Source organism: Lepus europaeus, chromosome 3, assembly GCF_033115175.1.
Source record: "Lepus europaeus isolate LE1 chromosome 3, mLepTim1.pri, whole genome shotgun sequence".
NCBI classification, from domain to species: Eukaryota; Metazoa; Chordata; class Mammalia; order Lagomorpha; family Leporidae; genus Lepus; species Lepus europaeus.
Window position 1 is genome coordinate 30,231,812 of NC_084829.1, and position 70,745 is coordinate 30,302,556.

Below are 70,745 nucleotides of genomic sequence, written 5' to 3' on the forward strand. Positions count from 1 at the left end.
CAGTCTATTTCAGGATGAACAGGAGAAGCAGAGAGAAATTTCTACTTGATGTGACCTCATAAGTACCCAGAGTTTTGTACAATCGCTTGCCATACCATGGTGGAAGAGGCCTTGGTCAACCAGAGCTCTGCAGTGGATTTCCTCCTTATGGGTTTCTCTAAACACCCAGGTATAGAAAAATTTACTTTCATTGTTGTGTTGATTTCCTATCTCCTGACCCTAGCAGGCAACACACTCATCATGCTGCTGCCTCCTAGGCACCAGGCTCCGCCTTCCCATGCACTTTCTCCTCTCCAACCTCTGCTTCTTGAACCTTTACTTCAGGTCCTTTATCCTCCAGATGCTGTTCAGCCTCCAGACACCGGCCCCTAAGAAACCAACAGCTTCCTGAGCTGCTCAGTGCAGCTCTTCATCGTCCCGGCCCTGGGGACCACTGAGTGCATCCCACTGGCAATGATGGTCCTTTGACAGCTTTGTGGCTATCTGCCAGCCCCTCCACCATGTCACCATCATCCACCCCCACCTCTGCCAGCAGCTGATATCTGGGTCTGGATTGTGTGTCAAGTCAAAACCATAGTTCAAACATCACCCACGCTCTGCCTGCCTTTTTTTTTTTTTTTTGGAAGATTTAGTTATTTATTTGAAAGGCAGAAATACAGAAAGAAAAAGAGAGAGAGAGAAGGACAGGCAGAGATTGAGTCAGGTCAGAGGACACAAGCATCTAGTTTATACCTGAAAACTAAAAACATCATCAAGCCTGGAAATCGTTAAAATTTAATTTCTGTTTATTTTCTTTTCCATTCATATTTTGACTGTCTTCATCTCCACTATGACTTTGCTAAATTCACCACGCACATGTCTGGCCAGCTTTCATGGTATTATAATTGTTAGTCAAGAATAATAAGTGAATCCTCCTGTTACTAAACACAGAGCCTAAACTTCTAGATCAGGCTCTTGTTTTCCTTATTTTCTCATCCCCATATCCATGACTCACCCACCTAGAATCCTGCAAATTCACAGAGCTACTGGAAGTCCCTGAAACACACCTCGATCTATTACCCCAGCCTTTAGACATGCCATTCTTCTGCTTGGAACACTCTCCCTTCCTATTTCCCTCTACCATAAAAAGTACTTCTCCCCGGTTGCCCCTCTTCCAGGCCAGCTCTCTGCTGTGGCCAGGGAGTGCAGTGGAGGATGGCCCAAGTGTTTGGGCTCTGCACCCCATGGGAGACCAGGATAAGCACCTGGCTCCTGCCATCGGAACAGCGCGGTGCGGCGGCCATTGGAGGATGAACCAACGGCAAAAAGGAAGACCTTTCTCTCTCTCTCTCTCACTGTCCACTCTGCCTGTCAAAAATAAAAAAAAAAAAAGTACTTCTCCAGAAGGAATGGGGTCATCTTTTAATTGTAGAAATTTTGAAGGTCAAGGGTTTGCATCTTCATCGATTGGCTGGTGGTCTGGTTCCCTCTGAGTACAATTTGCACAATAAGCTTCCCTAGAACATCCTCTGAAAAACAACTTTTGATGAGCAAAAGGTTTCAGATTCTCTGCCCCAGTCCTCCTTCTCAGTTTGGCCTAATTCCTCATATTCTTGAATACAGTCTCACAGGCTTCCTCGGGGAATCCCAACAGTTGGAACAAAATGAAGAATAAACCCTAGAAGTGTCCATTCACAGACTGTTTTAGTTTTAGTCAGTCATCCCTTCTGGTTGGTTAAAGTAAGCATGTCTCCCACGTAAAAGCTCCACAAACCAAGAATAGAAATCTTCAACTCCCAAACTCACCTAATACCATAGTGTCCCTGACTGGACAGACACTGGCTGGCAACAGAGAAATCACCCACTGAATCTGGGGATTCCCTCCATAAGGTTGCTACAAGAGTCCCGGATTCTCTCAAGAAAAACTAATTCAGAGAAAACTTGGATTTAGAAAAATGGTGTCCTTTCAAGGAATGTGAGCAATAAATCTAAAACCCTCTCTTCCTTCCTCTCTATGTGAAATTCCTTCCTTGTCCAAACCAGGGACACAACTATTCCAGACTCCCTGACTGTCCCATTCCTGGCCTTAAGAAGGATATCTTCTTGGTGTCTGATGCACTTGGCCTTAAGGCAGCATCAGGTAAAATAATTTTATTCTGTGTGCATTGAATTCTCCCAGAGACAATGAATATTATTACTTTATTTGTCATCTAACAAAAATAAGAAAGCCAAAATATGGGAGTAGGCTATGGGAATTGTGATAGGTTAAGAAGCTGGAGCAAGTAGCATGGAAATTCATGAACCTCCCATCTTGCCTCTTGGTGATAGGGTGACTCTGATCAAGTCAGTCCACCTATGGAAAAAAAGGCCTCCTTCCCTTTTATCTGTAAAAGTTCACAAGAAATTTTGCCAAAGTGCTTTGAGAATGAATAATCCTCAAACTCAATCCAAAACCTACTTTGAATTCTTATGTACCTATGGTTAGAATTAAAATTCAGTGAACAGTAGGCTAATCCTCTGCCTGTGGTGCCGGCACCCCCGGGGTTCTAGTCCCAGTTGGGGCGCCAGATTCTGTCCCGGTTGCTCCTCTTCCAGTCCAGCTCTCTGCTGTGGCCCAGGAAGGCAGTGGAGGATGGCCCAAGTCCTTGGGCCCTGCACCCGCATGGGAGACCAGGAGAAGCATCTGGCTCCTGGCTTCGGATCAGCACAATGCTCCGGCCGTAGCGGCCATTGGAGGGTGAACCAGTGGCAAAAAGGAAGACCTTTCTCTCTGTCTCTCTCTCTCACTATCTACTCTGCCTGTCAAAAAAAGTGCTTGGGCCCTGCACCTGCATGGGAGACCAGGAGGAAGCACCTGGCTCCTGGCTTCGGATCGGTGCAACGCACCCACTGTAGTGGCCATCTGAGGGGTAAACCAATGGAAGGAAGACCTTTCTCTCTGTCTCTCTCGCTCTCTCACTGTCTAACTGTACCTGTCAAGAAAAAAAAAAAAAAAAAAAAAACCTCAGTGAACAGAGGAATGCCTGAATGAGAATTTAGCTGTTTCTATTCTCAAAAGTCATCAATACGCCTGGACAAAATAGAAAGCACCATTTCAGAGCTCTGGAAATTAATTAAAGGTATAGAAAAAATTGAGAGAATTTTATTGAGTAAAATATAATAGAAGCAGACATTTGACCTAGGAGTTAAGACAACCAGGTGTAATAACAGGTGTCTGAGTTCAATACCAACCTCCACCTCCTAACTCCAGCTTCCTGCTATTGTGACTCCCAGAAGACAGTGATGATAGCTCAAGTAGTTAGGTTCCTGCCACCCACATGGGAGACCTGGATTGCATTCCCAGCTCCCAGCTTCAGCCCCCAGAGCCATTGTGGGCATTTGGGCAATGAACCAGCAAATGGAAGCACCCTCTCTCCTCTCTCTTTCTCTCTCTCTTTCCCTCCCTCTCTCTCTCTCCCTCTCTCTCTCTCTTCCCTGCCATCCCACCTTCCCTCCCCCCCCCTCAAATAAAAAACAAAAAAGTCCACTGTAAGTAAAATCAGTGGGCTGGATGTTCCCAACCAGCTTCCAACCCCACTGCATGAAAATACTAGTAAGCAGGGCAGACCACAGGGGTTAGGAGCTCTGTTAGGGGCACAACTGTTTATTTGGAACAGAGAGCAAAAAGTTTCATATCTGGAACATTGTCAAAAGCATTAACAGAGAGACACAGCCAAGATGACAGCTGAGTAAGAAACTCTGGAAACCATCTCCCTTCAGGGATACCAATGTAAATAGCTACATACACCAAGTCACCTTCACAAGACCTACAGAAGTTAAGCCAATGCATGCAGACAGAGCCCCTGAACCTGCCTCAGTGCTCACTGGAGTTCTGCCATACTGATTGAATAGTCTTTTTTTCTTAAGATTTATTTATTTATTTGAAAAGCAGAGTTACAGATAGAGAAAGACGGAGAGACAGAGAGAGAGAGGTCTTCCATCCACTGGTTCACTCCCCAAATGACCATGGGGCCAGAACTGAGTCAATCCAAAGGCAGGAGCCAGAGCTTTTTCCAGGTCTTACACATGTGTGCAGGGACCCAATTACTTGGACTATCCTCTGCTGCTTTCTCAAGTGCATTAGCAGGGAACTGGATAGGAAGTGGAGCAGCCAGGACTTCAACCAGCACCAGTGTGGGATGCTGACATCACAGGCCATGGCTTTACCCACAATGTCACAACAGGGACCCCAGAATTCTCTCTTTTTTTAAGACTGATTGAATGATTGATTGATTGATTTGAAAGGCAGAGTTAGAGAGGCAAAGGCATAGAGAGAGAGAGAGAGGTCTTCCATCTGTTGGTTCACCATGGCCGCAACGGCTAGAGTTGAGTCAATCTGAAGCCAGGAGCTTCCTCCAAGTCTCCCACGCAGATGTAGGGGCCCAAGAACTTAGACTTGGGCCATCCTCTACTGCTTTCCCAGGCCATAGCAGAGAACTGGATCAGAAGTGGAGCAGCTGGGACTTGAATCAGTACCCATAAGGGATGCTGGCACCGCAGGTAGTAGCCTTACCCAACACACCACAGCACTGCTCTCCCCCCAGAAATCTCTCTTAACAAATGAACAGAATGAGGTGATATGCAGGTATAATAAAAAAGATGCTACAAAGTTATAGTTATTTATATTTTTGTGTGTGTGCCAGCTATCAATATAGTGGCTCTCAGCCCCAAATTTCACTTCAATAGCTGTTCTGTATTAATAGACATAATTACCTTAAAGAGCTTTCCTTTGCAGTGTATAGGATATTAGCTTTCTTAGTGAAGAGCTCCAGAGGAACACAAAAAGGAAAAGGGGCTTCCCTTGCTGGGCCCACTGTTGATTTCAAGTGCAGGTGTGAGGATAAACCCAACCATTGCCTAGAACATGTGGTCTCCCCGTGATTTCAAAGCTGCAACCCAGCCTGCTAATCACCTTGCCACAGCTCTCATAATGTGGGCACCCTGCCCTCTGGATCTCCCACCCACATGAAAATAGCCCAATTCCCTCTAGTTGACTGCACCCTGAAAGGTTTTCTTCTACAGTTCTCCCAAAGTAGACACCAGCCATGAGTCTTCCCACCCACAGCAGCACCAACACCTTCTTCATACTCGTGCATCTTCTCAACAGCTGCAGCCTGTGCCCAAGAGCTGCTTCCTGCTTGCCCAGTAACTGTGGACCAGCTCTGGACAAGCCACTGAACTCTGATATCCAGTAGGCTGCAACCCAGACTTGAGGAAGGGGCCCCGTTTCACTCTTACTGTGCACTCTCCCTCAGCAAGAGTACCCTACAGCCATCTCTATGCCAGTTTCTCTTTTATCATAGCTTAACAATGCTTTATACTAAGCTTCCCCTGTGTCAATCACCATATGATTTCTGCCTCCTGGCTGGACCTACCCCACTTTAATATACATAAAATATTCCTAGAATTATACATCTGCCATACCTAGGAAGAGGAAACAGGTAACTTGAAGAACAGACATGGGAAGGAAGTAGACTTTTATATAAATAATGTACATATATATGAGACTGTCTTTTTTAAAGATTTTATATTTTATTTTTTTGAAAGGCAGAGTGATGAGGGAGGTGGGAATTCTCTATCTGCAGGTTGACACCCCAAATGACCACAATAGCCAAGGCTGGACCAGGTCAAACAAAGTCAGGAGCCCAGAACTCCATTCGAGTCTGCCAAATGGGCAGGAACCAAGAAGTTGGGCCATCTTCTGCTGCTTTCCAAGGTACATTAGCAGGGAGCTGGATCAGAAGTGGAGCATTGAAGCTGGTGCTGTAGCATAATGGGTAAAGCTTCCACCTGCAGTGCTAGCAGCCTATATGGAAACCAACTGGAGTCCTGGCTACTCCACTTCTGATCCAGCTCCCTGCTGTGGCTTGGGAAGGCAATGGAATAAGTCTTGGGACCCTGCACCCATGTGGGAGACCCAAAAGAAGCTTCTGGCTCCTGGCTTTGAATCAGCACAGTTCTGGCTGTTGCAGCCATCTGGGGAATGAACCAGTGGATGAGAGACTCTTTCTCTCTCTACCTCTGCCTCTCTGTAATTCTGCCTTTCAAATAAATAAACAAATGAATCTTTAAAAAAAAAAAGTGGAGCATTGAGGACCCCAACAAGTGCTCCAATATTGAATACCAGTTGGCATTGCAAGCAGCTGTTTAGCTTATTTTGCCACAACACTAGTCTCCTGTCTTTTTAATGTTACAGTTGTGCACACATTATCTATTCAAATAAATAAATGTGTGTGTGCATGCACATCTGTGTGAATCTTAGGCTGCTATAGGCTCAGGAAAACTTTATGCCCCATCAGGGATCAGTTCGAGTGGTCATCACAACCTACCAGGAAAAATTGGTCCTAACAATGTGGTAACCAGGATAAAAATTAAACTAGATTAACTATAAACACTATGTATCATCTCCACTCCAAAAACTGCTACACCCAAGAATATCTTTACTTCACAGAGCTATCAGAGATTGCTAATATAACTCTGAATAATATATGAAACAAAATGAACTTTCAGAAAGCTAAATTTGGAAGAGAATCTTAGCAAAATCATATAATTCATTGCTCATCACTGAACTTTGTACTTCAGTCTATTGTCATTTGTGAAAATCATCCAAGTATAATCAAGAAAACCCAGTGCAGTCATGGGCTGCAGAATAATGTGGCAGCCAAGGGGTGATATGGTGACATAATAAAAAATATGTGTTTTGTCTCTGCCCTTAATTCCAGGTACAACTTCTAAAACCCTTGTGATTTCCTGAGAAATAGGGGCTCTAAGAGAATTTTTTGTTCTGATATTTGGCCTTAACTCGGGTTCTTGACACAGAGCTCCTAATTTGTCAGAATTCTCTGGATAATAGGAGTATCTTGTTCTACTGAGATGACTCTTGGTGGGTGTCTGAATGGAAGGTGGTCACCAGCAGGACCAAATCAGGACTAGAAGATTGGAAAATTAGTGCCTATTCTCCAGGAAAAAGAGAAGTTGGAGATTGAGTTCATCAATCATGCTTACATGATGAAGCTTCCATGAAAATCCTTGATCTACAGAGTTTGAAGAGCATCCAGGTTGCTGAACACAAAGAAATACAGAAAGGATGGCATACCCTGGAGAGGACTTGGAGCTCTCTGCCCCTTCCCACATGCCTTTTCCTGTGAGTCTCTTCCATCTGGCTATTCATCTGTATCCTTTATAATAAACTGGTTACCATAAGTAAGAAAAAAAAAACTTTCTTGAATTCTGTGAACCACTTTAGCAAATGTTCAAACTTGCAAAGGGGATTATAGGAACCCTCAATTTTAGCTACTAGGTCAAAAATCCCTGGGCCTGTGATTGATACCTGAAGTGGAGGCAACCTTGTAAGGATCCTGTAACCTATGGGATCTGATTCAAACTACAAGCAGATAGTGTCAGAACTGAATCAAATTGAACATCCGTTGGAGTCCACTGAAAAATGTCTTGATAAGTATGAGAGAGAAACCAACACATTTTGGTGTCCAGAAGTACTGAGTGTTCACAGTAAAGTAGAATAGTGTCAGTTTGTGTTTTTCCCATATTATTCAGGGCCCTTTATCCAATTTGTAGCAGTCAGATGGTCTTGGATTTCAATACTGAATCAGAAAACTCATACTCAGAATATGGTGCCATGTTGATGCACAATGTTTGCATATTTCTGAAAGATTTAACATTCAGCAGCTGCAGTAGTTAGAACACTTGCGGAAGCCCATGTGGTTACACCCATGTGTACTTCCATCCTTCCACCAAAGCTCCCACTTCCACAAGCCCATTGTGCCAGCCCTGGATGGCCCATGGCTGGCTTACATGAACTACCCAATAGTGATTCTCTTTACTTGGTTGTTTATGCCACTTCTGTTGTAGATGTTCTCTGGTAGGCATTAGCATGTAATACAAGATAGTCACACTTCTTTCTCATTCTCATAGACCCTATTACCCAAGACTTCATTGCCCTTGATCCTCCAAACCTTCTCCTTCCAAACCCATGACCAATCTGCCCATCTATTTACCATTGGCCATGTATATTCTTCCGTTAGGCCACTTTTCTTTCCATACAAATTGATTGACCAGGTGCAACACCCAAAGCTCTGCCCATTGGGATAACATGTCTACTGTATTCCACAGCTACCCTTGAATGCAGCTACAATGCAGTAGCAATCCATTTTCAGCTCACACCAATGTATTATGTTGATCCATCCATGTACCAAGATCAGCCTCATTTTCCTTCATCAGTTTGTCACAAGACGCAACTCACCCAAGGCAAATTAAAGACAATTACAAAGTCTTTGACAACCTCCCAATCAAGAGTGTTGGTTTAAGCCGCCAAGTCTTGGAAGGCTTTTTAATGAAGCAATAAATTGCTGAAACACCCCCCATGAGCCACTGATGAGAGTGAAGAGAGAGGTACTGAGTTAACATAGAGGGTGACATGGGGAATCTGGGCCATCTACTATGGACTTTGCTTCTGCCCTCCAGTTTTGTTCACGCTTGATCCAGGACACACTACTTCTACTTACAACTAATGATGCTTTAACACCTTGGCCTTATCACTCATCCAGTTAGGCAGAATGCAGCTCATGATGGACAATTCTAGCTGTGGTCACTTGATGTCCCATAGTCAGCAGCTCTGTCTCTACTAAAGCTAAAGCTTAGTCTCAGGATAGGAACTGTTTCTTAATAGGGTATGCTTTTCTACAGCTAGTAGTTTAACCTTGATCAAGAACCCCAAAAATATTTGTTGATTCTCCTTCAAAAGCTTGCCAAAATGTCCTACCACTGATACCTGTAACACCTTAGAGTCTGCTAGGACAGATGACCAAAGCAGCCAGGCTGCTAATACAATGACCTAGAACAGCTGCAGAGCCATTTTCTGGTCCATTTTCAAGTCACGAGTAAATGGTTCTATGCAGCATTTCCATGAGTCTGAAGTATGGAGGGTATGATAGATATCACCATCCTTGCATCTGTTAAAGATAGAATCAAACAATCATTTCCTTGGATCATGATATTATTCTTGATTTGCTGCCATTGTGGTGGGAGGTGCAGGCATATATGCAGGGCTTCCACTCTGTCTTTCCTACAACTATAGATCTTCCTCCAGAAACAAACAAAAACAAGATTCTGCCAACTACCAGGTACTCACATATGCACTGCATATGTGCAGAAATAACTACTCCAGTTGGTCCATGGACTTCATTCATGCACTGACCAGGATGCCATTTATTTTCAGACTCTAATGCAGGAGTGGCATAATAATGATTCAGCTACATTGTATGAGGATTAGACTAAATGTCCTAAGTATTCTGCCAACCCTACAGCTTTATGATTCACTGTTACTACAGTGTGATCCATCTCAGAAACAGCATTAAATGGAAAGGAAGAAACTGAGAACTTTGAAATGTAGAGTCCTGGGATAGGAATTGTGGAACACCAGGTTAAGCTACTGTCTGAAGAGCAAAGTTTGAGTTCCACCTCCACTTCCCATCCAGCTTCCTGCAAATACTCACCCTGGAAGGCAGCAGGTGATGGTTTAAGTAGTTGAGTCCCTGCCACTCACATGGGAGATCCAGATGGAGCTTCTGCCTCTTGTAGGCATTTAGGGAGTGGATGGAAGATTCATTCTCTCTCTCTCTCTCTCTCTCTCTCTCTCTCTCTCTCTCTCTCCCTTCTCTTCTCTCTCCTGCCCTCCCACCCTCCTTTAAATAAATAAGTGAGCAAATTTTAAAAAGTGAGGTCCTAGGGCCAGTGCAGTGGCACAATGGGTTAAGCCATGGTTTGTAGTGCTGGTTAGAGCCCCAGCTGCTCCACTTCCCATCCAGCTCCCTGCTAATGTACCTGAGAAAGCAGAAGATGGCCCAAGTGCTTGGATCTCCATACCCATGTGGGAGACCTGGAAGAAGCTCCCAGATCCTTGCCTGGCCCAGCCCCAGCCACTGCAGCCATTTGAAATTTGAGGAGTGAGCCAGCAGATAGAAGATTGCTCTCTCTCTCTCTCTCTCTCTCTCTCTCTCTCTCTCTCTCTCTTCTCTCTTTCTGTAACTCTGCCTTTTAAACAAATAAACAAATTTTAAAAAAATATAAAGTGAGATCCTGAATGGGCAGACCAGAGGCTTGGGCAAATTATTTGATGTGTGGGGATCACTGGAGGTGGGGAGGAAGAGGGACATTGTTTTTTTTTCTTCCATACTGACAGAGAGAAGCAGTGAATTGCCTTTGTACCTACCACAGTGATGACTATTGCTGGCATATTTCTTCAAGATATTCCCCTGACCCCTACCATAATTAGTTGCTAATTGTCTGTGGGCTGTGGAACCCTAGGGTCTTGGAATTAATGAGCTCTTTCTCTCCATAGGAGTCCTGGGATCCCTCCCTCTACCACCATACCAGGTCAGCTTTTCAACCCCTCAGAGCTCCTAAATCAGAAGCTAACAGCCTCCCAGAAAGGGGGAGCAGGTTGATGACAAAGGCCTCCCTAGCAAAAGCTGTCTCTGACCTCTGTTGGTCTTGTTTTCCGTGCAATTATGATGGGCACAGGGATATGCATGGTGCATAGCCTTTGCATCCAGCTCATTCAAGTTCAAACATCAGCTGAGATGTTTACTAACTTGGCAAATTATTTAAACTTTCTTTTCTCTACTTCTCCCTATTAAAAGAAATATAATAATACATGGAGTAGCTAGGGACAGTCAGAATTGTTCTAGTTAATGTTTAGTAAACTTGGTTGGGGGAAGGCAAAGCACCAATTGGTAGTGTTTGATATTTTCCACGTTCTAAATACTCCTGTCATGGCTGATTTGAGCTATCAGTGATTTAATCAGTGAATGAATAATTATTTCTTAAAATTCTTTTTTTAAGATTTATTTATTTATTCATTTAAAAGGCAGAGGTACAGAGAGGCAGAAGCAGAGAGAGAGAAGTCTTCCATTCTGCTGGTTTCCTCCCCAAATGGTCTTAACAGCTGGAGCTGTGCCAATCTGAAGCCAGGAGCCAGGAGCTTCCTCCGGGTCTCCCAAGCAGGTGCAGGGGTCCTAGCACTTGGGCCATCTTCTACTGCTTTCCTATGGCATAGCAGAGAACTAAACCGGAAGTAGAGCAGCTGAGACTAGTACCAGCACCCATATGGGATGCTGGCACTACAGGTGGCAACTTTACCAGCTACTCCACAGCACCAGCCCCATCTCATAAAATTCTTAAAAATTTAATAATCAAGAGATAGAGCAAGCCAGCTCCAGCACATCACATATGCACGTGTTCATAGAAGTACAGAGTAGTAAGCATTATCAGTCATTACTATCTAACTGCTGTAGTTGTTTCTTGTTCAAGTATAGGCTATGCACTAATTAAAAGTTTTGTTCTGAGGGACAGCTGACACCAGAAGAGATTTTTATATGACCGAGGGTGAGTAGAACATTTGTTTTTCTATGAGATATTAGTTTCCATGTCCTTGATAATGGAACAGCCTCAGAATTAAACAGGGTCTATAGACCTGGTACTATTGGCTAGGTGATCTGAGACAAGTTTGCTTATGATCTCTGAGACTCTTCATTCTTTGGTAAAATGGGGAGTTTTTTTGGTAGGGTTGTTAAGAGAACCAGATGTACAGGGAGCCACTTAGCATGGTGTGTGGTACATAGGAAGCTTTCAGAGGATGGTAGCTACTATCAACAGTCACAAGCAATGATCCCTGGACTATCATAAACCTCTTCCCCATCTCCTTGCACAATGCTGGTACCTTGGGGCTAACAAAATGAACAGATGCATAAACCAGTGAATGACTATGTCAGAAGGAGGAGGACTGGAAGAAAATGGTAATGAAAGACAGTGGGAAAACTATGATCAAAGAGGGTTAAGGAGAGTCACTAGGGAAGATGTATTCTAAAAAGATTCAAAACAAGGCAAAGGAAGGGAGTGAAATGACCAGAGAACTGAGATAGAAATGCAGAAAATCTATCAGGACAGCCGATGGATGAACAAGAGACAGTTGGTTACTGTGTGTTTAAGTTTACATGCAAAAACATTACTTTATCAAGAAAGCAAAGGAGGAGGTGACGGCTAATGGGCATGGGGTTCCTTTTTGGGTGGATGAAACGTCCTTGATCTTCATAGGTTGGTTGCACAACTTGTAGATTACTTAAAATATTCCAAATGATGGATTCTATGTTATGTAAAGTATCTCAAAAATAGAGCAAGGAATAATTAAAAATTTAGGAGGAGGCTACATATGTAGGGTGGAAAACTGAGAGGTCAAGGTGGGGACCAGATGCTCAGGAGTCCCTAAGACACTTGAAGCATTTGCTCAGTTCCTTAACCTGGTTTTAGAGAACACCAGGGGCTGATCTCATTAGCCTTTAAACTGTAGAGGTTTATTATTACACTTTGGCTTGAATATGAAACAATAGTTTTTAAATTAAAGAAAGATCTATTAAGGAGGGAAATAACAACAGGAGAAAAAAAAAACAAAAAGACAAATTGGCAGACAAATTCTGGCAGAAAGGGAGGATGTGATGGAATGTAAACACAGGTGGGGACCCTGTGATGGGGAGACACTTCTGCTACCCTATATGCTCCCATGGCACTTTTGCCAGGAGTCCCACACTTGCCCCACCATGGCCTGACTAAGGTGTTCTGAGTCTTTGTCTTAGCTGCTGGCCGGCTGCAGCCTCCCATTGCCATCACTGAGCTGAACTCCTATACCCCAATACTTCTCTTACAGAAAAAAACAGTCAAGTTACTTCCTCCAGAAAGCTTTCCGTGATGCATCCAACCAAACTGGTCCTGTATCTTACAACTCTCTCCACTCATTGACCCACTACACTGCGGCTGCTGGCCTTTAAAGCTTGGAGCCTTTGGGCAGTTCTCCTAAACTCCCAGCGATTTCAATGTACCTGGGGCCACTTCTGTTTGTCTTCTGCCTGTAAAGTTCTCACATCAGAAACTGATCATGTGGAGCAGTAGCCCCAGCCAGGGTAGCTGGCATGGTGACTCAGGTTGCTGAAGAGGCTAGGACAATAAAATTGATCTCTCCATGGATAGGGAGTTCTCTCAAAGCAAAACATAAGCTCTTCCACAGATAAAACATTCTGCTTCCAACAGCCCCCCCCCCCAAATGAAGAAGTTCAAAATGAATGCCATGCCCACAGAGATAACGTACACTCAGAAAACTCATTCAAAATAGGTTACTTGGCTGGCTCCTCCAACAAGTAGGAGACAACAGCACTTAGAACAGCACTCAGAATAGTGGTACTCAGTATGTTTCTGCTGAATGAATGAATACATGTCTTACAACAGCCTATTTTACACTCAATCAGGAAATCAGGCACCCTGTGATGTGCCATCCGCTGTCTACCACATTCATGGCTCCCTCCATCCCACCAGACGCTTGACCAGGAGAAACAGGGGAAAAGAAAGAGTGGCTGGATGCTGATGTGCCTGGGAAACAGGGCTGGGTGAGCAGAGGCAGAAGAGAAACGACCACCTGAAATAACCTAAAAAGAATCCACACTGGTCTGACAGCATCTTCCCTCCAAGAGCCTGCACAGGACCAGGTCATGGTCAACCAAAGCTCCCCCATGGGCTTCCTCCTTCTGGGCTTCTCTGAACACCCAGGACTGGAAAAGATTCTCTTCGTGGTTGTCTTGATTTCCTACCTCCTGACCCTGGGGGGCAACACACTCATCATCCTGCTGTCCCTGCTGGACCCCAGGCTCCACTCTCCAATGTACTTCTTCCTCCGCAACCTCGCCTTCTTGGACCTCTGCTTCACCACAAGTTTCATCCCTCAGATGCTGGTCAACCTCTGGGGCCCGGAGAAAACCATCAGCTTCCTGGGCTGCTCTGTGCAGCTCTTCATCTTCCTGTCCCTGGGGACCACTGAGTGCATCCTGCTGGCAGTGATGGCCTTTGACCACTATGTGGCCGTCTGCCAGCCCCTGCACTACGCCACCATCGTCCACCCCCGCCTGTGCCGGCAGCTGGCATCTGTGGCCTGGGTCACTGGACTGGTGGAGTCAGTGGTCCAGACCCCACCCACCCTCCGCCTGCCCTTCTGCCCCCACCGGCAGGTGGACGACTTTGTGTGCGAGGTCCCCGCTCTGATTCGACTCTCCTGTGGGGACACCACCTACAATGAGATTCAGATGGCAGTGGCCAGTGTCCTCATCCTGGTGGTGCCCCTCAGCCTCATCCTTGTCTCTTACAGCGCCATCGCCAGGGCAGTGCTGAGGATTAACTCTGCAAATGGGCGGAGGAAAGCTTTTGGAACCTGCTCCTCCCATCTCCTGGTTGTCACTCTCTTCTACAGCTCAGTCATTGCCGTCTACCTCCAGCCCAAAAGTCCCTATGCCCAAGAGAGGGGCAAGTTCTTTGGCCTTTTCTATGCAGTGGGCACTCCTTCACTTAACCCTCTCATATACACCCTTAGGAACAAGGAGGTAAGGAGGGCACTCAGGAAGTTGCTGGGGGCAGATGGGGAGCCCAGGGAAAACTGAGGGAGAGCTGAGAAAGAGCATGCCTTAAAATTCGGAGGAGATTCTGCATGCTTTTATCTGGAAGCTTGAATTCTACACCTCAACCTCTAGTTTTCCTGTTAGTTAGCCGTCCTCACCCTGCTAGTGATGTTCTCACTTCTAACTCGCCTCTCAGGTCACGGGGTCACCAGTGCCTCACTTCCAATTCTAAGTATGACCACATTTTCTTTCCTTTTCAGTTTTTCCCCTCTGACTTTTATGCCTAGTTTGTATTCTCATTCTACTTACCTCCCAAATATCAGCAAGGGGGAGGGCAAGCTGAGATTCAGAAACTCACCTGCAACCCAGAGTTAGAACTAAAATCCAGGCACCATCACCTCCACTCAGGCAGTGCTCAAATACATGCTACTACTTTCATGCCATAATGAAAAACCCCAGTGCAGCTAGACTTGAAGCCAGAACAAAATCCTGGGCATTTTTAACTAGGATGTTTAAATTCTTCCACTCTGTGATTCTTCTCTTAGAATTCCCACAAATCACAGCTCAGAAGGGGCAATGTCTCAACCAATTAAGACCCAAGTTTCCAATTCTGTGAATATTTCAATAACAATATTTATTTCAAATTTATCATAAATGGTATATTTATTGCTCAGTTTATGTCTTTATTGGTGTCCTATATGTAGGACATTGGGAACATAACGGTTTGGGTGGTCAGGACAATTTTGGTATTGGGGCTTTAGTGCCATCTACTGGCTAAATGTGGCATTATTCGTAGCAATCCCTCTCCCCCCATTTCCCACCCCAACTCCTGACCTAAACCATCAGTACAGACTGTACTCTGCTCAGAGAATTATTATTGTTATTATATCTGTATAGCAATATGTTTCTAGATGCCACTTACCTATATTGACTCATTCAATCCTTATAACACAGGAAGCAGATAATGTTATTAATATATTATTATTCTGCAGCGGCAAAAACTGAGACATAGCTTGAAAATGTCAAAGCCAGGATTTGAGTCCAGGACTGGCTCAGATCCATGCGCTAACCCTGCCTCTTGATACATAATGCTTCTGTGACCCAAGCTAGAAACCAGACCTTCTTAAGAAATCTAGAGGAAATCACTCCAATCTGGACACACATCTAATCTGGTTCCCCAGCTTCCCTGAAGTCATTTTCCCAAATCACTCAGTCACACTCCTCAAAGAGTTCAAAGAAGACAGGTGCAGCCAGAGTCATATTTCTTTCTTTTTTTTTTTTTTAAGATTTATTTATTTATTTGTCAAAGTTACAGAGAGATAGGAGAGGCAGAGAGAGAGAGAGAGAGATCTTCCATCCGATGGTTCACTCCCCAATTGGCTACACCAGCCAGAGCTGTGCCAATCCAAAGCCAGGAGTCAAGAGGTTCTTCCAAGTCTCCCACATGGCTGCAGGAACCCAAGGACTTGGGCCATCTTCTACTGCTTTCCCAGGCCAAAGCAGACAGCTGGATCAGAAGTGGAGCAGCTGGGTCTCAAACCAGCACCCATATGGGATGCCGGCAATTCAGGCCAGGGCATTAACCCACTGCTCCACAGCGCCGGCCCCCACAGTCATATTTCCAGCACATGTAATGGTTATACAAATGACTAGGGGGGCACATCAAATCAGAGACCAAAGGAATACAAAATAAAAAGAATAAAGCACATGAGTGCTTGGTGTAAGGAGAGAAATCTTTAGAGATTTGAATCACAGTGGAGGGAACAAATTGTCAAATATTTACTGATTTTTGCTGGGACAGGGTTAAGACAGGAATAATCATGTTGCACACTAAGATAAGGAGGTACGGGGTGTTATATATTAATGTTAGCCGTCACAAAACACACCGAACACCAGAATAAGGGGAACACCCAACAGACCGGAGTGAAGGGGCAGCAAAGGGGAAGAGAGAAAAAGAGTATAAGAAAGAAACAGAGAGGAGAGGAGCTAGCAAGGAGAGAAGAGAAGAGAGATGAGAGGAGTCGAGAGATAGAGCCAAGAGACCAGAGAGAAGCCAAGAGAGAAGAACCAAGAGTGCAGGAGAGGAGAGCCAAGAGAGCACGTGTTCAGGAACAGGCCCTTTTAAAACTTAGCCTGAGGGCGGGCGGGGAAGCAGGAGCAGCGAATCCCATTAGCATGGGGGTGGAGCTTGACCACAGAGGTTGGGCCATGTGCCAGTTTCCTAACACAGGGGGAGGCGTTACACCAGGGAACCAAGAAACCAAGAAGGAAGATACAGTTTATTAGAAAAAGATGTAGAAGCTACTGAGTTGTATATGACAGGGGGAAGGGAGACCCCTTACAGATGTTTCAGACTTCAAGACTTACCCATCCACCTAAAGTAACACTCGAGTTGGAGGTCTTCAAACAGACCTTATTGAAGACCCTCGGGTTTAGGTGCCTGTTCAAGCGTAGTCCCAGGTTCACTGCTGAAGGCCAGGTCCTGAATCACAGGGCCCTGGGAAGGTCAACATGCCTCTTTAGCAAATGCATTGTTTTGAGCTAAGTGCCTTTGAGAAACACTAGACCCAGGAAAGCTGTAGACAGGCAATTTCCCTGTTGTAAAGAAAATTTACATTTGTAAAGATATAACAGCAGTGTGGAGAGTGCTAGTTTAAATCTGCATAACAAACCTCACTAAGCAACCTTTGCTGACCACACTTCCCCTGGTCACCTTTCCCAGTTGCCTCCCTCCAGTCTCTTTCCTTTGCCCAGCCTGAAATAGTAAATAAGCCTATATTGTACCCCACACTCTAGATTCCTCTTCACTAGGTACTCCCGCGTATACAGGCATGAAGCAATGTTAACAAACTTCCATTTGTTTTTCTCTTGTCAATCTTTTTTTTTTTTTTAAGTTTTTTTTTTTTTTTTTTTTTTTTTTGACAGGCAGAGTGGACAGTGAGAGAGAGAGAGAGAGAGAAAGGTCTTCCTTTTCTGTTGGTTCACCCCTCAATGGCCGCTGCAGCCGGCGCACCACGCTGATCCAAAGCCAGGAGCCAGGTGCTTCTCCTGGTCTCCCATGTGGGTGCAGGGCCCAAGCACTTGGGCCATCCTCCACTGCACTCCCAGGTCACAGCAGAGAGCGGGACTGGAAGAGGAGCAACCGGGACTGAATCTGGCGCCCCAACCAGGACTACAACCCGGGGTGCCAGCGCCACAGGCAGAGGATTAGCCTACTGAGCCAGCCTGTCTTTCTTTTAAAGGTTTATTTATTTATTTGAGAGATAGAGTTACATGGTGTGGTGGGGGGAGAAGCTTCTTCCACCTGCTGGTTCACTTCTGAAATGGCTGCAACAGCTGGAGCTGGGCTGATCTGAAGCCAGGAGGCTCTTCCCTGTCTCCCACGTGAGAGGCACCCAAGCACTTGGGCCATCTTCCACTGCTTTCCCAGGCCATTAGCAGGGAGCTGGATCAGAAGTGGAGCTTCCCAGACTCAAACCGGTGCCCATATAAGAAACGGGTGCCACAGGTGGAGGTTTAACCTACCAAGCCACAGTGCCGGTCCCATCAATCTTTGATCAGTCTAACTCACAGAGCCTCTTCTGTAGCACCTAAGATAGGCAGATGAAAAAGACTTCTCTCCCCACCCTGCACCTCTCCACACACACTTGAAGAGCATACTGGGCACGATGTGTAGCTGTCACTTCCCATCTGTCTGCCTCCTGGCTTTGCTGCACCACAGGCCCCTGTGGTGTCAGCCCACACAGGCCTCAACCCCAACCCATCATGGCCACCACCTGTGCTGAGGCTCACATTCCTTGCCCTGGCGTTGGCATAAGTGAACATCATACTGGTTGCTACATATTTTGAATGTCACCCGTGATGGGGGAAGCTCTCACTTGACATGATCACCCTTAGGTTAAGGGGCCAAAATGGGCAATGTAACACAATTCCCCGTTTCAAAAGCCCATAAGGGTCAGGCATTGGGCTCAGCATTAAAGACACCACTTGTGATGCCTGTATTCCTGTATCAGAGTGCCTGGGTTTGAGTCCCCACTCTGCTTCCCATCCAGCTTCCTGCTAATGTGTTCCCTGGAAGGTAGCAGGTAATGTACCTGGGTCCCTGCCACCCACATGGAAGACCTGCAGCTTTTCCAGGCATATGGGGAGTGAACCTGCTAGTAAAATGGTGCAGTCTTATCTATGGCATGATCTACATCCTGACGCCATCCTAGGCTCTAGCCCCTGCCACCATTGCTGGAAGCCAGGTGGTCACATGACCCAATCACTGGAGTCAAGCCCCACCCTTATCCTAATGGGATTCTTTCTTTTTCTTTTCTTTTCTTTTTTTTTTTTTTTTTTTTTGACAGGCAGAGTGGATAGTGAGAGAGAGACAGAGAGAAAGGTCTTCCTTTTTGCCGTTGGTTCACCCTTCAATGGCCGCTGCGGCCGGCACATCTCGCTGATCCGAAGCCAGGAGCCAGGTGCTTCTCCTGGTCTCCCATGGGGTGCAGGGCCTAACCCTTGGGCCATCCTCCACTGCACTCCTGGGCCACAGCAGAGAGCTGGCCTGGAAGAGGGGCAACCGGGATAGAATCCGGCGCCCCAACCGGGACTAGAACCCGATGTGCCAGCACCTCATGGTGGAGGATTAGCCTGTTAAGCCACGGCACCGGCCCCTAATGGGATTCACTGATCCTACTTCCCTGCCCCCCCCCCCGCCCCCAGCAAAGTTTTAAAAGGACCTGCTCCTGAACACGTGGCGCTCTCTCGCGCGCTCTCTCTCTCTGTTACGCTCTCCTTCTCTTTCTCCTTCTTCACCCCTTCCTTCCAGTCTGCCGTGTTTCCCCCAATAAGCTCTTTCCCTTACCCTGGTGTTTGGTGTGTTTTGTGGAGGCCTTACAAAACCAGTGGGTGGAATTTCTCTGTCCCGATCTCTGTCTCTGTTGCTCTATCTTTCAAATAAATAAATAAATAAAACTTTAAAAAAAAAAGTACTGCAAAAGCCTAATAAGCAAAAAGTTGCCTGCCCTGAAAATTATCAAGTCCTGTGGGAAGAACCACAGCTGGCAGGGCCACCTTGAACATTTCAGGCAGAAAGCGATGGGAGTGGGACCACAGGTGGCCCTTGGGTATCACAAAGGAATCACAGGGCAGACTGGTGGCTAAATGCCATGGGGGGTGGGGTGTGAACTAGTGAAGTGAGATGGCGCAAACATGCTTTGGAGAAGGCAGATGTCATGGGTCATTTTTTTTCCTAAGAAGCCTGCAAGAGTAATCCCATCCCATATATTCTTTTTACAATGTGACTTATGTTCATCCTGCTAAGCGGTGGGTCTGTGAATCAGGCACAGCTTTGCAGCTACCCAGACTGATGGAGTAGTAATGGCACAAACAATGCTGTGTGACTTCCAAGGCTTAGCCAGAAAACAGATACCTCATTGGCTCTCTCCCTCTTTCAGAACTCACCTTTGGAACCCAGACACCACAGCAGGAGCAATCCCAGGCCACCTGGAAAGACCACATGCAGGGATTCCAAGTCTCAGTGGGTGGCCAACACTCACTATTAAAACACTGAGTGACTCCAGCCCATACCTTGAAAATCTTCAAGACACAAATCTCCCCCATGTACTTTGTCTGAACTCCTGAACCACAGAAACCATGAGACAATACGTGATTACTATTGTTTAAGCCTAGGTTGTGTAGTAACAGGTAATACTACATGCAGTTAAATACCAGCTCCACTTCATTACCCGTGACACCACAATCCTCCCTCTCCCTTAACTGCAGCCTCCTTGCCAAAAGCCTGAGCATACAGCTCCACTCCCCTGCAGAGCTGACCTGTGAGATATCCACCTTCAACACACCTGGTGGCTCTCCTTATCTTGTTTGTCCACATGCTTTCTGATCATCTTCTCCTCTCAACAATGTGCCCTGCCCAAGGGCCTAGAAGAGTAACTTGTTGATAGATTGAAAACAGCAAAATTCACGCAGCAGCGAAGTGCTCACAAAATTCTATTTGTAAGTGACAGGTATTAAAGCAGGGTGACAGAGGCCAAGTCATGGAAAAGCTGGGGACAGCAAGGGCCAGCAGGCAGTCTACAATCCAGGGTGCTTCCAAGTCAGAAAGATAAGAAGTCTGAGGGTGAATGCCACCCTCACAGAGGCAGACCTCAAGGTATGAGGGAGTAATTTCCCAGGACTACTGTGCAGTGAGCTCACTGCCTGGCAAGACATCCACTCCACAGCCCTCCATACCTCCACTAGCCTTACCATTTGGCTTGGTTCCTGCACTCCTGCTAGCAAAGAGGTCTTGTTCACCACAGCCACAGTAGAACCTGGTTTATAATTTGCACCCCACCTAAGTGCAATGCAAGTTTGAGGTAGTAATTTGTGTCTCAGGTTCTATCCAAGGCTGGTATATAGCTCCTACTGCTGTTTCTGAAGCCAAATGTTCATGTTCCACACGGCAGGCTTACCTACTCCATAGGCTTCTTCCTCTCCCGAGGGAAGAAAGGAAACCCAAATTAAATCCAAATGGCCCAAGGTGGACAATCACAGTGGAATGTTTTTCAAGTACCACTCTAAAATCTAACCTATCCATGCTCTAGCATAACTTCAGAAATGGGTTCTTAAACAGGACAATGAAATGAGAGGGCCCATCTAACCCTTGCAGCTCTCTTACAAAAAAAATGTAAGAATCACTTTTGGCCGGCGCCATGGCTCAACAGGCTAATCCTCCGCCTTGCGGTGCCGGCACACCGGGTTCTAGTCCCGGTCGGGGCACCTGATTCTGTCCCGGTAGCCCCTCTTCCAGGCCAGCTTTCTGCCACGCCCCGAGAGTGCAGTGGAGGATGGCCCAAGTGCTTGGGCCCTGCACCCCATGGGAGACCAGGAGAAGCACCTGGCTCCTGCCTTCAGATCAGCGCGGTGCGCCGGCCGTGGCAGCCACTGGAGGGTGAACCAACGGCAAAGGAAGACCTTTCTCTTTGTCTCTCTCTCTTTCTCACTGTCCACTCTGCCTGTAAAAAAAATAAGTAAATAAATAAATAAATCACTTTTAAAAAGCGATGCTAATATAGAAAAGTTGAGGGACTGGCGCTGTGGCACAGTGGGTTAAAACCCTGGCCTGAAGCGCCAGCATCCCATATGGGCGCCAGTACTAGGCCTGGCTGCCCCTCTTCCAATCCAGCTCTCTGGTATGACCTGGGAAAGCAGTAGAAAACTGCCCACGTGCTCAGGCCCCTGCACACACGTGGGAGACCCGGAAGAAACTCCTGGCTTCTGGTTTCGGGTCGGCTCAACTCTGGCCATTGTGGCCATCTGAGGAGCAAAACAGTGGATGGAAGACGTCTCTCTCTGTCTCTACCTCTCTCTGAAACTCTTTCAAATACACTTTTTAAATAATCTTTAAAAAAAAAGTTGAGTTTAAAAAAAGCACATCTCAAGGAGGATGCAATTAATTATAAGTCCCAGGAAAACTGTTTCTCACTTAGCCATTCAAAACCTTCATTGTGATAGCAAATTCCAAGAATTCCTCAGAGTCCCTAGACAAAGACTTTTAGAGTTGGAAACACTCAGGAGCCGTCTCACCCACTGCCTTCTAGCAGTTGTCACTCTGGTGTCCTTGCTTTCTGAGAGAGTAGTCAAAGTCTGTTCCACCACATGGTCAGGCCCCCGTACTGATGTGCCTTCACTTACCACAGGATCACATCCTATCATATTAAATGTAATACACCTACCTACTAAATAGCCTAGCTTAGCAACATGGTGCAGTATCATGTTTCCCCCCCACCCCATGACCCTGGGGCTGACTGGGGGCTGTGGTGGCTGCTGCCCAGTGTCACAAGAGCATCACTGGCCTGGGGAAAGATGAAAATTCAAAGTATAGTTTCTACTGAATGTGCACAGCTTTTGCATTATCATGAAGTTGAAAAATCCTAAGTTGAACCATCCTAAGTCAGCAGCCATCCTGACATGCCCACCACACTCAGAGAATTCAGTAAACAGTAGTGACTGAGCTAACATCTACCCAGCATATACCACAGGCCACACATAGACCTAGGCACCTTAATGCGTAATTATTCTAGCCTTGCATCTATTGGGCGGAGAAATGTATGGTTGGTGTTCCTGCTATCATTACTATACTATCTTATCAGATGAGAGCACAGACATCAGAGATTAAGGAACTTGTTTGGTATGTGGTGGGATCTGACACTCTGGCAGTCTGATTCCAGAGCCCTTTTAAACGAGTGTCACCACTCACTAATCTCAGCCTTACTCAAGTCCTGCTTCACCCTGCTAAGGCTCAATGGATCAACAAAATTTCTCTTCCCACACCTCTGCTTTAATGTCTTTGCATTCATTTTGACCACTTATAGCCTCCCTCCTGGCCTTAAACCCACTCTGTTCACAGGAATGAGGGCGAGGTCTTGAGTCACACTGTTCACTGGTTTATTGAGATCTGGGGAGACCCTTCCCCAAGAGACACCACAGTGTGAAAGGGACGCCATCTCTCGCCCCATCAGTCCATCTGTCCATCCCAACAGTCAAGAGATGCCTTCCTTTGATCAGGATTTCCACCAATTATCCACTGGAAGCAGCTTCTCAAACCTGGCCCCCCTTCTTTTCCCTTAATTCCCCCAAAAAAAGCACAAAGCAAAAGGGAGTAATCTTGGGAGAGGGTGACTGTGAGCTGTAGACTGAGGGTGGTCTATGAGCACAAAGGAGAAGGGGAAGAGTGAGCAGAAACTGAGAGTGTACGAAGAGGAGAGGGTGTATATGGACAGCCCTACCAGACACAGAGTTAGGAAAGTGCACACCAATGTGCAGGGTAGCTATATGTGGCTCTGTTGGAAGAATACAATGATCTTAAGGTGCAAAGGGAAGAAAGTACACATGGTACATTGGGGGCACACAGGAAAAAAATACATGGATAAACATGAATTGTGCAAGTAGGAAAGACATGACAACATGCTAGACGAATAGCACATGCCTACCCAAACACGCAGCAGCACATCCACAACCATGAGAGGAGAACACACAGCTATGAGTGCAAGGTGTATGAGCAAGCACTTGTGACGACAGCATTAAGGGATGCGCGTGGGAAAAGCACATGTGCACATGAGCATGTCCAGTGGGCACAAGCAGGAGAAGAAAGGACGCACTTGTGTTGGGCAGCATGAACACATATCGAGCACAGGATCATGTGAGCTCTGGCTAGAAGAATGAGTCCTCCGAAGAAGGAAAATCCAGGGAGGACCAAAAGGGAATGGATGGAAGGGCAATAGGATGGGAGGAGACTATGATGATGAGAGAGATGGAGAGGCCCCTGCTGGGGTGGAAAGGGCACTTGTGGGGAGTCCCCTGCTGGATAGGAGCAGAGTACAAAGGCAGAGGGAGCTGCAGGGGTTGCCTGGTAACCAGACAGAGGCCTGATGTAGGAGAAGAGAAGGACATGGGGAGGATGCTGAGGAGTGGTGAGTGAGTAGCTTCAAGCAAGGTACAAACCAAACTATAAAGCAGTGACAGAATGATATGAATGGATAAGGTGGAAAAAAGTCTACTTCCCAGAATATTCTAGACCAAAATAACCCCAGGACTCACAGAGGGATGTGTATTTACAAGAGATGGGAATGAATGGCATGCTCTCCCCATCTGGGGATAGGGATTCCCCTGCTGCCTCCCCAGTCCTCTGCCCACTCCCCCTCTCCCTCTCCCTCCCCCTCTAGCTTGTCCTCCCTGACACTCCCTCACTTGTAAAGCAAATGGACTCTACTCCCATCACAGCTAAGCCGGTCAGGGGGCTCAGGGGGTCCCCTGGGAAGGCCCCCAGATGGGTCTGGGGGTGTTGGGGGGTGACGCCGGGAGCGGAGCTGCTGCCGAGACTGGAGTTGATGGCGCAGTTCAGAGACTCGCTCCTCTTTCTGGAGGAAGAAAAGAGTCAGCAGAGTTAGAGAAAAGGAGGTCACAAGGGGTGGGGCTGAAAGAAAGGAACAGCACAGAAACATGGGGCAAGGTACAGGGTAACTGGTAGAAGAAATTAAAATGAGGACTCAAGGAAAGTCAAGAACACAAAGGGCACATACGAGAAAAAAGAACAAGGAAATAAGAAGAAACAATAGGAAAAAATGGAGAAGGGGAGAAAAGTCAGTGCACAAAGTTTCCAACAAACCACACAGAGGCTGACACCAAACCACTTGGAATACGCTCCTCTTTGGCACTGCACGGGCTCCTAACTAAAGCCTGGAGCACAGTGGACACTGTGAGAGTGCCCTGCTTGAGTGATACACCTGACTTCTGGATTCTGTGAGTGTTGGCTGCTATGGCACACAGCCTTCACCCCCAATTGCCTCAAGGGGATGCAGTCAATGGTGCAGCTCCCTCACCAGAGCCCCCTTCACCTGATGAGGCCAAAACCAGATCTTATCTGAGACAACAACTTGCTCAACCCTTTTCCCTCCCCCGTCCTGACTCACTCACTCCTTTTCAGGTTTTCTCCTGAGATTATCTCCCATGGTTTGGATATGGTCTGGCTGTCTTCTAAGGTCCCCAGGGTGGAGTTATTAGAAAGTGCTTTAGGTGGGGCCTAGTGAGAGAGGTCTTTGGGTTACTGGGAGGCTGCCTTAGGTATTTTGCTGAATGACAGAAAACTAATACACCCCCTCTCCATAAATCACAAGCTCCTGGACTGTATCTCAGGCTCTGCTTCAGATAACCTGGTGCCCACACCTGCCATCACTCACACACCTCAGCAATGATCTTTTCCAGTTCACGGTTCTCCTTCTCCAACAGCCGGGACTTCTCCTCCTCATTGTTGTTGGTTGATGACCCTGTCTTCATGGTGTCCTGTGCCTCAGACTGCCATTCCCCTCGGGTGATCAACCTGCGCATCTGTTTGGGCACGGATTGGCCAAGCAGAGATGGTCAGAGATTTGTTGATGTGGGATTGGAGTTGGAAGGAATGAAAACAAGAGACAAGCTGAGCCTGAAGGAGTGGCAGGAGGAGCAGGAAGACCAGGGAGAACAGAGTCCTGGGAAGAAGGAATGGAAAGAACATGGGACTAGAGAGGGTGGGAGAGAAGCCAGAACCTTACCTTGGGCACAAAGAGCACAACCAGAGTAATATAGGAGGAGAAAACTATGGCGAGAGAGGCAAAGGCAAAGGCTGCATCCTGCTGGCTGGAAAGGATCATGGTGACAGGAGCAGTGATGAGACACAGGACCTAGGGGACACAGCACACACAGGGAGTCTCAGGTTTGCAGACTCAGAGTCCAGGGTCCTTCCACTGGAGACAGCCTGTGAGGACAGGTTCCTGGTGAACTTTCCCATTAGAAAGGATACAGACTAGGATCACTCTCAACACTAGAATCAGATACACTGTCCCAGACAAGTTCCCAGTGCTGTCAGCCCCTCCTCAAGGCAGGGACTCCTAGGATCTGTACACACATACTCGAGGTCCTCCAGACTCGGGCCTGGGGAGACCTCCTGGCAGAAACCTCCATTCAGAGTCCAGCCTGAGGGCCACAGATGGGCGATCCACCACCTCTGTGTTTCCTCACCTACAAGGTGGGGACCCTAACATAGACTTTATTGGGTAGTTCTAAGATTTATGACACAGTGTGTAAAGTAGTATGCTTTATAACCTGTAAATTACTTTACAAATCTGAAGCACTGACAAAAATTTTAATGCTTCCACGCAACTGATCTCAAGTCTAGCATCCAGGGCTTCCTAGTCCCCCATATCTGCTGTTGCTGTGGTCAGCCCACAAGCTCAATAGTAGGTTTCTGGTGATCTCACCGCCACGTTGTAGATGGCCATGCCCACGGCCCGGTGGTCATTGATCTTCTCAGTGGACACACTCTTGGTCTCATAAGCCAGAAAGATTCCTAGCAGCAGCAGCAGCCCCTTGTACCCATAGAAAATGCCTAGGGTAGCAAGAAAAAGTCACTTGAGCAACAAGGACCTTCATGCTCCCCACCCACCACCTGTTCTCTCTGCCCCTCACCTACTGCTGCCACTTCTGATAGTGCCACAATGGAAAAAGTCATCCCCTCTGACTTAGGACACCCCTCCTGGTGACCCCTACATCTATTCAATTGGCCCAGACCCCATGGCTTCCTCCTGGATTAGGAGCCATGTTTCGCCCAGGAAGATCATGGTGATCAGCGGATGGGAATGGGCCAGTCTGGGCAACATACAAGTTCTCACCCCTTATCCTCCAAGTATGCCGGCGACTTTCCAAACTGAGGTTAAGTTGCCATTTATGGGCATCAATCAGAGCAATGTTAAGAAGGGCAAACGAAGCCTAAACCCATGACCCCACAACCTTTGCCTGACTCTGTGGAGCCGGCCAAAGATAGGTCTTTCTCACTGGTCTCTGCTAAACACAAGTCCTTTCTCATCCCTACTTTGAACCCTAAACTCTTCATAGAAAAAGTTCAGCTATCCCTATTTTCAGAAAAGACGAGTGCAATTACAAAAAGGGGAACATTCAGAAATTGCATTGACGAGTTCTCTACTCCTCTCCTGAAGATCCCTGCCCTGCAGCCCTCGGCCCTTGCTGCCTCGTTCCCCTCCTTTCTCCCGCAGCCACACACCAAGCCACGTATTCATCTTCTTGGAGCTGCAGTGCTCCAGCTGTGGCAGAATAGAGACATCAATGTCTTCCTTCGGTTCTTCTTTGGCGAAAGTCTAAGGGAGAAATGGGGGCCAGAGGACAGATGTTGCCTCCCTCACCAACTCCACTCCGTTCCTCCCTCCCAACCCCGCAGCAGCTTTCCTACAAGACCCTCAATAGCGAAGCCAAATCCCCCCACCTAGGCCTGGACACAGTCTCCTTAACACTTCGGCAAGAGCGTGTTCCCCACTTTCCCAGATGCCTAGAAGTTCTACACATCCTTCCCAGATCCCCAGCACTCCCTGTCTTCAAAAAACTCCAGAGGCCTATGAGGGGCCCTTCTAGGAGCAAAAGGAAGAGCCGCCGATAGACAGATGGCAGGAAAACACTGATTCACAGGGCGACTTCATTCCTCGGGCCACACTCAGCCCCCAGGGCCCTGATGGCTGGCACTGCTCAGCCTCTCAAGCATACCTCAATGGTCCGGTGCAAGGGATCCACAATCTGCCAGATGGCAAGAGTGAGGACATCCATGCCCACCAGCAGGCCCACCGTGGCGTACAGTTTCCAGGGCTCCAGGGTCTGAGTAAACACACACAGTGCAGGCACATCAGCAGGGGGCAGCCCTGAGAGCTCCAGGAGCCAAGACACTGGGAGCTGAGTTGGGGAGCAGCTCACCTTCCTCCATTCCTTCTTTTCCTCCTTCTTCGTGAAGACTGTGTGCACCCACCAGATCTTGGTGAACATGGAGCCGTAGCCCAGACTGAAGCCCAGGCCAAGGAGCCAGAGGCGGGCCTAGAAAAGGACAGAGGACATAGGCAGAACAGGGCAGGGCAGAAAGTGGGCCTTCAGCTAGGAGTGGAAGGGCTGTGGGAGCGAGCGTGGGCAGGCAGCAGATGACAAAGCAGGCAGGATGCAGCCAGGGGGTAACACACATGGGGAGGGTAAGGACGGAGGATGGTCCCCCCCACTTAAACAACTCCTCCCATCCACCTCCTACTTTGCCACCACAGTGATCTTGCTAAAAATCCTCCTGCTTTTAGTGGCCAAACACCTCTGCCCAGCCCTCGGTGCCTACAGGTTACAAGCTGAACACCTCCAGATGGGATACAAGACCCTTCACAACATGATCCCAGCCACCTGTCCACCCTCCCAGCACATCACCTACCTCATGTCCAGCCATGCTGACCTATTCACTTTCCTCTGATCTACTCTTGTGTCTGCTCATCACACAATGCTCCCTGCTCCTGGAGTAACCCTCCTCTATATTCTCCAGCAGGCCAAATCCCACACGTCCTTTGATGTGCAGTCAACCCAACCACTGGACTGTGTGTGACTGCTTCTCTGCTCTACTCAGACAGCCAGACAGAGAACACCTGGTAGACTGTGTGTGCATGTGTGTTCAAATGCCATTTGCATAGCTGCATGATCAGGACAGGAACGGGGGCAGAGGAAAGAGAGAGTAAAGATGGGCAGAATCAGGAAAGAGAGCAGGTGTTTCCTTCTAGCATAATGGAGAACGGCTCATATATCACTGTTAAAGCCAGCCTGTCCCCACAGCCCTAGAACCTCCCATGAACCAGTGAATCCCAGATGCCCTCTTTCCTGTGTGACAGTGGCCCCTTCCCCCAAGTCTCTCTGTTCTCTGTTTAGATCATCCTATCAAACCCCAACTAAGGCTCCCACGGGAAGTCCACGTTCAGGTTCTCAGCCCCCACACCAGACAAGGCACCTTTGTTCAAGGGCTCTTTGTGCAGACCCCCTTTCTTTGTCTTCAGTACTCCCCCTCTCTGCAAAGCATGCCATGGCAACCTTGGAACCGGCAATGAGGCGCATAACAGAAAAGACTCAGAGAGAAGGGACGGAGCCAGACAGAGATCAGAGGACTGATGCTACGAGGAAGGAATGAGGGCGAGAGCCAGTGAAAGTCAAGGCAGGGAACCAGAAACCATGGAAGGTGCTCCTGAGAGGCGTGGGAGCACCACGTTCTGTGAGGTGTCTGACCACAACCTCCTCACCTGGCAGACGAAGGGGAACTGGTTTCTATGGATGTGGTAACCATCCAGCCCAAGGGGGAAGACAGCAGCTAATGCCAGCGAACAGCCCACGGCAGTCAGATTGTTCAGGTTGGGCTGTGAGTTCTGGATATAACTAGGGCAGAGGCGGAGAAAGTGGGAGAGGGAGAGAGAACAGAATTACTCCCTATTCTCTGGAAAGGCTCAGCTCTCCAAATATCACACAACTGCGTGACCCCAGCTCCAAGGTCATGGAATTAAAGGAAGAAAGGCTTGAAGCAGCCAACAGAGCCTGGGTCTTAGGCTGGAGTTACAGCTGCAGAGGGCTTCCACCAGAATACACCTGATTTATACAGAACCAGGACTGTCATCTGGTCCCAAAGGTTGGTCGGCTGTTTTTTCCAGTCAGCTGCTTTGGAAAAGGGTGGGGTGGGGGCCCTATCTGGACCCCTACTTTCATTCTCAGTTAAGTCACAATGAAAACCTGTGAACCATGGCCTTAGGAGCTACGCACATTTCATTCCTGTCCCCTTTAAGGAACAGGATCATTATCTTGGAGGGGATAATGGCAGAAGAGAAACTTACCGGACATGGGAATTGTAGATGTTAAAGGAGAGACAGACAACAGCTAGGACAATGCCCAGGCTGGAGAGAACTGAGACGGAGATGAAGAGTTTCTGTGACAAGAAGCGGAATGTCGTGATGACCAGGGTCTGGTCCGCTGGAGGGTTCCCTCCTGCATGGAACAAGAGAGGGGAAAAGAGAAAAGAAGGAGGACTAAGGAATGCAGATGGGATAGGCGAGGGGCGGTGGACAAGGCAGCCCACAGACAGGAGTCTTTGGCTGAGGACATGAGGTCTAACTGCCCTCAGCAGGGGCAGGCAGAATGTTCCTAGGCTAGAGCCTTCAGGGAAGAACCAGAAACGAGATGAGAAGATGGAGTGAATGGTCCGTCCAGAGGCTGGGACAGGCTGAGGTTTATCACCTCGGCTGTGGGCTCTGTTTTTAACTGTTTATTCTTTCAGTTTGTCTGTCTGTCTTGCAGCAAAGGAAAATGGGAGGGGGAAAAGATAGGGGTAGCTGAGAAATGTTGTGAGGTCTCTTGTAACGCAAATTATAAGCTGCACAAAACAGCTATAGAATCATAAAACTAAAGGGGCCTTCAAGTAGTTAATGGGGCTTCCTAATATGGGCAAGCAAAAATAAAAATAAACAAATTGGAGATTTTACCCCTAGAAGTGTGATATTTCCAAAGATATTTTCCAGTTATCATTAAGGGGAAGTTCAAATTTGTCAGATTCACCAAAAAATTTAAAAAAAAACTAATTGCAATTTGCTTAGTTTAAAGGGCGGGGAGGATAATTTAGGCCATGCAGCATTTATAGCAGTACAGAGCGTTGTCCTAAATTCAAATTATTAAAAAAAAAAAAAAAACTGCAAAGCTCCAGCAGTGCTAGGAACAGCTAGATTGCAGTCAGGCAGGGCAGATGGAGCCATCTCCAAGGGCTGTGCCTCCCCCGCTCCATCCTCCAGGTGCTCAGCCTTTCTTCTGCAGTTGGTCCTTTCTGCCCACCTCTAGCATCCTTCCCATCTCCTATTGCTTAGCCCACCAAGGACACAAAGAATAACTGCTCACTTCCCCTCTTTAGAAAGCTCACTTTAGTAGACGACAATTACATGAGGTTTTGCATCCTGTCCGATAGTTTAAGCAACTGTTTCCCTGACAGAGACAAAGAGGCAGCTCCAGGCTTGAAGTAGCTGGTTCAGATTAATCAAGGCACCAGGACATCTGGGAAACCCACATGGAGTTTCCATTTCCCACCCCCTGCCCACCCTCTGCCTCTAATCCTGCTACCCAGCAATGTACTATTAAAAATAGTACAACCCACTGCCTATTCTGTCTCCAAATACGCCAGTCTCCCCAAACCCACGTCTTGGAGGTTGTATTCACTGTCTCTTAATCCTTACCCCTGGCCTCTCTCCCAGCCACATTTCAACTTAACAGCACCCACCACCCTCCCCTCATGCAAATCCATGACCCTTTTTCTTGACTGTTTAGAGGGCTTGAAGGAAAATGTAAACAGGATGAACTTACCAATCCACTTATCTGTTTTGGACCAGGAAAGATCATCCTTGGTGCTGTCATAGTAGCCAATCTTCTTATAGCTGCCACCTGGGCAGAAGACAATAAAAGGAGTGACCTGGATAGGTGAGGTATCTATCGTGGGTACTTTCAGCTCCCCACTTCCCTAACACTGCTTCCCATGGTTGTACCTAATGTTATCTTCAACTGAGCCTAAAAGATGCTTATAAGGATCTAGGGGTTGCTTGAATCAGCAATGTGACTTAAAAGTAATATAAGGTGGTTCCCAAGGCAACTCAAATAAATAAGAATATCTCATATATTTAAAGCTCTTGCATGAGGAAGGCTCTGCAATACGTCTGCCACCCCTTTCACTGCCTCACACCTCTAGCAAGATGTTTCTCACTTTGATTCTGGCTTCTAAAGCTTTAAACATATTTCTGCTTATTCTCTCTCTTTTGATGGACAGAATCACAGGATCTATCTTCCCAGTGGCTTTCATTTTAATTTTAGAAATTTCTCTTCCGTTGGCTTGGGCTCTAATTCCTTCTGCTTCTTAAAGAGCCACTAAGTGAAATCTAGTCACTCCTACGATTTTTGTTGTAGAACTGCCCTAGTTAACAAAATTATTCTTTCAAAAGCCAACTCACACCCCTTTCACCATGGCTGAAGTCCATTGCCTCTTGTTCTGGATACAAATAAGAATGGAGAGGATGTGGGAGGTGGAGAGAGGGGAGGGAAGAAACTTTTCACAAGAGGCCGAGAAACTGGTCCCTTGCCCATGCCTTGTGAAGTTGAGTGGGATGCAGTTGACACATTAACTCAGAAGTTTTTCAGAGGCCAGCATTTGTGGCCACTTGGGAGTCACCTGGAGGATGGGAGCTCTCTCTCTCTCTCTCTGTATCCTTCCACCCACCAGATAAATCATTTTTTAAAAGTTTTTCATATACATAAATGTGTTGAATTATAAGAAAATACAACTGGGGTTGGCCCTGTGGTGTAGAAGGTTAAGCTGCTGCCTGCAGTGCTGGCATCCCATATGGGCATCGGTTTAGGTGCTTGGGCCCATGCACTCATGTGGGAGACACAGAAGAGGCTCCTGGCTTCAGCCTGGCCCAGCCCTAGCCATTGCAGCCATCTGGGAAGTGAATCAGCAAATGGAAGATCTCTCTTTTTCTCTTTTCTCTGTCTCTCTCTCTCTCTCTCTGTACCTCTACAGAAGGAAGGAAGGAAGGAAGGAAGGGAGGGAGGGAGGGAGGGAGGGAGGGAGGGAGGGAGGAAAGAAAGGGAAAAGACAATTTAGAAAAGCCAAACTATAGATACCTCAGGAATGACAGTTTACCTAGTAGGGAAACTCAACAAGTTTCCTTTAAAAAAATATCAGGTTTGGGGTCAGCATTATGGTGCATCTGCTTACTCTGCCACTTGTAACTCTAGCATCCTACACTAAAGTACCAATTTGAGTCCTGGCTGATCCAGCTTCCTGTTAATGTGCCTGAGAAGGCAGTGGGTAATGGCCCAAGCGCTTGGGCCCTGCAACTCACACACCAGACCAGCATGAAGCTCCTGGCTCCTGGCTTCAGTCTGACGCAGCCTGGCTTTTGCAGACATTTGGAGAGTGAACCAGTGGATGAAAGATATCTCTCTCTCTCTCTCTCGCTCTCTCTCATGTTCTTCCTTTCAAATAAATTTTCAAGAAATAGCAGGCTTTCTAGATTGATCTTTTCTGTGTCTGTAAGTATGTACTGTTGGGTCATTAATCCCTCATCCCAAGTCACCAAAGGAAAATGTCCAGAATCAAAACAGAAGCCACTGAGAAAAGAGAGCCTACTTTCAATTTGCACACCCATTTTCAAGAATACAACAATGCACTCAAAGAGAACTACCCCATATAAGCTTTTTATTAAAATTGCTTCAGAGCTTGACAAACACAGTAAGGGGAAAGGGCAGGAGGCAGGAGGGCCAGACAATCTGGTGCTGTCTCAGGTGTTCTCCTAGCCCAGTCCCAGCCTGGTTGCTCCCCCACACCACTCCTGGCCTTGCACTCACCCTGTAGCTGCTCGATGAGTGTCCAAGCCATCCGAGAACCGCTAGCATCAAATACCACATGGCCCTGAGGGAGAGAAACATGTGGAGGAAGGCAAAGGGAATAAAAGCAGAGCAAAAAGGGAACATCAGGGACTCTGAATCCTTCTGTTATTGATGTAATTGAGCTTCTGAATGAATGCTATTTATGGCATCTCCCTGCATATAGGACATACCCCAGATGCCCATACCCTAGATTTTAGAAACAATATTCTTTTGAGAACAGCTTCACCCATGAGATTTGAATGGAAAAATCCCCCAGACAGAGCACCAGGAAGCCTGGCTCCTGGCTGTGTGGCCTGAGCAAGTCACCGAACCCACCCTGGGCACTCATTCTCTCACTTTAAGAGGAATGAGGAGGTCATTTTTCAGACTATTTCCTCTTTCAAAATCCTACAATTCCCACCCGACTCATGAATACCTGGACTGGTTTGAAAAGAAATGAAGGAAGGAGAAAACGAGGGGAGAACACATGTGTTTTTTTTCCTTATCATCTTGTATGGGTTTTTCTGGTTTGGGGATCCCTGCTCCCCTGGCCTGAGACTGAGGATGGCGGAGAATAGGCAGGGAAGTTGGAGAGCACATGTCCCTAGGAGGGGGCATCTGTGAAGGGGGAGGACAAGTGGGTGTGAAGAAGGTGCCATAACTCACAGAGACACCCTCGAAGGATGAGGAGTTCATCGCCCGGTAGATTTGGTCCGTAATGGTCTGGTTATTGTAGTTGAAGTCCTCCAGGCGCACACCTGAACGGCCACCCCCTCCAGATGTCTTGTTCAGGGCTAGTGCCAAGGCCCAGATGGCATCGTAGGCCAGAGGTGCCTCCTGGAAGCCTCCAGTCTCTTCCGGGTGCCTTTTGAGTCGCTTGGTTAATTTCTCCACAAACTCCTGGGATGTCTGGAAAGGGAAGAACATGAGGAAAGGATTAGAATGTGTGTGTTGGGGGGAGAGGGTAGAGGCACCCAATTCTGACTCAAGCAGTTTGACTTCAACGGGAGTGGTTTATGTTCATATTGTCAGGTTGAACATATTGCACATTCAAAATCTGTAACCACACCCATGTGTCTCTTAGATTGAAAGCTAACACACTACTCAGGGATTATCCAGGCCCAACAGTCTTAACATGCATAGTTACTGGCTCAGAAGTAAAGAAAAGTCTGAAACATCTTGGATAGGTGCTGGCATTGTGGTACAGCAGATGAAGCCACCCCTTGCAACAGTAGCATCCCACATCAGAGCACTGGTTCCAATGCCAGCTGTTCCACTTCTGATCCAGCTCCCTGCTAATGCACCTGGGAAAGCAGCAGAAGATCCCCAACTACCTGGGCCCCTGCCACCTACATAGGATTCCAAGATGGAGTTCCTGGCTCCTGGTTTTGGCCTGGTCCAGACCACTCTGTTGTGGCTATTTGGGGAGTGAACCAGCGGATGGAAGATCGCTTTCTCTCTGGCACTCTGCCTTTCAAAGACATTTTAAAGAATAGGAAAAAAAAAAAAAAAAAAGGAAACACTCTGATAATGAATAGTACAGGATAGAAAGGAGAGACAGACACAGGAAGAGACAGGCACTCTAATGCTCTCTCTCACCCTTCAGACTTTCTCAACAAGAGTTGGCCCAGGGTCTGATAGTTCCTCCAGTTCCAAAAATGCTAGAAAAAGGAATACCATAGCTTCTCCCACTCTGTTTGTCAGCCAGGAAGCTTTCTCTTCAGCACACCAACGTCTTGCCATCCGGGAATGCTTTCAGCTCACTTCCTCTGACAGCGTTTTCCGAAGACCAGGATTGCACATTTTTGAAGCCTGTTATCCAGTTCCACCAAGCCTCTCCCAGTACTCAATCTTCTTTTGCCAAGAAAGCTAAAAACCAGTTCCTTTAACACCGGTCGTAAGACTTTTTGGCTAAATGGTCATCAGGTAAACTGCTTAACCTCCTGAAACTCCCTCCACACAGTGGAGGGAAAGAAAATCACATCTTCCTTTCCCTGTCTCTCAGAAACCACACAAGGAAAAGCTCAGCAACTACTTCTCAGCAAAGCACAATTAGCCCCTGTGGGAATCCCACAAACAATCATTTGAATTTGGAGCATATTAGCACATAAAATGTAATGAAGGAATGAATAAATGAATGGGAAAAAGAAAACTCCTTGCTCCTAATACCCTGCTACTTTTTTTCTATTCAACTTTCAAAACCGGGGGGTAAGGGGGGTGGACTATGCAGAAATCCTGCAGTGTGGTGCAGTGGGAGCAGCCAGCACTGTGAGGACACACAGGCCTGGGCTCTCCTACACTCCTCTCTTAATCATTACCATTTAGCCCTGTGACCAGCCTCTAATGGACAAGGAATAAATGTCCATACATTACAGAAGCAAAAATACCATGTATGATACTATAATAGTGGGGATATGTCATTACTCCTTGGTCCAAGCTCACCAATTATACACCAAGAGTGAAGGCTCGTGTGAACAATGGACTTTGGATGGGTGAATTCACTGTACCAATGTAGGTTCATGAATTGTAACACGTGTACCACTCTGCTGGGGGATGCTGAGAATGGGGAAGGCTGTGTATGCATGAAGATGTACAGGAACTTTCTACCTTCCTCTCAATTTTGGTGTAAACCCAAATTTCCCCTAAAAAATCTTTTTTAAAAACACAGTCTGGGGTTCAGCATTGTGGCACAGCAGGTTGTACACAGTGGTTGAGTTATCACCTGCAATGCTGGCATCCCATAACAGTGCTCATTCCAGGGAGCTGCTCCACTACCAATCCGGCTCCTGGCTAATGCACCTGGGACAGCAGTGAAAGGTGGCCCATGTGCTTGGGTCCCTGCCACCAGCATGGCAGACCCAGATGGAGTTCCAATTGCGGCCATTTTGGGAGTGAACAAGCAAGTGGACGATCTCTCTGTGTCTCTCCCTGGCATAGTGGGTAAAGCTGCCACTTGTGATGTTGGCATCCCATATGTTCAAGACAGCTGCTCCACTTCTGATCCATCTCCCTGCTAATGGCCTGGGAAAAGCAGCAGAAAATGGCCTGAGGGCTCGGGCCCCTGCTACCCATGTGGGAGAACTGGAAGAAGCTCCTGGCTCTTGGTTTCAGCCTGGCCTAGCCTTGGCCATTGTGGCTATCTGGGGAGTGAACCAGCTGATGGAAGACTTCTCTCTCTCTCTCTCTTTCCCACTCTCTCTGTAACTCTGACTTTCAAATAAACAAATCTTTTTAAAAGAGAGAGATTTACTCCTAAATAAATAGATCTTTAAAAAATAAGTGGGGCTGGTGTTGTGGTGTAGCAGGTTAAGCTGCCACCTCCAGTGGGCACCACCAGTTCAAGGCTCGGCTATTTCCAGTCCAGCTCCCTGCTAATGCACCTGGGAAAGCAGCAAAGAATGGCCCAATCCTTGGGTCCCTGCACCCATGTGGGAGACCTGAAGGAAGCTCCTGGCTCCAGGCCAGACTATTGCGGCAATCTGAGGAGTAAACCAGCAGATGGAAGATTTCTCTGTCTCTCTCTCCCCTTCTCTCTAACTCTGATTTTCAAATAAATAAAAAAAATATTCTAAAAAGTAATAAATTACTTGCAGCCCTCACACTGGCCGGCGCCGCAGCTCACAGGGCTAATCCTCTGCCTGCAGCGCCAGCACCCTGAGTTCTAGTCCTGGTTGGGGCGCCGGATTCTGTCCCGGCTGCTCCTCTTCCAGTCCAGCTCTCTGCTGTGGCCTGGGAGGGCAGTGGAGGATGGCCCAGGTCCTTGGGCCCTGAATCTGCATGGGAGACCAGGAGGAAGCACCTGGCTCCTAGCTTCAGATCGGCGCAGTGCGCTGGCCTCAATGCGCCGGCTATAGCGGCCACTTGAGGGATGAACCAACGGAAAAAAGAAGACCTTTTTTTTTCTCTCTCTCTCTCTCACTGTCTAACTCTGCCTGTCCAAAAAAAAAAAACACACACAACAAAACAAAACAAAAAACTCAAAGTGGCAGGCATCCCAAACATAAAAAAAAAGTAATAAAGTACTCAAATTAAATTTTTTAAAATCTCATTGAATAAATAAGCCGACAGATAGATTTCAATTCTAACTAATCCCCTTACCTGTTATGAAATCTCTAACAAGATGGTAAACCTCACAAGCTGGCTATTCAGCTTTAAAATGGGAATAATACTAATATTACCTTTAAAAGATAGGGCAAGGATGAAATAAGAATGTGTTTAAAATGCTGGGAACAAACGACCAACATGTGGCAGAGTGGGTTAAGCTGTCCTGAATAGCACAGGCATCCCATATGGGTGCCAGTTTAAGCCCCAGCCACTCCACTTACAATCCAGCTCCCTGTTAATATACTTGGAAAGGCATCAGAAGATGGCCCAAGTCCTTGGGCCCCTGCTACCCAAGTGAGAGACTTAGATGAAGCTGCTAGTTCCTGGCTTCGGCCTAGTCCAGCCCCTGCTATTGTAGCAATTTGGGGAGTGAACCAGTGGATAGAAGATCTCTCACACTCTCTCTCCCTGTCTCTCCCACCCCTCTCTGTAACTTTATCTCTCAAATAAATTAATTAATTTTAAAAATTAAGAAAAAATATGCTGGGTACAAAGTAAGTTACTTTATCACTTTGTGAATTTCCCTGCCTCAATTTCACCTTCTTTAGATACTCAGGTTTACAATTCCAGCTCAGTATCAAATCTGGTATCTTCAATTGACTCTAAAGCATTTGTAAGTATAAGATCAATAATCACAAATTCAAAATATCCAAGATTAAACTCAGCTTTTCCTTACCCTCTAACATTTCCCAGTATGTGAGATTGAAACTTGGAAATTACATAGAGCCTTTCAAATCACCAAATCCTTATTAATTCTTTGGTTAAAATGTTTCATTAATACCCTCTCTACCTGTACAGCATGATGAGGAGGAGAATGATGATGATGATAATGGCTAATACTTATATTTTCTTTACTAAGTGCCAGGCTCTTCACTAAGATACATTTACCAGTTTATTTAATTCATATGTCTAAGAATTATCCAATTCCCATTATCTTTAGAAAAGGAAACTGAAACACAGAAAAGTATGGAAATTGCCTAAAGTTATACAGCTAGTGACTGGCATTCAAAACCAGGCAGTCTGGCACCAAAGTCCTTACTCTTAGCAAGGATTCTACACTACCTCTATGCACTGAAGTGCTTTTCAACAGCAGGTAGGCTGAGACTTCCTGAGTATTGTAATCCTGGGCTTTTTCCAGGTCTAGCCAATCTTCAGTTCAAAGCAGACCCAGATGGGAAGGGATTAAGCTGCTCAGCGTGATGTCACCCTGCCCAAATCCTCACAGGTCCACACTCCAGGCTACTGCCTCTCACAGACCCAGCCACTGGGGGCGCCAGTGACCCTCCCATGACTAAAGTCGAGAAAAAAAATGTCTCCCTTGAATCCACAAACACAGGATTATAAATTTTCAAAAGGAAATTTTACCATATGCCTCAAGGAAAACTGAAAACCAAAAATTCCACAACCCATGGAAACTACTGAATTAACCAAGTACAAATGTATGATCCCATTTTTTAACAGCCCTTCTGGCTATCTCTATGTGTGCTGATGGATGCTTGACAGTGATCTAGTATATGCATCCTGAGGTAGCTTTTTAGTTTCTTTTATACCCAAGTCTGATGGGTTCTCTATTTCAATCAGGATTTACCCAAAATCTTATCCTCAAGTATGTCACCTCCCTCCTTCCCCTCTAGCCCGTAGCTACATGTTTCTCAAAGTCATTCTAACTCACTCTCCTTTTCCATATATGGCCCCTAAAGATTCCCTACACCAGTGTTTCTCAATCTCTGCACTACTAACACTTGAGGTGGGGGGCTGTCCTGTACACTGTGGGATATTTAGAAGCATTCTTGTCTTCTTCCCAGTAAATGCCAGGAGCATCAATCCTTCCCCCAAACTCCCACTCACAGACATTGAACCTCTGAATAAAAACTGCTGCTCTGGAGCTGGGTTGTGGTATAGCTAGTTAAGCTGCTGTTTGCCAGATTGGCATCCCATATGAGCATGAGTTCAAGTCCAGGCTGCTCCCCTTCCAATTCAGCTCCCAGCTAATGTACCTGGGAAGGCAGTGGATGGAAGATGGCCTAAGTACTTATGCCCCTGCCGCCCATGTAGGAGACTAAATGGAATTTCGGATTTCTGGCATCTGTCTGCACGATTTAGGGAGTGAACCAGCAAGTGAAAGATCTCTCCCTCTCAATCTCTCTCTCTTCTTTCTTCTCTCTCTCTCTCTCCTCTCTCTCCTGTCACTAAATAAATAATAATATAAATAATAAATAAATAAATCTTTTTTTAAAAAAGGAAGGAAGATAGGAGGGAAGGAATGAAGGAAGGGAGGAAGATAGGAAGGAGGGAGGAAGGGAGGAAGATAGGAAGGAGGGAGGAAGGGAGGGAAGGAGAGATGGAGGGGGGGAGGGAGGGAAGGAGGGAAGGAGGGCAGGAGGGGAGGAAGGAAGGAAGGAAGGAAGGAAGGAAGGAAGGAAGGAAGGAAGGAAGGAAGGAAGGAAGACAACTCACTGCCCTAATAGTTCTCAAAGTGCGATCCCTGGACTAGCAGCATCAGCATCCCTAGGAACTTTTTCGAATGTAATCCTCAGGCCCTACCCCAGATCTACTGAATCAGAAATTCCCTGGAAAGAACCTATAGTCTCTATACTAATGAATTTTCCAGGTGGTTCTAAAGGAAGCTAAAATCTGAGAATCACTGATCTAAACTTAAGGCCATCCCTATGGAGTGAAGGCAACTCTGCTTTCTTTCTAAGTCTCCATGGTTCTAGATCCCCTGGGTTCAACACTTGCTTCTGATCCTCTTCTGGTGCTGTTTGATTCATCTATAATCTCTGCCCTAGTTTAGCTGCTAAGGTTGCTTCTATTTTCTATTGGAAAATCTTGGCATTTTAGGCTACTAAGAAGTCCTGTGGGCACCAGCTTATTTAAAAGACTTGTTAAGGGACTTAAAGGGAGACTTAGACCCCAATACAATAGTACTGGGGGACTTCAATACTCCACTCTCAGAGATAGACAGATCAACAGGACAGAAGATCAACAAGGAGACAGTAGATTTAAACGACACTATAGCCCAAATGGATCTAACAGATATCTACAGAACATTTCATCCTACATCTAAGGACTTTACATTCTTCTCAGCAGTACATGGAACCCTCTCTAGGATTGACCACATACTAGGCCATAAAGCAAGTCTCAGCAAATTCAAAAGAATTAGAATCATACCATGCAGCTTCTCAGACCACAAAGGAATGAAATTGGAAATTGGCAACTCAGGAATCCCTAGAGCACGTGCAAACACATGGAGATTGAACAATATGCTCCTGAATGAACAATGGGTCATAGAAGAAATTAAAAGAGAAATCAAAAATTTTCTGGAAGTAAATGAGGATAACAGCACAACATACCAAAACCTATGGGATACAACAAAAGCAGTGTTAAGAGGAAAGTTTATATCAATAGGTGCCTACATCAAGAAATTGGAGAGGCACCAAATAGATGAGCTTTCAAGTCATCTCAAGGATCTAGAAAATCTGCAGCAAACCAAACCCAAACCCAGTAGGAGAAGAGAAATAATTAAAATCAGAGAAGAAATCAACAGGATTGAATCCAAAAAAACATTACAAAAAATCAGCCAAACGAGGAGCTGGTTTTTTGAAAAAATAAACAAAATTGACACCCCATTGGCCCAACTAACTAAAAAAAGAAGAGAAAAGACCCAAATCAATAGGATCAGAGATGAAATGGGAAACGTAACAACAGACGCCACAGAAATAAAAAGAATCATCAGAAATTACTACAAGGACTTGTATGCCAGCAAACAGGGAAATCTAGCAGAAATGGACAGATTCTTGGACACATACAACCTCCCTAAATTGAGCCAGGAAGACATAGAAAACCTAAACAGACCAATAACTGACACAGAAATTGAAACAGTAATAAAGGCCCTCCCAACAAAGAAAAGCCCAGGGCCAGATGGATTCACTGCTGAGTTCTACCAGACATTTAGAGAAGAACTAACTCCAATTCTTCTCAAACTATTCAGAGCAATCGAAAAAGAGGGAATCCTCCCAAATTCTTTCTATGAAGCCACCATCACCTTAATTCCTAAGCCAGAAAGAGATGCAACATTGAAAGAGAATTACAGACCAATATCCCTGATGAACATAGATGCAAAAATCCTCAGTAAAATTCTGGCCAATAGATTGCAACAACACATCAGAAAGATCATCCACCCAGACCAAGTGGGATTCATCCCCGGTATGCAGGGATGGTTCAACATTCGCAAAACAATCAACGTAATACACTACATTAACAGACTGCAGAAGAAAAACCATATGATTCTCTCAATAGACGCAGAGAAAGCATTTGATAAAATACAACACCCTTTCATGATGAAAACTCTAAGCAAACTGGGTATGGAAGGAACATTCCTTAATACAATCAAAGCAATATATGAAAAACCCACGGCCAGCATCCTATTGAATGGGGAAAAGTTGGAAGCATTTCCACTGAAATCTGGTACCAGACAGGGATGCCCTCTCTCACCACTGCTATTCGATATAGTTCTGGAAGTTTTGGCCAGAGCTATTAGGCAAGAAAAAGAAATTAAAGGGATACAAATTGGGAAGGACGAACTCAAACTATCCCTCTTTGCAGATGATATGATTCTTTATTTAGGGGACCCAAAGAACTCTACTAAGAGACTGCTGGAACTCATCGAAGAGTTTGGCAAAGTAGCAGGATATAAAATCAATGCACAAAAATCAACAGCCTTTGTATACACAGGCAATGCCATGGCTGAGGAAGAACTTCTAAAATCAATCCCATTCACAATAGCTACAAAAACAATCAAATACCTTGGAATAAACTTAACCAAAGACGTTAAAGATCTCTACAATGAAAACTACAAAACCTTACAGAAAGAAATAGAAGAGGATACCAAAAAATGGAGAAATCTTCCATGCTCATGGATTGGAAGAATCAATATCATCAAAATGTCTATTCTCCCAAAAGCAATTTATACATTCAATGCAATACCCATCAAGATCCCGAAGACCTTCTTCTCAGATCTGGAAAAAATGATGCTGAAATTCATATGGAGACACAGAAGACCTCGAATAGCCAAAGCAATCCTGTACAACAAAAATAAAGCCGGAGGCATCACAATACCTGATTTTAGGACATACTACAGGGCAGTTGTTATCAAAACAGCATGGTACTGGTACAGAAACAGATGGATAGACCAATGGAACAGAATAGAAACACCAGAAATCAATCCAAACATCTACAGCCAACTTATATTTGACCAAAGATCCAAATCTAATCCCTGGAATAAGGACAGTCTATTCAATAAATGGTGCTGGGAAAATTGGATTTCCACGTGCAGAAGCTTGAAGCAAGACCCATACCTATCACCTTACACAAAAATTCACTCAACATGGATTAAAGACTTAAATCTACGACCCGAAACCATCAAATTATTAGAGAGCATTGGAGAAACCCTGCAAGATATAGGCACAGGCAAAGACTTCCTGGAAAATACTCCAACAGCACAGGCAGTCAAAACCAAAATTAACATTTGGGATTGCATCAAATTGAGAAGTTTCTGTACTTCAAAAGAAACAGTCAGGAAAGTGAAGAGGCAACCAACAGAATGGGAAAAAATATTCGCAAACTATACTACAGATAAAGGATTGATAACCAGAATCTACAAAGAAATCAAGAAAATCCACAACAACAAAACAAACAACCCACTTAAGAGATGGGCCAAGGACCTCAATAGACATTTTTCGAAAGAGGAAATCCAAATGGCCAACAGACACATGAAAAAATGTTCAAAATCACTGGCAATCAGAGAAATGCAAATCAAAACCACAATGAGGTTCCATCTCACCCCGGTGAGAATGGCTCACATTCAGAAATCGACCAACAACAGATGCTGGAGAGGATGTGGGGAAAAAGGGACACTAACCCACTGTTGGTGGGAATGCAAACTGGTTAAGCCACTATGGAAGTCAGTCTGGAGATTCCTCAGAAACCTGAACATAACCCTACCATACAACCCAGCCATTCCACTCCTTGGAATTTACCCAAAGGAAATTAATTTGGCAAATAAAAAAGCCATCTGCACATTAATGTTTATTGCAGCTCAATTCACAATAGCTAAGACCTGGAACCAACCCAAATGCCCATCAACAGTAGACTGGATAAAGAAATTATGGGACATGTACTCCATAGAATACTATACAGCAGTAAGAAACAACGAAACCCAGTCATTTGCAACAAGATGGAGCAATCTGGAAAACATCATGCTGAGTGAATTAAGCCAGTCCTAAAGAGAAAAATATCATTTGTTTTCCCTGATCGGTGACAACTGAGCGCCAAAGGGGAAACCTGTTAAGTGAAATGGACACTATAAGCAACAATGAACTGATCAGCTCCTGTCCTGACTTTAGATGTACAATGTAATACTTTATCCTTTTTAGTATTTGTTGTTGTTGTTGTTGTTATAGTACCATTGGTTGAACTCAGTAATTAACACACAATTATTCTTAGGTGTTTAAATTTTAACTGAAAAGTGATCCCTGTTAAATCTAAGAGTGGAAAAAGAGAGGGAGGAGATGAACAATTTGGAACATGCTCAATCGGACTGGCCGCAAATGGTGGAGTTAGAAATGTGCCAGGGGATTCCAACACAATCCCATCAAGATGGCATGTACCAATGCCATCGCACTAGTCCAAGTGATCAATTTCAGCTCACAATTGATAGTTCTGATAGGTCTAAGAGTCAAAGAGATCACACAAACATGACAAGTATCTGCTAATACTAACTGATAGAATCAAAAAGGGAGAGAAAGATCCAACATGGGAAGTGGGATACACAGCAGACTCATAGGATGGCAGATGTCCTAAACAACACTCTGGCCTCAGAATCAGCCCTCAAGGCATTCAGATCTGGCTGAAGAGCCCATGAGAGTATAGCAGGCATGGAAAGCCTAGATATCATGGAAAAAAAAAAAAGACCTAAATGAATGATCTCTGTGAGTGAGATCCCAGTGGAAAGAACGGGGCCATCAAAGAAGGAGGTACCCTTCTCCGAAGGGAGGAGAGAACTTCCACTTTGACTATGACCCTATCGGAATAAGACCAAAGTCAGCGAACTCTAAAGGCTTCCATAGCCCTGGCAACTCATGACTAGAGCCTAGGGAGATTACTGACGCCATGAACAGGAGTGTCAAATTGTTAAATCAGCAACAGGAGTCACTGTGTACTTACACCCCATGTGGGATCTGTCCCTAATGTGTCGTCTAAAGCGAAGTGATGCTATAACTAGTACTGAAACAGTATTTTTATACTTTGCGTTTCTGTGTGGGCACAAACTGATGAGGTCTTTACTAATTATATACTGAATTGATCTTCTGTATATAAAGAGAATTGGAAATGAAAAAAAAAAAACAACCTGGTGTTAAAATGGAAATGGCATAGAAAATTAATTAATTTGAAAAAAAATTATGTAGGATCTCTGTCTTTAATGTGCTGTACATTGCTATTTAATGCTATAATTAGTAATCCAATGGTAGTTTTTTCACTTTGTGTTGCTATATGGGCAAAATGTTGAAATCTTTACCTAATATATACTAAACTGATCTTCTGTATACAAAGAGAATTGAAAATGAATCTTTACATGAATGGAAGGGGAAAGGGAGCGGGAAGGGGGAGGATTGCGGGCGGGAGGGAAGTTATGGGAGGGGGGAAGCCATTGTAACCCATGGGCTATACTTTGGAAATTTATATTCATTAAATAAAAGTTAAAAAAAAAAGAAATAAACACTTTAAAGAAAAAAAAAAAAAAAAGAAGTCCTGTGGCCTAAAGAGCAGCCAACATCTTTTTCTAGAATCCAAGAGCCAGAAAGTGACCTCCAAAGCCAAGGTGTCCCTATATGTCCCCAACAAATGTCCTGCTTTGTGTCCAGCTCTATAGCTCCCTGCTATGGGACAGAAGTCAGATCGACAGGTCCTGGGATCAGAGCACCAATTATCCTTCCAGGCACTGGTAACTAGCTCCACTATTTCTCCAGTTTCTTGAGGATGACTCACCTCCCAGGTACTCTACAGGGAAGAGACTTCCAGAATTTTTTCCTGGTATTTTTTAACCGAGATGCCTTACACATGGAGTCTCCTCAGAATGTCCAAGGATAGTAGCAAGCATTTGGCCCAGTGGTTAAAACACTGTTCAGATTGCCTGCATCCCACATCAGAGTACCTAAATTCACATCCTGACTCTGCTTCCAATTCCAGTGTCTCACTAATGTGCACCCCGGGAGGTGGAGTCCCTGCCACCCATTTAGCAGGCCTGGATTCAGTTCTGGGCCCTTGGCCTTGGCCTGGCCTAGCCCCAGCTGCTGTGGACATTTGCAAAATGAACTAGCAGATGAAAGATCATATCTCTTTTTCTGTGTGTCTCTCTCTTTCTCTCTCTCTCTCTCTCTCTCTCTGCCTTTCCAATAAAATGCAAATGAATGCATAAAGTTTCCTTAAAACAGGGCAGGCACTGTAGTGTTAAGCTGGGTTTGAGAAATCAAAATTCCAAATGGGAGTTGCTGTTTAAGTCCTGGTTACTCTGCTTCCAATCCAGTTCCCTGGGAAGCACCTGGGGAGCAGCAGAGGGTGGCCCAAGTATTTGGGTCCTTGCCACCCATGTGGGAGATCCAGATGAAGTTCCTAGTTTTTGGCTTTGACCTGGCCCATCCCCAGCTTAGGTTATCTGGGGAGTAAACCAGAGGATAGAAGATCTGTCTCTCTGTCACTCTGTTTTTCAAAGAAATAAATAAATCTTCCAAATAAAATAAAAGAAGAATATCCAAGTATAGTGTCTATGATCAGAACCCAACGGCAACTAATCCTTTGTCACAGTCCACTGCCAGAACCAACTCCAGGCCTTATTTATCTCCTGCTCAAAAATCACCAGTGGCTAAGCAGAGTTAGCAGATAAAAGCACAAATGTTTTAGTTAAGCCTGATGACTTTCCTTGGGAGGTGATGGAGCAGAGCATCTTAGAACCAGAGTTAAGTAGGATTCAATTCTGTCTGCCTGACCTGGGTCAAGTCATTAAAACTCTCTGAGTCTTAATTTCCAGGTCTATGAAATATAAACGACAAATCTAGTACACTGTGAGGATCACCAAGATCATCTATCTAATAACATAAACAACAAATCTAGCACACTGTGAGGATCACCAAGATCATCTGTCTAAGAAGCTCCTGGTTTACCATATAAACACAATTTTTACTAAGACTATTTTTAAAGTAAGCTATTTGGGGGCTTTGACACCATTAACTCACCCCTACCACTCTCTCCAGAGCAGGTGCTACAGACCCAAGGGTCCCTCAGGTTGCCCTTTCAAGATCACCCAAGATTCCTCACTCTAGGCTGCAGTGCAAGCAAGAAAGGTATTTTTTCCCAACAGTCCCACACCCATACTCATTTGTGCCCTGCATCTGCAAGGCTGCTGCCCCAGCCCTGGCAAATCAGGCTCCAAGTCTGTCCCTAACCATCCATCTGGGGCTAAATCATCTCAAAAGTCCCTTTCATATCTAAAATTCTAAAAAAAGAATCATTGAAAAAAGCATCAGCATCCAAGCTTATTGCGTATCAATCCTGAGTGAATACATTAAGCAACTCTAAAGCACCGACGTAAGTCACCAAAAAAGCAAAATGTGTTTCTGCCCAGGAACAGCACTCCTGCAAAGGTGTGCTTGCGTGTACAGGCGTCTATTGTATCATTAACGCCTCTCCCTCATTTGACTTCTCACCAAAGACTCCTGTTTCCATGGTAACAGCCCTTCTACTCGTCAGGGGCCTACTGAACACACACAGACAGAAATACTCTATCGTTTCTCTCTCTCTCTCTCTCTCTCTCTCTCTCTCTCTCGCCAAAGGAAGTTACAGCAGAGGTAGGATCCACAGGAAACATGATGCAAACATGTTCAGAGTGAGCACAGGCCCCTTCCCCTCCCATACCTCCAAACTACACACCCTCTCCCACCTCCTGCAGGGCTCCCTCAGTGCCCCCCACCCAATCCCGGGTCCCCACACACTCACCATGTTGGAGATGCTGCGAGTGTTGGCAGGGTTCAGCATGACAATCTCAGTGGTGATGTGGCCCTCCACTGCTTCGGTCATCTCATCCACTGTGCAGTTAATGGACGGGTCATAGATCTTGAACCAGTTGTCAGCGTACCACCCAATGAGGAACCAGACGTATTTCTTCCCAAACAGACGCTCCTTGTACACCTGAATGCAGAAGAGGAGGAGGGCTGGGTTTGGTTTGCTTTGGATTTTTGTCTCATCTCACTAGCCAGCTTCTTGGGAATCAGAAAAGAACAGGATTAATTAAGAGAAATCTGCAAGTATTAGGGGTGGTAGGAAAGACACAACTCCTCCTACTAGATTCTTCCACAGCCCCGCCATTCTCCAGTAGCTCTTCTAGCTAGTCACGAAAGATGGAATTCAGGGGCTCCTCGGGAAATACAAAGAGGAAGGAAAAGGAGATCTGGAGAAAGTGTCGTGTGTGCATGTGTGTGTGTATGTGTGTGTGTAAGAGAGAGAGAGAGAGAGAGAGAGAGAGAGAGAGAGATAACCCCAGAGCTAACAGAGATACCCCATTAATCATCACCTCAGGTCATGTTACCAACTTGAGCAGAGATGCAGTGAGGAGATCCCAGGGGAAAATCAGAAGCAGAAAGCCCACCCAGTCACCCTCCCTCTCCAGATTCCAGCTCCACCTCACAAAACACTTTCCGGGCTTCAGTCTCGTAGAAGAGCCCCACGATGATTCGGGCATCCTGGCGCTGCAGAACAGAGAGAAACAGAGCTCCTGAGGGACTCCTGGGAACGCCTGAGGGGCTAAGCCAGGCGCTTACACAGCTTTGATTTCCCGTCCCAAAGTGCTTAGTGCAGAGTAATGCTCAATGGTAGTAGATAAATGTCAACTGGAAGACAGAGCTTGTCTTCCCCAGGAAATGCCACTGCTTCACAAAGGCAAAACCTCCCCAGCCTTGTCCTCTCCAAGCAGCCCCTCTGAAGGCTGAGCCCACCGCTCCGACCATCCCACCTTCAGGTTTTTGACAGGCACCGCAGGATCTGAGAAGAAACTCTGGCGGAAAGTAATCTCGATTCCAGCCTCCTTCACTCGCTCCTCTAGGTCATCCAGAGTCTTGGGTGGGAACGAGAAACAAGTAGGAAAAACATGGGGTGCACAGTGGGGTCAAGAGATGTTCACTGGGGACAGCACACTCAGAACAAAGGAGCAGCCTTCTGAATGCTAACAGCTTCTGTCCCCAGGGAGAAGAAAGCTTAAAGAAAGTGTTTCTCCTGAGGGTCTGTATCTGGGCAAACCACTCCAGTAACCCCAATCCTAACACTGACCCAACTCCTACATTGAAAGGCAAACACCAGGGAACCAGGAAAAGATGCGGCAGAAAGCATCATGTCAGTCTCAAGAGGCAGGGAGCAGACAACAGCATCAGAGAAGAATGGGTCTGAATCACTATGAAAAGAGGGGGGACACTCAAAAGGGCTCCTGTATATAAGACTGGACAGAGCACCCAAAGAACAGAATAAAAGGGAGAAAGTGGACCACCTGCATCAGATATGCGAGTAGAGCCGTGTTCTTCCTCTCCACCTCCACACACCTGTCCTCTCCTTCAACCTCTCCTTGTCTACTGGCATATCCCAGTGTCAAACACCAGATTCACGGACTTGCTGTCTGCCCTTCTTCCCTCTACCCTGTCCTCTGTTCTCTCTCATCTCTTCATCTCTCTTCTCCCTTCTGCTCTCCCCCTCCCTTTCTTCTCTGCCTCCATATTCAGTAGCTCCATGTCCTTTATTCCGATTCACAGGCACCCGGCATCCCCATCCCCATCTCCATAAGTGCCTCTGGAATCTGCTATCTTCCAGGTTCCTAGTTCATATTCCCTCCCTCTCTTGTCTCAACATTCAATTGAATCTACTTTAACAGAACTGAGTCATTTGGGTCTCTCTGGGGAGCAGAGCATCAAAACGAAAAAATTAAATCAAAAAGATGGAGAGGATCCCAAAAATTCAACTTGTTCATTCCCCTGGGCACAGAGAGAACATGCACTTAACCCACTTGGAATCTGTTCTCTTTTGATAAAGAGCCAAGAGCTTTCCCCCCAGATACAAATCCTGGGCTACGTTTCTCTCCACAGGAGTTTGAGCAGATGCCCCCGTTAACCTCTACCCAGTCCCTCCTCACCGAGGTGAAGACCTCCGTGGTCTGCTGGATGGTGGCAATCTTCTTCCAGCCCCACTTCTCAAAGAGCTTCACTCGGGTAGGGTTATGGAGCGTGGCTGATGGATGTGTCCGGAAGAATGTGGGGAAACGCTGCCGGTTTGACAGGGCTGGTGAGCTGGAGCCGTAGGAAAGCTGAGGGGCAGGGATAGCACAACACAGTATGTTCACGTGGACTCAACTAAGAGCTGCTTAAGAGTCCTTTAACCCTCTCCCTGCCTCTGAGATTTTCTCCCTGACTCTCTCCAAAGCTCCCCCCACCATCCCCTCGGGAAAAATGATCATCAAAGACCCATACAGCCCCACTTCATGATCCGACTTCCTTCTGATGAAGAACCAGGTCAGCTGCAGCACAGTCCAGCCACTGTTGCTAGGAGGCCAGCCAGCTCAGGTCTGCAGAGGGCTTGGAATCTTGGAAGCAAGTCCTCCACAGTCCTCTTAAACACAAACCTGAGCTTCCCTGGCCCCTTAATGTGGCCCACAAGGGAAGGACCCCAACTTCTGACCTCACAGCCCTGCTTACCACAATAAGGTTCCACATCCTGGCAGCCTCAGCCACGAGAGTGGAGACGGAGCTGCAGCCAGGCATAAGGATGATCTTGATGGGGTCGTTATAGAGCAGCTCGTACAGGTACTTGGTGGCTTGGCCCGGGTCACACTGAATGAGGAGGGAGGGGATGAGGGCAGGCTCTTCCAGGGCCTCTCTCCTCCCTGCAGCTCCCACCCTTCCATCTTTCTCTAGCTACTTCCTCAGTCACTCACTTTCATCATTGTTAACATCTTCTCCCTCCTGACATCTCTTCCTGTCAACTTGCTTGCTTCTCCTCTTTTGTTAAAATTCCCTTCTCCGTCTTCCATCTGGCCTTATCCACCTCTTCTTCCGCATACCTCCTCCCTTCAGTATTAATAAATGTATGGCCTCCCCTCCTCTCAGCTCATCCTCAGACATCCCCAAGCCCACTTTCCCTCTGTTCTTCTGCAAACATTTGTGGGTAGAAAAGGACCTGCAGGAACAAGAACAAACTCTCCCCTAGCCCCCCAGACGGCCTTCTCGTAGCCATTTTGTGAGATGCCTTCCCTTACCACTGCAAACTGCCTCTTTCCAGCTCCCATTTTTTCTTCTCCCTCATCTCTTTTCAGGGCCACTGATAAGTAAACAAGAGAGAACAGGAACAAGACCAGTAGGGGGTCCTGCTCAGCAGCTCGTCCCCTCCTGCTGGGCTCTGACATTTGATGGGTCTATTAGAAAAAAAAAAGACCTGGTCCTGGGCAACAATCTAGGATGAGGAAAGAACCAAGGAGAATAAACAAAACGGGACTCTCAAAAACCAGACCATTTTAGGGGTGCCTGAAAAAGAGGCAAGAGCTGGGGAAAGTAAACAAGACAAAAAGCTGGAGTGAAAGGGGGGCTGGGAGGAGGAAGTCAGCCACGGGGCTCCCACTGGCTGTTCCCCTCCTGCTGAAATACGACATTTCAGAAGCTGCTGGAGCCCCAAAGGAAGCAGAGGAGAAATGGCAGCCAGTGGGGAGCCAGGGCAGAGGGGACAGAGACAGGAGGCAAAGCGGTCTGGTGAGGTGAACAGGGAGGAAGCAGGAGGGGGTGAGTAGAAAGGAAATAAAGAAGGCCCCCTAGAGTCTGCTCACTTCCCACTGAGCCTGACATTTGGGACACCGTGGGAAGTTGGAGAAGGGGGAGCCAGGGAAGGCTGGCGGAATTGGAAGAAGCAACACACCCACAACTCCCTGCTGCCCACCCCACCCTCACCCCCTGCCAAGGGCAGTGCTCAACCAGGCGTTTTGAAGGTTTTTTCTTCATGACTCCCACGGGGGCATCTCTGTATATCTTTACCATTCTCAAGCCCCACCTTCCTGCGCTCACCCAGGATCTCTTACTGCAGACCCAGCCCCCAGCTTTCCCCAAGACCCCCAGGGAAGGGCCCCTCTACTTCTTGTCTCAGAGCTTAATAGAAACATGAGGACACACAACAACATATAAGATCCGTACAACGGGGCAATGGATGCTGCCCAACGTCTCTCCTGCTTCCTCATTCTCCCCCTTCCCTAGGGTTACCTCCCCCTTCACTCCCTATTCATGGCTGCAGATTCCCTCAGCCACGTGCTTCCCGGCCCTCCCTCCCCAACAGCCTGCTCCAGCAAAGATCTGGATTTGCAACTAGAAAGGGGCACATTCCGGAGACACATTCAATCTCGCCTTGGCTTTCAAGAATCTTCTCCCCTCCCCTTGCTACCCCTGCTATATTCTCCAGCTCCTTGCTCCTAGGCCCCCCATCTGCTCCCAACACCTCCAGGGAATCACCTGTCACTGTGCGTGAGTTTAAGCTCACAGATCTCCCTGCAGTCCCCAATCATAAAGCCTGCACCCACCTCTCCCTGTCTCTCCCCACATTCCCGTGCCCCATAGCCAATTATCCATCTTGCACTCCCAAGCTTGACCCCTCCAACAGACCTGACCAGCTACGGCTCCCCTCTTCTCCTACCCTAGTACCTAATTCTTTTCCTGCTCCCCGCTGCTCTTCCTGTAGGCATCCTGGGGTTAACTACAGCTCATGAATCTACCAGGGCAGGATTTCTGTTGGTAAAAATGCAGATCCTGGGATTCACCCCTGACCAAGGAGTTAGGATCTGTATTTTTAACAAACTCCTCTAGGGATTCTTAGGTGCACTGAAGTTTGAGAACCACGAAGACCCTTAACAGAAGGGAGCTAACAGAAGGGATTTGACGTTCTCTCTCCAGGCTCTCCACAGTCTTTGTGTTGGCCTCTCCCCAAGCACCTTACCTTCAACTCCACTTCTGCCCCCTCCCCACTCTGATGCTCCAGAGAATAACTATACGTCCTCTGCCCACCCCAGGCACCAAACCCTCACCTTCTGTGCTTTATTTCACTCTCACCCAGTTCCCTAAATCTCTGGGGCAACGTGTGGGTAAAGATAAATTGGAGCAGGTCTCAAATCTTTTCCTCCCCATCACATCCTTCCCCACACCCTCAAGTATTCCTGTAGGGGAAAGGAACCTCATGAAAAGCCATCCCCTAATACCCTTGGGCTCAAATTTTCCTACCTGCCCATATCTCCCTGCACTCACCTCCCTATCCCTGCATCCCACTCCCCTTCTCTCACCCTCCAGGCCCACTGCCATAAGGAAAGCCAAAGTCAAAGCCAAGCATGCCCCAGGACCTTCTTGCCCCCTCCCCGCTCCACTCCTTTCAGTGGTCCTCTCCCTAAACCCTGGCTCCTCTCCATCCCCATGCTACTGTGGGGGCGCCCCTGTGGACCCCTCCTCCAAGTCATTTCCCAGCGCCTCTGCCCACTCCTTGACCATCCGTCTTTCCCAGCCACCACAGGCCATAAATTCGCACAGCCCTGGAATCCTCAACAAGGCTGGGGATGGAGGGATGAGAGGAGTCAGCTGTTTGTTTTGACACATAAACTAGAACTCTCAAGTCCCTCAAAATTTTCCTCATTCTGTCCCTATTCCTCCCAGCCCCAACCTACGCCAAGATTTAACTTGTTACCATGGTAAAAGTAAACCCCTGCTCCCGCCCCATACCCCCGACATTCCCTCCGCCCTCCAATCCTTCCAGGACGAGTTTCCTACCCCCAGAGAATCAGCATCAGCGCGCACCCTAAACCAGTCCCCAGCACCTCCACGAGCCCCCGCAGCGGGGTAGAAGGGTCTGCCTTGCAGAGCGCTTAACCGTCTTGAACCGCTAGACCCTCATCTTGAACCTCCAGCCACTGCGACTCTCCCCCTGGCTCCCGCAACCCTAGCCCAGCTCACACGGGAGGGATCTGCTTCGCAATCCCAGAGGCTCTGGGACTGAGACGCACTCCCGCGGTCCCCCGGCCCCCCAAGCCCCCACCGCCCACCCACTCGCGTGTCCGGGGCTACCTTGCTGTCGTGGTGGATGAGCTTGAGCTCATAGTCCGGCAGGATGTCCCTGCGGCTGTTCACGTCCTCCAGCGCCATCTCCACCGCGGGCTGGCAGGCCTGGCCCCCCGGCCAGCCCCCGCTCATGGGAAACAGCGCCCCGATGTACACTGCGCGCCGTTCTGAGGAGGGGTGCGAGGGGGCCCGAGGGTGAGGCCGCGGGAGATGGGGCGAGTGGGAGGCCCACGCCGGAGCCACCCCCGCCGCCATCACCACCAGCAGCGGCAGTGGCCACCCCAGCCGCGGAGAGGGGGCTCCCGGACCCATGGCGAGGAGGGGCGGGGGTAGCCGCTGGGGAGGGGGAGGAGCTCAGGGGGGACACTTTTCCTGGGGAGGGCAGCTGAGGGGGTGTCGAGGAGGCGCCTCCATCCCTGGGTTTGCGCGAAGAGGGGGCTGGGGCCCCGGGGAAGCAGGGAAGGTGGGTTTCCTACGGCCCTCGCGGCTCTCGCTCCCGCCACCGCCACCGCGGACTCTCCTCGCGGACTGACTGACCGACGGAGGGGAGGAGGAGGGCGGGGAGGGGGCTCTGACGTCACGGGCGGCGTGCGGCAGCGGGGGGCGGCAAAGGGGCGGGGAGGGAGCAGGCAGCCGAGGTGGGAGAGGCAGGCAGGGGGCGGGGAGGGAAAGGTCGCACCCTCGTGGGCAAGACGGCCGGGCCGGGAGGAGAGAGGGGTCCCACCGAGGGGTGGGCGCAGGGACGGCACGGGAAGGGGTGCGGGGCGGGAGAGGCGAGGGGATGGCGGCCGGGGTCTCACAGGGCGCCGTGAATGGACGGGGAGCAGGGCTGAGGGCAGAGAGGAGCGGCCGTGAGGAGAGCGTTGGGAGAGGGGTGGGGGGTGATGTAGAGGCGGGTAGTGGGGCCAGGGGGAGCGAACAGGGGTCTGCGTAGCCGAAGGCTGAGGAAAGCTGCTGGGAGAAGGAACTGAGGGAAAAGCAGGATATGGGTTTAGGGGCGAGAGCTGGAGGGGGAAGAGAGAGGCCTGGCCAGGGTCGAGGCGGGTGGCGGAGTCCGTTAGGCGAAATCTTAGGAGGGAGGCAGGCAGAGGGTCGGAAGGAGCCCCACAGAGAGGCCGGGGTGGAAGCTCAGGGTCTCCCAGCTCGCTGCCGCCCCCTGCTGGGGCTCTGCCGCGCGGCAGCCAGGCAGAGCCCGGGAGGGGGCGGAGCCGAGGGATGCACAGCCAAGCGGGGAGACGCAAGGGACCGCGGCCCCGCGGAAAACCGGGACTGGAGGCAGGAGCCAGGTAGGGAGCGAAGGGGGCGACCGCCAGCTGGGCTGGGTAGGGTCGGCTGGGAGGAGAACGATCCCCGGGAACCTAGGGGCCGAATCCCTGAGGGTGGAGGGGAAAAGTGAAGGGTAAGGGTATAGCAGTGCACGCGATAAGGGTTTCTGATCTCACCTGAGTGTGGCGTTCGATTCACTGGCGGCAGGAAAGACGGGGATCAGAGAAGATCAGAGATCAGAGAAGCTGGTGCCCAGCTTCCCTGGCCTGATCCCCAACCCCCTCCCACACCTATCCATTCCGAAGTCAGAGGGGAGAATCCCTGGGGATAAGAGCAAGGTGGGGCTGGGGGGTCCAGATGTGTTGGTTTTCTTCTTTTATTTTTCATAGGGCAAGGCAGGGACAGATCCTGGTCTTGTGGCGCCTGAATATTATAAGATTTGGTGGTTTCTCTTTAAGAAAAAAACTACAAATACAATTGGCTTCAAGCAATCGTTAAAATACCTTATTTCTGCAATTTTTACAAAAATCTATTACCACGTGAACACATTCTTAGAACCCTCCACGTTATGAAAACACAGGAAGAGAGTCCTCCGTGAGGAACCCTGAAGCTTAAGTTGCATGTGCTTTATAGTGAATCCACCCATGGGTGGAACTCCCCGTTTTTGGAATGGAATGATACTCTAGAAGCAGAATAACTGAATTACGTGAAGAAAGACAGACCAGAGGTCTTAAAAGAATCGACAGAGGTGGAGGGTGCGCACAGCAGGAGGAGCAGGACACCTGCCAGCCCGGAAAGAAAGCTGCAGAGGGAGATGCTTGCAGAGCTAGACAGCAAAAAAGTGATAGACACAAGCCCTATTCCCTTGAGGACTGATGGAAGTTTCTGGGAGGTATGGAAAAGGTCCATCCTCTTCCCACCCATCCCTGGGTTGGCCTTGACATTCTGATCACTGTGCCCCCAATTTAAAGTCTTTTTACCCTGATACATTTCCATTCCCATAACTCCCCTTATCAAATTTTCTAAATGCAATGTACAATTTATTTCTTAATCTTTACAATAATTCAATTATATAATGAATGGTGAGAGGTTGGGTCTAGAAGAGGGTGACAGAAATCTGTAAGTTTAGAGAAAGGGAATGAGTCTAGGGAAAACTGGAATTTTTAAATCTTAAGAAGTAGAGGAAGGGGTAAGATGCATGATGAAAAAGAAAATATTAAGGCCCAAAAACTGGGAGCAGGGAGAAAATACAAAAAAAGAAAGGTACAGGAGGGAAGCCCCTAAAATAGATAAAGTGGACAGTGGGGACTGCAGGAGAAAGTTTGAGGTGGGTGGAAGAAGAAAGGGGTTGGGTTTTCATCTGTATCTTCCCCCGGCTCTCCCCCACATTTTTATCGTGCCCCTTCCTCTCCCACCGTCCATCCCACCCCACTCCCATCCTTGCACAAGCGTCCTCATCAGCTGCATGCAGGCAGCTGTTCCCCTCACCCTGGCAGTGGGGCTTGGGGGTGCTCCACTGGCCCTGACTACAGATGCTCCGGGAGCTGCCCACCAGATGGAAGTCGGGGTCACAGCGGAAATCCACCCGGGCTCCGTCCAGAGCTGGGAGGTCCCCACCCGTCAGGAAAACCTTCCCATTTTCCAGGGTCAAGTAAGACTTGGAGCAGATTCGGACTGTGGAGAGAGGAAAACAGAACGGCCAGTTGGAGATAACAGGGGTCTCAGGTTTGGGTTTGGGTTCACAGCTTCCTGCTCTACAAAAAGTCAGGTGTGGAAAAGATTCATGCTCTACCTTCCCTCCTCCCCTAAACCTGCTCCATCCACATGGTTCCAAGAGGAAAAGGAAAAGCACTTGCATCGTAGGAACCCAAGATGGAGCTATAAGCCCATAAAATAGGATCTCTTAAAAGCACAATGGACAGTTCTCTAGCTTTGCAATGTATAGATGTAGGTATGGGATGCACAATCAAATCTGCTTTTCTTATTATAATGGGTATTAAACTGGCTTTTGTTTCCTGGGCATACAGTCATCGAGTTGGAGACAGAGGTATTCAAAAGCACAGTGAAGTCATTTTACAACTTTTTGGCAAAACCTGCCACTAATGATCCTTAAAAAGAATCGCTCACAAGATGAATAGTCAGTTACTGGATCCGGTTCCCAGTGGCCTCACTAGAGGAGGTGGAATGAAGTGCAGGCGGTTAGCTTTACTACCTCCATCGCACACAGCAGCGGTTGCCATTCATTCAGGTATTTGAGAATTTGGTTACCCCGATACAAAGTGCTGACTTGCAAGTGGTAACGCTAAGTTTAAGTCATGAAAACAAACGGTCCTGAGCAAGGGAGGGGCTTCCCGAGGCTACTCACCACAGCGGCTGGGTGTGTCCATGTCTGTCCAGGAGCCGTTGGCCAGGCACTTGCGCACCTTGGGCCCCACCACCTCGCGCTCCCCCCGGCACACATATTCAATCTCATAGTCCACAGGCAGGAAGTTGATAGCCTTCACTTGGTCCCGAGTCAGGCCCCGGTACCTTATGCCCCCTTCCCAAGGCGGGTGTATGATCTGGCAACCTGAGGGTGAGTGGGGGAGGCACACAGAGAGGAATCGTGGGAAAGAGGAAAAGGAGGCTCCGCGGCGGAGGCGGGGGAGAGTAGGGCGTGGCCGCTGGGCGGGCTGGGGGTCAGGGGAAAGGGGGAGGCCTGACTGGCCGAAGAGAACCCCGGGCGGGAGGGGGGAGTCGCCACGAGCGGGGCTGGGACGATGCTAGTGGACGGTGATGGAGAAAAGTAACTAGGAAATAGTGAAGGGTATGATGAGTGGGTGGAGCTTAGCCCAAAAAAAAAAAAAAAAAGGCTAAAGGGATCCTTGAGTTAATTAGAATGACAAGTGGGGGACCTTGTAAGACCATCTGAGCAGCGAAGTGGGACCCAGCAGAGGTAACCTGGGGCCAGGAGAGGGAGGTGGGGTCGAGGAAATAGTGCAGGTTCCTGGCGGGTGGTGCCGTGCAGTCCTGGGCAGATGGAGGGGTGCTGGATAGAAAGGTGGGGTGACCGGAAGGAGGTCGGGAGTACTAAAAGGGGCCGAGCAGAAGGGGTGGCAGGCGGGGATGCCGTGTAGGGCTGACGGGACAGTGACAAGCTCCAGAACTGAAGAGGCCTGGGGAAAGCGGGAGTTGGGTGGAGGAGGGCCCGAGGTCGCCGGAGAAGGGGGCACCTTCGGAGGTGGCGTTGGGGGTCTGCGCCCCACCCGCGCCCGGGGGATGTAGGAAGAGAGGCGCCAGCAGCAGCAGCAGCAGCAACGGCAGCATCTGAGTGAGAGGCGGCCGTGAGGACCAGCCCGAGCCCCGCCGGCGCGGCCCGGACCAGGGAGCGGCCTGGCCTCCCCGCGGTGGCCTCGCAGGCTGCGACCCGCTCGGCCCCGGGGACCGCGAGCGCGCCCGCGGAGGAGGCGGGGGCGGAGCCCCGCGCGGGGTGGGGGGAGAGGAGGAGAGAACGCCTGTCCCCACCCTCCTCCTGCCTCCCTCGGCCCCCCACCCTCCCGGGACTCCACCTCTCACCACCTCCTCTCCCCGGCCCCCGCAGCTCGGCGGAGCCCGGCTTACCCACGCTGCCGGGACCGGCTGCCTCACCGCTCCCTGAGTCCATCCCCGCCGTTCCTCCTCGCCCTCGGCCCCCGGCCCGCCCTCCCCCATGCGCCCCTCTCCGAGCCCTGCCTCCCGGGGCCCTGGCTCTTACCTCGGCGCGCCGGCCCAGCTCCCCGGCTCTCCCCGGGCCTCAAGGCCCCAGGCCCGGCCGCTCCTCCCCGCTCCCCTCTCCTCTCTCCTCCACCTTTCCCTTCCTCCCAGCCCTCCTCCCCTCGGATCCGGGCTGCGGCCCGGCCAGGGTCTCTCCCCTCCTCTCTCGCCTCCCCCAAACCCCACCCCCGTCTCTCCTTCCCCGGGGCGGCGGCGGCCGCGGGAGCGGGGAGCCGGGAGGGAAGGAGGCGGCGCCGGGGACCGGGGAAAGCTCTCGGGCGGAGGGAAGAAGGAGGGTGCAGGGGAAGACAGGGCGGGGGGAAGAGAGGGGAGACCGGGGAGAGGGCGCCTCCCACAACCCGAGCCCCGGGAGCCGCCCCGGATCCCAGCCCCGCCCTGGACCGCCCACAGCGCGCGGGGCGGGCGGCGGAGAGGCGCGGGGCTGAGAGGTGGGAGCCGACCCCGGCGCGCACGTACGCCCGGGCGGGGGCCGAGCACCGGCTAGCGGCCCAGAGCCAAAAAGGCAGAGAGAAGATGGCACTGAGCCAGAGTCTGGGATGAAGGTGGAGAAAGACGGTTGCACAGAGGGAAAGCAGCCCTGAAGCCGGGCGACAATGGAGGCGGAGGCCGGGAGCTGCGCGGAGAGCGGTGGGAGAGACAGAAGCCAGGGCGAGAAGGGGAGGGGGGAATGAGGTGGGGACGGTGCACCTGAGCCACACAAGAGCGAGAAGCGTCGGGTGCCGACAGGAAGAGCCGGAGACCTGAGCGGCCCCATGGGCCAGCGTTGCCACTCTCCTGCTGCGGGAAGGGGCTGCAGAGTGGATGGGAAGCCAAAGATGGGAGGGGGCGCATCCAGGACAGAAATTAAGGTAGAAGAAAAGGGGGGCGGGGTGCGCGCAAGAAAAGAGCGGCCAGGTTCTAGACTTCCGCAGGGCTTGACAATCAATATTTCTTAGTTAAGGGCCGAGTGGAAACTCTGAAGATAGCCAGGGACGTGCAGGGCTTTTGACAGCTCCAGAAGCGCCTTGGCTATTGTCTGCAGCCCAGGCCAGTGCTGTCCAACACAGGCCTGACTTGGAGCTGGGAGAAGGGGGAGGGGCGACTGCTTTCTGACAGCTCCTGGGAAAAAAGGAGACTACCTGCAATCGAGGTCCTATGCCTCTTTCATAATAAACACTTCGTAGTGACCTGAATTGAAATTCACACATGACATAACTTGAAAAAAAAGGATCAAAATGTGTCCCTGCCAGGAAAATAAAGGTAACTTGTAATAAAGTAACACGAACAATATGTGAATGAATGAGTGCTCGAATCTTGCTACTCTAGAAGTCATAATGGAGTAGTAGGCAGATGTTTGCACCTGTGCACAGAGTCACGGGGATGAGACTGCTACCAGCACAGGCTGATACAGGTGCTAACTTGGTGACTCAACCCCCTCCAGCACATGGCCATCACTGAAGTGAGTCAATGAAATGTCGAACTACTCTTGGTAGCAAAGCAAATCTTCCCCTAATTTACAGAGAACCATAATTGCGTTCCTAGAAAGTTCATTGTGTATTTAGACCATTTAAAAAAAAAAAACTGTGTTAAGTTCTAGACTCAAATAATTAACTAAGGTTTTCACCTACATCAATGTCCTAGGGGACTTCTAAGAACCTGAATGAGGGACTTTCCTTCGTTGTGCAGGCTGTACTTTGAACAATGTCTATACCCCTGCCCTGCCATGAATGACGGTAGTGCCTCACTCCATCGTTGTAATAATAAAAAGAGGACCCACAAGATTTCACAGTGGGTGTGTGTGGTTGAGAACCACTGACCAGGAAAATGAGTAGATGAGAGAGAGAAGAGAGTGAAACAGGATTTCTGACCACTCAAAATGACAGCCATTCCTCCCCTAAGTGAACTGTCCTCTAGGCAGAACACAACCAAAGAAATGTGAGTGCAAGAAAGTTATTAACACCGGGAAGACCATCACAAGGCTGGACAAGAGGAGTTTCCTGACTTGAAGCCCAGTCTACAGGCTAGTTCACCTGTCACATGTCCACACACCCTTCCTGTGTGCTTCTGTGTACCTGGCAAGGCTGTTTGCCCAATGGACATGCTTCCCATACCTGGCAGGGCTCTTCTGGAGCAGGGATCTGATCCGATGCTTTGTCACAGACCAACTAACAATTCACAAGACCCTTACTCAGACCTACACCTGTCCACTAGCTGCAGCCTCTCTGAAGTCCTGCCTTGATGGAGGGAAATGAAGCAGAGGAATCTTCTGGACAAGAGGAGTGCATGACACTGAAAGTTATCTCAGTGGTGTCCATTGGCACACTGCTGCTACTAAATCAGAAAACAACCTTAATGTCCAAATCAGAAGGTACTGACTCAGTACACTGGAATGCATTCATTCAAAGGAATACATTTTTTTAAAGATTTTATTTATTTATTTGAGAGGTAGAGTTACAGAGAAAGACAAAAAGGTCTTCCTTTCCTCAAATGGCCGCAACAGCTGGAACTGAGCCTATCAGGAGCCAGGAACTTCTTCTGGGTCTCTCACATGGGTGCAGGGGCCAAGCAATTGGGCCATCTTCTACTGCTTTCCCAGGCCATAGCAGAGAGCTGGATCTGAAGTGGAGCAGCCAGGACTCAAACCAGTGCCCATTTGGGATGCTGGCACTGCAGGCAGCAGCTTTACCTGCTACACCATAGCGCCGGCCCCTCCGAATTATTCTCATTGCACTCAAGGCTTAATTCAGAGGTGCTTCTCTCACCCACATCCCACCCCAGGGCATTTTTCATCAAAGGCCAGACTGCACTTCCATTCTGTTTCCTCACCCAAGGGAGCATGCTCAGCCTGTGAAGGGAAAGGTAGCCATGTCCTCTTATGTGGGGGTGAAAAATCTACATACAGGGAGGGGTTTCTGTCCTACAGCTCTTGCTATCCAGAAAAATGCATGAAGCAAAGACCTACGATTCAAAACATATTGGTATAGTCACTTAAATCACCATAGGGAATGCTCACATCCCTAATCAAAGTATCTAGTTTGAGCCCTGGCAACTCCTCTTCCAGTCCAGGTTCCTGCTAATGCACATCCTGGGAGGTAGCAGGTGGTAGCAAAAAAAAAAACTTGGGAGCTGTCACCCACATGTGAGACCCAAATGAAGTTCCAGCTCTTGGCTTCAGCCTGGGCCAGCCCTGGCTATTAAAGGCATTTGGCAAGTAAACCAACAGATGGAAGATAAATCTCTTTCTCTAGTGTTCTCTCTCTCTCTCTCTCTCTCTCTCTCTCTCTCTCTCTCTCTCTCCCTTTCTCGCTTTGTCTCACCTTTTCTCTATCTCTTTTCCTTCCAAATAAAATGAAAAAAAATTCTTTAATTAAATTTGAACATGAAGTTCTTTACCCTCTGAGCTTGGCCTTGGCTGTTTAATGAGTGCGTGAACACTTAATCATGATCTTATATCACTAAAGCCTTCCTGAATGACACATCTCTCATTTTACCTTGTGTGTCCTTTCTCCCTTTCTTCCTTCCTTTTTTCACAAATACCTTTCAGCATTTTTAGATTTTTAGATTTATTTATTCATTTTATTTGAAAGGCAGAGAGGCAAACAGCTAAAGATCTGCTATCCACTAATTCATTCTCCAAATGCCCACAGACAGTCAAGGCTGTGCCAGGCCAAAGCCAGAAGCCCAGAACTCAATCTGGGTCTCCCACATGAGTGGCAAGGATACAAGTACTTGAGTTATCCTATGCTGCTTCTCAGGATGCACATGAGTAGAAAACTGGAATCAGAAGTGGAACTGGGAGCTGGCATTGTGCCACAGCAGGTAAAGTCTCCATCTGTAATGCCAGCATCCTATAAGAGAGCCAGTTTGTGTTCTGGCTGTTCCACTTCGAGTCTAGCTCCCTGCTAATGGCCTGGGAAAGGCAGCCAAAGTACATGGGGCCTGCCACCATGTAGGAGACTCAGATGGCTTCAGCCTGGCCCAGCACTGGCCATTGTGGCCATCTAGGCAAGTGAACCAGCAGATGGAAGATCTCTGTATCTCCCTCTCCGTAACTCTGACTTTCAAAATAAATAAACTTTAAAAGAAGAAGGAGGAGGAGGCAGAAGAAGTTGGGGGGGGGGGAGAAAACCTGACTTGAACCCAGGCATGCCGATATGGGATGTGGGTGTCCCAAGCCGTGTCTTAGTCATTATGCCAAACTCCTACACCTTTCCTTTTTTCTTGATAGATGTAGGCACTCAGAATCACTGGGCCAGAAGAAAGTGAGAAACAAGGAAAGTGTTTAACAAATGCCCCACATGCCCCACACATACAATTCTAGTTTGGGTTTTTTTTTTTTTTTTTTTTTTTTTGGACAGGCAGAGTTAGACAGTGAGAGAGAGACAGAGAGAGAGAAAGGTCTTCCTTTTTCTGTTGGTTCACCCCCCAGATGGCCGCCACAGCCAGCACGCTGTGCCAATTCGAAGCCAGGAGCCAGGTGCTTCCTCCTGGTCTCCCATGTGGGTGCAGGGCCCAAGCACTTGGGCCATCCTCCACTGCCTTCCTGGGCCACAGCAGAGAGCTGGAATGGAAGAGGAGCAGCCGGGACAGAATCCGGCACCCCAACCGGTACTAGAACCCGGGGTGCAGGCGCCGCTGGCAGAGGATTAGCCAAGTGAGCCGCTGTGCCAGCCTCTAGTTTGGTTCTTCTCTTTTGCTCAGGCTGCTAATGCAAAATACTTCCAACTGTGTAACTTACAAACAACAGAGAGGCTGGGAATTCCAAGAACAGCTTCAGTGTCTGGTGAGAGCCAAGTTCCTCACAGGTAGGGCCTTCCAACTGTGTCCCCACATGGTGAAAGAAGCAACAACCTCCCAGAGGCCTCTTTGGTAAAGGCACTAATCCCATGTGTGAGAGCTTTCCCCCTCATCATTTAATCATTTCCCAAAAACGCCCACTTCTTCAGTGTAAGTGTTGTGGCCCAGCTGATTGACCTTCAGCTTGGGACACTGGCGTCTCATATTGGAACACCTAGTTTAAGCACTCTACTTCTGATCCAGCTTCCTGCTAATGTATCTGGAAGACAGCAAGACAGATGGCTCAAGTAAATGATGGCCTAAGTACTTGTGTCCCTGCCAAGTACTTCTGTTAAAAATTGGGGGGAGGGGAGCCAGCACTGTGTTGTAATAGGTAAGATCACCGCTGGCAGTGCCAGCATTCCATATGGGCACCAGTTCAAGTCCCAGATGCTCCACTTCTGATCCAGCTCTCTGCTATAGCCTGGGAAAGCAGTAGAAGATGGCCCAAGTCCTTGGGCCCCTGCACCTGCGTAGGAGATGCAGAAGAAGCTCCTGGCTCCTGGCTCCTGGCTTCAGATCGGTGCAGCTCAGGCCATTGTGACCAATTAGGGAGTGAACCAGCAGATGGACGGCACCTCTCTCTCTCTCTCTCTCTCTCTCCTCTCTCCTCTCTCCTCTCTTCTCTCTCCTCTCTCTGTGTAACACTTTCAAATAAATAAATATTTGAAAAAAATTGGCGGGGGGGGGGGGGACCCAGGGGCCGGCGCCGTGGCACACTAGGCTAATCCTCCGCCTGCGGTGCCAGCATCCCATATGGGCGCCAGTTCTAGTCCTGGTTGCTCCTCTTCCAGTCCAGCTGTGGCCTGGGAAAGCAGTAGAAGATGGTTCAAGTGCTTGGGCCCCTGCACCCATGTGGGAGATATGAATGGAGTTTCAGGTTCCTAACTGCAGCCTAGCCCAGCCCAAGCTATTGTGGCCATTTAGGGCATGAACCAAACCAACAGATCTCTAAAATTAAGAGAGAGAGAGAGAGAGAGAGAGAGAGAGAGAGAGAGAGAGAAAAGAAAGAAGGAAAGAAAGAAAAATATCCACAATATTTTTAAAAGATTGATTTATTTATTTGAAATGAGAGAGGGAGAGAGATCTTCCAACCACTGGTTCATTCCTTAAATGGCCACCATGGCCAGGCTAGGCTGCATCAAAGCCAGGAGCAAGGAACTCCATCTGAGTCTGCCACATAGGTGGCAGGGGCCCAAGCACTTGGAGCATCTTCCACTGCTTTCCCAGGCACAATAGCCTGAGCTGGATTGGAAGATGAGCAACCAGGACTTGAACCGGTGCTCCAATGTGGGATGTCAGCTTTACAGGCACCAGTTTAGTACACTATGTCATGACATCAGCCCCTGTAGGCACAGCTTAATGATACTTCATTAGGGATTAGATTTCAACATATGAATTTGAGGGCCACACAAACATTCACATGATAGCAGTTGTACATTCTTGGTCAAGTTAACGGACAGAAAAAGCTCAGTTCTCACAAATTTAGTGAGTATTTCTGTTCCTGGAACAATTAAAGAATTTGATTTTTAAAGACTTTGCAACTGGGGCCGGCACTGTGGCACAGTGGGTTATAAGCCCCAGCCTGCCACATCGGCATCCCATATGGATGCCGGTTTAAGTCCCAGCTCTCCACTTCTGATCCAGCTCTCTGCTATGGCCTGGGAAAGCAGGAGGATGGCCCAAGTCCTTGGGCCCCTGCACCTTCATGGGAGACCTGGAAGAAGCTCCAGACTCCTGGCTTCAGATTGGCTCAGCTCAGGCCATTGTGACCAATTGGGGAGTGAACCACCAAATGGAAGACCTCTCTCTCTCTCTTCTTCTCTCTCTCTCTCTGTCTTTACCTCTCTCTGTAACTGTCTTTCTAATACACAAAATAAATCTTAAAAAAAGAATTCACAATTAACAAGTGTCATATTTAATCACAGATACATATAATTAAGCATATGCTAACTTAAATATCTATACATAATTATTCATTCCAATCCAAAAAGCAGATACATCATAATGTGTGTATGAAAATGGTTGGTGATTTTTGTCTGTTTTGCTGCAACAGATTCTTCCTTTCCATTATGTCCAACTCAGGTGCCTATAATGATTACTTATTTATTCAATCACAATAAGCAACTAATACTCAGGAATAAGACACATCACCTAGATGTTTCTTGTAGAAACCTACAGTATGCTGAAAAAAAGTCCATCACTTAATGTGTGTATTCTGGTCTGAAGTCCATGTTAAACACCATTGTATTTCTAGGTTAAATGTATGGCTGTCGACATTAGGCTGATCAAATAAACAAATATTTTATAATATAACTATAAAGAGCTTCATCTATGGCTTTGCCACAAAAGGAATGGGTTTTTCAGGATGGGTTTTTCCCTTAGATGAGTCAGAAAAAAAAAAAAAAAACTGTGTTGTGGATTTTGGGACTGCAGAAGGATGAGTGGAACTAAATTCATAAACCTGAGAAGATATTCACAAATCTGAGGACACGGGCTAGACACTGTATTCATGCAAAGATCGTTCTGGTGAGTAGCCCCATGAAGGCCTTCTGTGAAACCTGACCACGTGCACACCCAGGACCTGGTAGCCACAGGTCCAGAGAACCGTCTGAGCCATTCAAATTCAGCTAGGATGTAAGCACCACTTTCAGCCCTCAGAGTAAACAAACACCTGCTGAGTTTACTCTCTCTTCCCTGCCTTTCCAAGCTGTCACTCTGAAGTTGTAGAGAGCAGGCATGACTCACACACACCTTCAGCTGCTTTCCCTATTCATCACACTTAGACCTGCACAGAGGCAGGTTACCTTACTGCCGCACTGTTTACAAAGCACTCACCATCTCTTCTTTTGTCTGCTGGTTTGGAAATACCTCCATCTGTCAGGTAAGACAGCCAAGGCTCAGAAATGTCCCTCCAGGTCCCTCCACCAGACAGCAGAGCTGGGTCTCAAATGCAGGTCTCAAGGCCTTCTCCCCTCATTCACCATGCTCAAACAACTCAGGGACTAAGCACATCCATCCCCTTGGCCTGTGTGGGCCCTCCTCAGCCTCCTCAGCCCGTGCTGCCTTCACCTCACCAGCAGTGTACATGCCGCCTCCTCAGGGAAACCTTCCTTGAATTCCTGAAACAGACTCCCTGCTCCTCCACCCTGCTAGCCATTCTCATAGCACATTGGATGCTGTTTATTCTGGTGTAAAAAACAACAGCCCAGGGTGTTGTGGACATTTGGGGAGTGAACCAGCAGATGGAAGACCTCTTTCTCTGCATCTCTCTTTGAGTCATTCTGCCTTTCAAACAAGAAAATAAATCTTTTTTTGAAAAAAGTCCATGCAAAATGAAATGTGCATTTCCCATGAGCTTTTTAAAGACCCTTAGTACACTGCTAGCATGAGTGTAAATTAGTACAACATTTTGGGGAAAGAAATTCATGCTACTATAGAGTTTATTAAGCACATAAAAAAAAAACAGCATAATGATGAATTCCCTGTGTCCCTTTAAGTCCCCTTTGGCTCACAGTGGATAGAGAAGAGACTCCTGGTGAGGCCTCATAATGGACAGGATCAGAATCTTACATATTCTTGCTAGGATAAGCTCCTGCATATTTTAACATATTTCTCCTATTATGACACAATGGTAGTGTACTATAATTTAGGAGATTGTTCCATAGCAATACATAAAAAGCTTCCTCTTTATTATAGCTAAATTGCTGTGTTACTCCATTTTCTGTTGCTTTAACTGAACACTGCAGACTGAGTAATTTATAAAAAATAAGTGTTTGGGGCAGGCATTGTGGCACAGTGAAGCCATTGTTTGCCATGCTAGCATCCCACATTTCAGCTACTACACTAATCTAGCTCCCTAGGAATGTGTCTGAGGAAGCAGTAGATCATTGCCCAAGTATCTGCATCCTTGACACCCACATGAGAGACCCAGATGAAGTTCCTGGTTCCTGGCCTCAGCCAGACCAAGTCACAGCTGTTGGAGGCATTTTGGAAATTAACCAGTGGATAGAAGATCTCTCTCTCTCTCTCTCTCTTTCAAGTAAATAAATTATCTTTAAAAAATAAAATATAAAAAGCTTATTCATCTCACAGATCTGAAAGCTACAGAGAAGCCAGGGACCCAAGTACTTGAGCCAACAGCTGCTGCCTCCAAGGGTTCTCATTAGCAGAAAGTTGCATCAGAAGCAGGACAAGGACTGGAACCCAGGCCTTGCCAAACCGGATGCAGGTGTCCCAAGTGGTGTCTTAACCCCTGCACAAAACACCTGCCCTGGTATGGTGATTTTGAAGCTGGAGTACAGAAAAGGAAAAATACATCTGTGTTCAGGGTTTATTATAACTCAGAACAGATACATATATTTGTCATGAGGCCTATTTTAAAAATCAAGTTTCCTTACTTTGGAAAAGCATCATTCACACACTCATACATATACATGTGATGGTGACTAGAAGACAAGTTACAAGTTAAAACATGTTAGATTGGGGCCGGCGCTGTGTCTCAACATTGTTAATGCTCTAGCCTGCTGCGCTGGCATCCCATATGGACGCCGGTTCGGGTCCCAGCTGTTCCACCTCCGATCCAGCTCTCTGCTGTGGCCTAGGATAGCAGTAGAAGATGGCACAAGTCCTTAGTCCCCTGCACCTACATGGGAGACCCAGAAGAAGCTCCTGGCTCCTGGCCTCAGATTGGCACAGCTATGGCCATTACAGCCAACTGGGGAGTAAACCAGCGGATGGAAGACTTCTCTCTCTCTCTCTCTCTCTCTCTCTCTCTCTCTATCCCTCTCTTCTCTCTGTGTAACTCTGTCAAATAAATAAAGAAATCTTTATTTAAAAAAAAAATCATACCTTCAGGGGCCAGGGTTGTGGCACAGTGGATAAAGCTGCCACCTACAATGCTGGCATCCTGTATGGGCGCTGGTTCCAGTCCCAGCTGCTCCACCTTGATCCAGCTCCCTGCTAATGGCCTGGGAAAGCAGCGGAAGGGGGCTCAAGTGCTGGGACCCCTGTACCCCGCGTGGGAGACCCAGAAGAAGTTCCCGGCTCCTGGCTTCAGATCAGCCCAGCTCTCGCCATTATGGCCATTTGGGGAGTGAATCAGCAGATGGAAGACTCTCCTTCCCTCTCTCTCTCTCTCTCTCTCTCTCTCTCTCTCTCTCTGCCTCTCTGTAACCCAGCCTTTCAAATTCAAAAAGAAAAAAAAAGCATACAGAACAAAATGGCTACAGAAATGGTAAAGAAAACTTAGAGAACTCCTAGCTTAGGGTCTGTAACAAAGCATCTACATCTAAAATCAAGCCTGCTTTTCTCTGCCCTCAACAGCAGCACAAACACCTAGGAAAGATGCCAGTCTGACAACCCATAATCCAAGGCCCTAGATACTGCCCTGACAGTAACACCCTGGCTGCCCTTGGCACATCACAGTCCCTCTGGATTCAATTTCTCCACCTGTAAAATGGCAAGCCACTTGATCTGCTGAATTCATAGACTTTTGTGAGAAACCAATGTAATCACAGAAAAAAATCTGAAGTTATAAGAATTTCTTATGAACACAAATTAGTATTGTCCCCACAAGTTCTGAGATGTGAGTTAATCGGCAGATCACTAGCTCAGTAAAGAGTAAACTCTGTACAACTTGAGCAAGTTTTTAGCTGAGTTCGCATGTCCACAAAATACTGTCACGCTCTTCTTTGACAAATTCCTGTTAAACTTCCCAGCATCAAGGTCTTCTTGCCTTGTGTCCAGTCTCAGAGCAGTAACTCAGATCGACCATTAGATGGCACTAGTGACAAAGCAAGTTTAGGTCTCCAGAAATCGAGCATTTCTAAAGAATACTCTGTGTTGTAAGTTTTTTAAAAATTTTTTATTTTTTATTTAAAGGCAAAGCCACCCACACACAAACACACACACAGAGGTATTTTCTACTGGAGAAGTTATTTTGAGAGGCGAGGGGGCAGGTGACCTGAGATAAAACAGTTAAGTTGCTTTTCAGGGGCCAGGCCCCAAGGTGGGGACTCAAAGATCTTTAATGAAGAATTGGAGGTCAAAAGTCAAAAACATTAGCCTGACTGTTAGCAGACTGCTGCGACACAGATCATGTAAAAAGTGTAAGCATTGGCCTGCAAGGGTACAAGGCCAGAAGGTGCCTGAGGACAAAACCCCAGTGTGAAGCCGGAAACCTGATGGTGAGGGTGTTGATCTGCTGCCCGTTCTTTCCACAACCTTATTCTGGTGTGCAGTCCTCACTCTCTATGCCTAGGCTGGCACAGGGAAAATAAAATCCCGACCTCACGGGCTACCATCAGATGCCTTCTGCTCAGTGGGTGTCGCGGCTGAGAGTCAGACCCTGCCCTATGTCTCAATGAACCCGCGGCCAACCCCAGGAGGTCAGTGCCCACTCCACAGAGAAGGAACCTGAGGCTTCCTCGAGCGATCTGTCCACAGGACAGCAAACCAGAGCCCGGCGTGTTCCTGCATCTGCCGGGAAGCGCGGGCCGGAATCTGCATCGAGCGTGCCAAGAGCGTGACCAATACACCCCCTGCGGAAAGCGAAGACCACTGGGCCCTCGGTATCCTAGAACGAGTCTCGAAAGGGTTCCTGAAATGCCAGACCCTGCGGCTGCCAGGCTCCGGCTCCCGGTTCCAAAATGGCCACCTCGGCGTCCTCCTGGCAGCTGCGCAGCGACAGAAGGGCCGACACCAGGTGGCCGCTTCTGGGACTGAGCCAGGACCCAACACCGCCACCTGGCTCATCCCGGCTAAGCGACGGCGCAGGGCTAAAACAGCAACAAACAGGGCAGCGGCCGCGAAGCAGGTGACCCAGGGCCAAAAAGCAGGAAAGGATCCGCTGCGCCGCTCGCAGGCACCTGGTTTCGATCCGTTTAGAATCGTCTTTTCTCCGCCCCAAAGGCTCGTGGAAGCCAATCCTCCTCGGCGAAGCCGTGACGTCATCTGTTGCGGGGCAGACGGGGACCGCTTCCGGAGCCTTCACCCGCCAGGCCTGGCAGGGGCCGGAGGAGCGGGAGGCGGAAAACGGGGAGGCGAGATCACGTTCTCTACCATGCTACAGAGAGGAACCTGAGGTGTCTGGCCTACCCTCCCGTTCTTCTCTGGCTTGGACACCCAGGAAGAGGACGTTGCCCACCCCACCTGCCAGCGGCCCTGTCCGGCGTCGGCGGTACCGCTCAGTGCGGGTCTCACACCCCTACGAGGCCCTGCGGGAAGCCCACGGCATTCAGTTGAAAACAGCACAAATGCATCTCCACTTCCGGGCGGTGGAGCCGGGACAGCTTTTCTTCGAGAAAAAATACTGGCGCTTTTTTTTTTTTTTTTTTTTTTTTGTCCTGTCTCTATATATTTAGTTCTTTCTAATTTTCTACACTGCATATGTCTTTTTTTTAGG

The 70,745-nt window shown here is 48.0% G+C and overlaps 2 protein-coding genes and 1 pseudogene across 9 annotated transcripts; 2 read left to right on the forward strand and 1 right to left on the reverse strand.

Moving 5' to 3' along the window:
• The first annotated feature begins 96 nt into the window (after positions 1 to 96).
• On the forward strand, positions 97 to 603 carry LOC133756461 (olfactory receptor 2H2-like; annotated as a pseudogene).
• Positions 604 to 13,571: 12,968 nt separating this feature from the next.
• LOC133756801 (olfactory receptor 2H2-like) lies at positions 13,572 to 14,510 on the forward strand. The gene has a single exon (XM_062187393.1). It carries the CDS (start codon positions 13,572 to 13,574, stop codon positions 14,508 to 14,510), a length of 939 nt encoding a protein of 312 aa, XP_062043377.1.
• A 1,214-nt stretch (positions 14,511 to 15,724) lies between these two features.
• GABBR1 (gamma-aminobutyric acid type B receptor subunit 1) lies at positions 15,725 to 58,580 on the reverse strand. 8 transcript variants are annotated; one of them, XM_062185458.1, is made up of 25 exons: positions 58,506 to 58,579; positions 57,985 to 58,078; positions 57,138 to 57,341; positions 56,261 to 56,446; positions 54,949 to 54,969; positions 53,513 to 53,673; positions 50,126 to 50,260; positions 49,567 to 49,737; positions 48,403 to 48,504; positions 48,074 to 48,139; positions 47,391 to 47,582; positions 33,903 to 34,145; positions 33,216 to 33,279; positions 31,179 to 31,256; positions 29,669 to 29,819; positions 29,087 to 29,219; positions 27,747 to 27,863; positions 27,543 to 27,650; positions 27,049 to 27,142; positions 26,249 to 26,376; positions 25,544 to 25,672; positions 25,197 to 25,340; positions 19,917 to 19,958; positions 16,836 to 16,965; positions 15,725 to 15,975 (listed from the first exon to the last, which is right to left on the reverse strand). In XM_062185458.1, exons 2-24 carry the CDS (start codon positions 58,076 to 58,078, stop codon positions 16,882 to 16,884), a joined length of 2,847 nt encoding a protein of 948 aa, XP_062041442.1. In that variant the 5' UTR covers positions 58,506 to 58,579; the 3' UTR covers positions 15,725 to 15,975; positions 16,836 to 16,881. The 8 variants fall into 8 exon arrangements, with proteins under 8 accessions (XP_062041442.1, XP_062041450.1, XP_062041438.1 ...); XM_062185454.1 differs by lacking the exons at positions 15,725 to 15,975; positions 16,836 to 16,965 and adding exons at positions 16,972 to 17,063; positions 19,318 to 19,402 and having other exon boundaries at positions 58,506 to 58,580; XM_062185466.1 differs by lacking the exon at positions 19,917 to 19,958.
• Positions 58,581 to 70,745: the final 12,165 nt, after the last annotated feature.

Bases quoted from the DNA above. Each gene is read 5' to 3' on its own strand.
- LOC133756801 (XM_062187393.1), top strand. From the start codon at position 13,572: ATGGTCAACCAAAGCTCCCCCATGGGCTTCCTCCTTCTGGGCTTCTCT.
- GABBR1 (XM_062185454.1), bottom strand. From the start codon at position 58,078: ATGCTGCCGTTGCTGCTGCTGCTGCTGCTGGCGCCTCTCTTCCTACAT. The intron at 53,674-54,948 runs GTGAGATCAGAA...ACCCCTCCTCAG, and splicing joins GAATCGAACGCCACACTCAG to AACGGCGCGCAGTGTACATC. The intron at 48,140-48,402 runs GTGGGATGGTCG...TCTGTTCTGCAG, and splicing joins TGCCTGTCAAAAACCTGAAG to CGCCAGGATGCCCGAATCAT.